Below are 72,089 nucleotides of genomic sequence, written 5' to 3'. Positions count from 1 at the left end.
CACCGCTTGTAACAATTTGAGTTTTTGTGACGCTGATCTCCCCGAGGAGGGAAGAGACCACACCTTGGAATTACATATATCTATGAGCTGCAAGGATGATGCCATGTCCAATGTGTTGGTAGACACTAGGTCATCATTGAATGTATTTCCGAAGACCACTCTCGTGAAGTTGTCATATCAAGGGCCTCCCATGAGGCAGAGTGGGGTAGTTGTGAAGGCTTTCGATGGGTCTCACAAAACTGTGATTGGTGAGGTTGATCTCCCAGTCAAAATCGGACCAAGTGATTTCCAAATTATCTTCCAGGTTATGGACATTCACCTATCGTATAGTTGTCTCTTAGGCAGATCATGGATTCACGAGGCAGGTGCCGTAACATCCACCCTACACCAGAAACTGAAATTTGTAAAGAATAAGAAGTTGGTGGTGGTAGGGGGAGCAAAGGCTCTCCTGGTTAGCCATTTGTCTTCCTTCTCATATATAGATGCTGAGGATGAAGTTGGAACTCCGTTCCAAGCTTTATCTATTGCTGAACCTGTTCAGAAGAGAACTCCTTCAATTGCTTCCTACAAAGACGCAAAGTTAGCCATTGAGCGTGGTGCAACTGCTGAATTAGGGCAAATGATCAAGCTAGAAGACAACAAGTCCCGGGCTGGCATAGGCTATTCTTCTGGGGTCTTCAACAAGCAAGGTTTGTTCAAGAGTGGAGGATTCATCCACACTGGTCCAGACGAAGAGGCTGCTCCCATTTTGGAAGAGGACGAAGAGGATTCTGCAATAATTCGGTCGCTGTGGATATTCCAACAGTTATCCATAAGTCAAAGTAATTATCATTGTGTTTGAAAACCCTTCTCCCATGCCAAAAGGAGAAGTGATGACATTGTTGGCGAATAAATACAATGATATTTTCATTCAATAAATTCATGTTAAATGTTTGTTTTTCCAATTATTTTCCCTTTTCGCTTTTACATGAAATTGGTGATCACATAAAACCCTTAGAGATAAAATAAAATCAATCTTTTCATCTGCATAATGATTTTCCTTGCTTGAATTCTAAAAGCTCTTTATATCCAAAATCATTATGCAGGTTGATCAAACCCATTGAACATAATGATCCAACACCATCTCCCAACTTTGAATTCCCTGTATTTGAGGCGGAAGAAGATGATGTTGAAGAGATTCCTGATGAGATTACCCGTCTACTTGAGCATGAAGAGAAGATCATTCAGCCGCATCTTGAGAATCTGGAAACAATCAATTTGGGGTCTGAGGCCTGTGTGCGGGAAGTGAAGATTGGGGCACTCTTGGAAGAGTCTGTTAAGAAGGGGTTGATTGAGTTGCTACGAGAATATGTTGACGTCTTTGCCTGGTCATATGAAGACATGCCTGGTTTAGATACTGATATCGTACAACATTTCCTACCTTTGAAGCCTGAGTGTGTGCCTGTGAAGCAAAAGCTCAGAAGAACTCATCCCGATATGACAATAAAAATCAAGGAGGAAGTTCATAAGCAAATTGACACAGGTTTTCTGGTGACTTCTACATATCCTCAATGGGTGGCCAATATTGTGCATGGGCCTAAGAAAGATGGAAAAGTCCAGATGTGTGTGGACTATAGAGACTTGAATAAAGCTAGCCCGAAAGATGATTTCCCTCTACCACATATTGATATGTTGGTAGATAATACAGCTAAATTCAATGTCTTTTCATTTATGGACGGATTTTCCGGATATAATCAGATTAAAATGGCACCCGAGGATATGGAGAAGACAACGTTCATCACACCTTGGGGAACATTCTGTTATCGAGTGATGCCCTTCGGTTTTAAGAACGCCGGAGCCACGTATCAACGAGCTATGACTACCTTGTTTCATGATATGATGCATAAGGAGATCGAGGTATATGTTGATGATATGATTGCTATGTCGAGAACGGAAGTTGAACATGTAAAGCACCTGTTGAAGCTTTTTCAGTGTCTGAGGAAGTACAAGCTTCGCATGAATCCCAACAAGTGTACATTTGGAGTCCGTTCCGGCAAGTTATTGGGCTTCATTGTCAGCGAGAGAGGTATTGAGGTTGATCCTGCAAAGGTCAAAGCAATACAAGAGATGCCTGCACCCAAAACTGAGAAGCAAGTCCGATGTTTTCTTGACCGCTTGAATTACATTTCCAGATTCATATCCCATATGACTGTCACATGTGCGCCGATATTCAAGCTACTCCGGAAAGATCAGTCTCATGATTGGACGGACGATTGCCAAAAAGCTTTTGACGACATTAAAGAATATTTGTCTGAGCCTCTGATCCTGTCTCCGCCTCTGGAAGGAAGACCATTGATTATGTATCTAACAGTTCTTGAAGACTCAATGGGTTGTGTCCTTGGTCAGCAGGACGAATAAGGAAATAAAGAGTATGCCATCTACTATTTGAGTAAGAAGTTTACTGATTGTGAGTCTCGATACTCAATGCTTGAGAAAACATGTTGTGCTTTGGCTTGGGCTGCTAAGCGCTTACGCCAGTATATGTTAAATCATACGACTTGGTTGATATCCAAAATGGATCCAATCAAGTATATCTTCGAGAAGCCTGCTTTAACAGGGAGGATTGCCCATTGGCAGATGTTGTTATCTGAATATGACATTGAGTATCGAACTCAGAAGGCTATTAAAGGTAGTATTTTGGCTGACCACTTGGCACATCAGCCGATTGAGGAATATCAGTCAGTTCAGTATGACTTCCCGGACGAGGAGATTTTGTATTTCAAAATGAAAGATTGCGATGAGCCTGCACTCGATGAAGGGCCAGAACCTGGTTCCAAATGGAGTATGGTGTTTGATGGCGCTGTAAATCAATATGGAAATGGTATTGGGGCAGTGATTATTACTCCTCAGGGCACACATTTTCCTTTTACAGCAAGGCTAACTTTCAAATGCACAAATAATATGGCTGAGTATGAGGCTTGTATTATGGGATTGGAAGAATGTATTGATCTTAGGATCAAGCATCTTGATGTTTGTGGTGATTCGGCCCTCGTTGTTAATCAGATAAAGGGTGAATGCGAAACGAATCAGCCTGGCCTCATTCCATATAGGGATTATGCGAGGAGGATTTCAGCGTTCTTTACTGAGGTTGATTTCCATCATATTCCTCGAGATGAGAATCGAATGACAGACCAGCTCATGTATTTGCAGTAGAGGAAGTGAAAGATGATAAGCCATGGTATTATGACATCAAGTGTTTCCTTCAGAACCAGATTTAGTCGCTTGGGGCATCTGTGAAAGATAGGAAGACTTTGAGGAGATTGTCAGGAAGTTTCTACCTCAATGGTGATGTGCTTTATAAGACAAATTTTGATATGGTGTTACTCAAATGTGTGGATAGACACGAAGCAGACCTGTTAATGACTGAGGTTCATGAGGGTTCATTTGGTACACATTCCCATGGACATGTCATGGCTAGAAAGATGTTGAGAGCAGGCTACTATTGGCTGACAATGGAGTCTGGCTGTTGCAAATATGTGAAGAAATTCCATAAGTGTCAGATCTACGCGGATAAGATTCATATTCCCCCGACACTTCTGAATGTGATTTCATCACCATGGCCCTTCTCCATGTGGGGAATCGACATGATTGGCATGATAGAGCCAAAAGCGTCTAATGGTCACAATTCATTCTCGTAGCAATTGATTACTTCACCAAATGGGTTGAAGCAGCGTCATATGCAAACGTGACCAGGCAGGTAGTTGTGAAGTTTATCAAGAATCAACTCATATGCCGTTATGGTGTGCCAGATAAGATCATTACTGATAATGGATCTAACTTGGCCAACAAGATGATGAAAGAGTTGTGTAGTGAGTTCAAGATTGCACATCATAATTCTTCTCCTTATAGACCCAAGATGAATGGGGTTGTTGAAGCTGCTAATAAGAATATCAAGAAAATTATACAGAAGATGGTTGTCACGTATAAAGATTGGCATGAGATGCTGCCATTTGCCTTGCATGGATATCGTACATCCGTCCGCACTTCAACAGGGGCAACCCCTTTCTCTCTCGTTTATGGCATGGAGGTTGTGCTCCCAGTAGAGGTGGAGATCCCGTCAATGAGAGTCTTGATGGAAGCCAAGTTGACTGATGCTGAATGGGTTCAGAGTCGTTATGACCAGTTGAATTTGATAGAAGAAAAGAGATTGACTGCCATGTGCCATGGTCAGTTATATCAGCAAAGGATGAATAAAGCCTTTGATAAGAAGGTCGGGCCTCGTGTGTTCCGTGAAGGTGACCTTGTGCTCAAGAAAGTCTTGCCTTTCGCGCCCGATTCTAGGGGAAAATGGACTCCAAACTATGAAGGTCCATATGTTGTTAAGAGAGCCTTTTCAGGCGGTGCATTCATACTTACAACTATGGATGGAGAAGATTTCACTCATCCTGTGAATTCAGATGCAGTCAAGAAATACTTCGCCTAAAATAAAAGCAGAATAGCTCGCTAAGTTGAAAACCCAAAAGGGCGGCTTAGGAAAAAATGAGCGTCTCGGTGGATTGAAAATCCGAAAGGGCGATCCAGGAAAAAATTAGAGACTTTAAAAAGAAGTGAACAAGTATCCTGCTAGATTGAGTACCCCACCCTAGGGAAATCTAGGCAAAAAACAGGGATTTGGCAAGTAACTGCATCCTGACAAGACTTTGTTCTACAACTGTCATCCGTCAGAGATTCTCGCTCATTCATCAACCAAAGCTTCAAATACATCGGATTCAGAATTGGTGGAGAAATGGCCATTATGTTCAATGTAGTCCTTTTCCAATATATATCACCAATTTCAAATTTGTAAAGATCTATGGAGTCTTGCCATTTTCAGACTACCATTCCATCAAATAAATTTGAGCCTTTAAATAAAATGGTCATTCACAATGATGAAAGGATACTGGGGAGGTCTTCAGTGCTCTCCCAAGGATGGTAAGATTCTCGACAGGGTAATACATTTGTTCATATTCCTGGCATGCTTGTGTCCTCTTCCTCCGGAGCCTCTTGTGGTTCTTTCTCTCGAGCAGAGTGTTTGGTGAGATTATTCATCCCTCATTTCTTCAGCAGAGTAGTAATCCTTCATCCTCAGCAAATATGATCTCATTGGTAGGACCGTATCTAGTGATCTTTGGAAGCTTCTGGTTTATGGGTGCTCCCTTCCAGAGATCCATCCTCCTCTTTGATAACTTCCCCGATAGAGTTGCTTCTACGTCGGAGTTCATCTGTGCAACGACTTTGCCCCCAGTTAGAATGATTGATGCTCATTCCCCTGCAGAGATCTTTTTTTCCTGGTAGCTCTTGCCCCTCATCAGATTGGATATTTTTTCCACTGGACCTGGCTTTCTCTCTTGAGATGTAGTACCGAATGTTTTGTTCCTCATTCGTTGGACCTGTTTGTGTTAGGAATGTCTGTTTGTCAGCATTCATCATACGTAAACCACGCATGTGTGCATATAATTCTAAAACATTCAGATATTCATGTTGTATTCTTTGCCATATATCTTTGTTTGTTATCCCCTGCTAGTTGGTAATGCATTTCCCCAAGCAGATGTCTGTGTCTGATCCTTCCATATAAAGTCAGCCCCTTAAGCAGAAAGTGTTTATCCTTCCTTCCATATTCCCCACCGAGTTATATCCTCGTGGATGATGGTTGTTTCTGCTCCCTCCCAACACATATATTGGGATGGAATTCCCCATTGAGTATATCCTAATAGGGACAAGCTTTGTTTCATCGTGCCTATCTAGTTTGATTCTAGACTGGCCTCTTATGACTGTTTCCTGCACTTCCCCGTAGTTTAGATGAATAGTTGCTCAGTAACCAGTAATTATCCATATTTTCCCCGGCGGAGTCTGTGGTTTTCACCCTTATACCGGTAGTCGTAATCCCTATTTCATCCCCTTGCAGAGTTAACCTTTTGCTCATCCTAATCGATGACGGTTAATTTTCCGTGGGTTTCTACCCAGTATCCGGTAGATGTAATCCCCTCCTTGACGGTTATCTTTATCCAATATTCGGTATTGATATCCCCTCACCCCCTTTCTTTTGAGCATATCTCCCAGTAACTGGTGATGTCTCCTGGATCGTTGCCTTTGTCAATATATTCCTAGTGAGTCATCTCTCATTCACCCTTTTTGTTGGTAATGATTGTGTCTCCCCCCCGGATTGGCAATCATTATATGCCTAGTTTTCGGTATCCCGATGACCTTTCTGTTCGATCGATTTATCCTTTATTAACCCAGTAACCGGTTGTGGATAATCTTCCATGCGAGTATATTATCTACGTTCTGACGGTAATAGATAATATATCTCATGTACTCTTTGGTCGAAGCCTTTTGTCCTTCCCCAGTCGAGTAAGATTCGTATCCCTTTTTTTTTTGGAATCGAATGTCCATCCTATAATCGAGTTTGCTTTTAGCCCTCTTTTGGATGATGAGTGTCTTGGGAATATTCCCCAATTCACGCTTTGGGACGGTCACCTATTATATGCCCAATAACCGGTATCCCTGGTGTTTCTTCTTCCCTGCTCCCTATTATGACTTTTTGTCCCCTTGCGGAGTCAGATTTTCCTGAGCTGAAGTTTACCTTTTTAGGTCTTCCTTAGATAATTTCGGATGTTTGATGTCTCTCACCTTTATACCGGTCTTAAATATTCATTCTTCCTGAGCGTGTCGTTCTTTCACCCTTATATCGGTGTTCAGATCACAGGCCTCTGTAAGCTTATTACCTAGTAGCCAGTAATACCTCATTTCATTGCTTCCCTAGAGGAGTTTTGTTTGGGCGTTCCCCAGTGAAGTCCCTTAGTGGATTTCTCCCAGCCTGAATCCGAATTTTTATCTGAAGTATCCGTTACGGATAAGTTTTTGTTGTATTGGCATATTCCCCAATACATGCATCTTTGAGTCAGCTTGAGTCTTTCCATGGATTTATTTCATGGATTCCCTTCGTGTCTCTCAACAAGTTTCAAGTCGTGACCTGCTCACGGATTTTTATCCCTTTACTCCCTAGTAGAATCCCTAGAGTCTTTGTCCCATTTACGAGCATGTTACTCCAGTGGATTTTCAGTTATTCCTGATTTCTTTCTTTGTGGACGCATATCCCCACAGAGTGTTACCATTTACATACATACATCTGCATCATGAGGTCTCTTAGGGACCAAAATTCATCACTTTGTTATTATTTAAGCCCACTCTACCTCGTCGAGATGAAGATTTTAACCTTCACTTCTCCGAATAGAATGACCTTAAATAGGGGCATCTGTAAGACCCCAATTTTGACCCTAAGATCCCTCATGGCATCATAGCATTGCATTGGCAAAGCCTCAAGGATCATAAGCATCTAGGTTCCCTTTAACTTTGGGTGGGACTTCTTGTGAGTGGTTTGAGGTCACCAAGCATGCTTGAATTGTATAATATTTTCTTTTCTCATTTTTAGTTGCTAACCCTAAGCACAAAATATGTCACTAACATTTCTTGTTTGTAGCTTGAGCAATCACAAGGTCCAAAACTTCTAGAAGATCATAGGTGCAATGATATGGCCAAGAGAAGATGAAAGCAAGCATGTAAATGGGTCCCAAAGCTCCCATCCATCAAATATGCCTCCTTAGCATCTCAATTCATCATTTTGATCAAAGCAAGTCAAAGGGTTTGAGGTTTGTTTCTCAAGGAAACCCTAATTCATCTGTTCATCAACTGTGCCTAGCTCATGAAGCAACCTCAACCCATGGTCAAATGCAATCAAGGGAAGTTATTTAATTCATCGTTTCATGCTTTTTTGAACTTATTTGAGTGTCCTCAATCATCAATTCATCAAGATATGAGTTGTGGACTTGGAAAGTTGATGAGTCAATTCATCTGACTATTTTGAAGTGCACTGAGACCTAACTTTTTATGTGTTGGTCAAATGGAGATGATCCCAAAAGAACAAATGTTCATAAGGACAGTATAAACAACTTTCATATTCATCAAAAATTTATTTTAAGCTTGGAAGGTCATCTCCCATTCCAAGACATTATAGGTCATTTTGACTGAAACCCTAATTTTGGGTCAACTTCCCAAGGACATAACGCATTCATTTTTTATGACTTTGAGGTGGGATAAAATGAATTGGAAAGCTTATTGTGTCTACTTCAAATGTTATGTTTAGAAAAATTGCAAAATCTCAAATGAAATACATGTGATACTGCAAAACATTATAGGTCACTTTGGACCAAATGCATTGAAAGACAAAAAAGTCCAACTTCAAGTGCCCATAACTTCTTCATCCAAAATCCAAATGATGCAAAATTTAAGTCCAAATTGATTGTATTGAAAATATCTACAACTTTATGTTGTAGGTATTTCCATTTGAGGCTTGCATAACTAAAACAGAAGGGTTTGAAGTTGGTTCATTTTGACAAAATTCTCAAAGGCATGTTTTGCACTATGAACTTCATGGCCTATTTTCATAAATTTCCACACTTCAAATGAGTTTTTGTCCAACATAACATTTGTTCCTTATGTCAAGACCTTTCCAACCATTACCCACATGCTTATGTTTGGATTTTCTAATTGGTATTTTCGAGGAGGTGAACATTTAGGCATAATTATGGAATTCATGTGAAAACTTCATACACAAGCAAATGCCTTGCAAATTGCACGTCCAAATCAGTTTGGTTGATGCTCAAAACTCATTTTCACTTGCTCTTGGGCCTCACATGCACCTGTACAGGCCCATGCATGGAGGACCCAAGCTCATGCACACATGATTTCTTCATGACTTTGCATCAGCTGTGGCTATAAATAGAAGGCCTTGCTCATTTCAAATGGCAACCTAAAGGCGCCTAAAATGCTGCAAGAGTGATTTCCCAACCATACCAAAGGAACTAAATCCAATTTCTTCAAAATATTCAGATCTGAAATTCGATTGAATTTGGTTGAATCTTCAGATCTAAAGTTCCTAAACCTTTATCATCTGATCCATTGAAGTTCTGCTTTGCAAAAGGAACCAAGGAAAAGGACTCAAAGCTTCAGAATTCAAAGGTGTGCATCAGCTGGTTTTTGCTTCGAATCTCTTTGCTCTTTGATCTATTGAACTTGCCATTGTGTTGTCTGAAGTCCTCTCTATGGAGGCATCATTATTGAGTGCTTAATTGTTGAAATCCATGAAGTTCAACATGAACAGCATCTTTTTCTCCTTCTGATTTCTCTTGCTATGGGGATCTAGAAGAGAAACTAATGGTATAGGGGTGATGTACATCACCCCAACTTTAATTCGGTGTATAGATCGTGTGGATGGGTTAAAGTTGCAAAACCTGCAACTGGTGGCCGAACTTTGGCTTCTCACCGGAGAAGACGGTGGTTTACACCCTCGTCCATACGTGGCTGGTCTCATAGCCCTTGGATCCATTGGTCACGATCTAATCCTGGCCCTTGTTATGTTTGACACCATTTAATTCATGGGACCACGCACTTGACTCATGTACATGGTAGGCGCGCGCTTGAGAGCCTTCTGATCAGCCACGTCAGTTAATGAGGCTTGATCAGACGCTCGTGGTTTTTTCTAGTTTTTGATTTAATTCATTTTATTTCTTAAATTCCATTTTATTTCAAAAATTCATCACTCTCTCATTTTTAATCCAAAAAATATGGGACCAATTGCATTATTTCTCTTTTTAATTCTAGTTTCTAAAAATGATTTTTAATACTTTTTATTTCATCATTTTTGATATTTTTTGTGAATTTTCTCTTTTCTGGTTATTTTTAATTCATTTTAAATAGTTTTTGATATTCAAAAAATACAAAAATATTTTCTCAACCTATTTGAATGATGATGGATCTATGAAAAATATTCTCATCAATTTTTTAATTGATTTGAGATTTTAGTTCAATTAGGTTATTTTTATTCATTTTTAATTGATTAAAAATAGTTTCTGACTTTTAAAAATGCTGAAATTTTTTGTCAAACTTTGTTTGACCTTGTTGGACTTGGGATAAATCACTTGGACTTTTCAAAGTTGATTTGAAGTGATTTTGAAGTTTGACCTTTCTTTATTATTTTAATTCAAGTTTATTTTTATATTAAAAATGCCAAAAATATTTTGTTCATTTCTTGATTTCCAATCTTCATCTCACTTCCGTTTTTGATTGTTTGACCATGATCCTCAATGTCATTTGGTCAGCATTTGTGGATTGGTACATTCCATCTCATTTAATGCACCTTACTCTTGTTATTTCCATTATCCATCTTCTTCTCCTTTTCCTTTTGATCAATGAGTTAAAGGTTGATAAGTTAGCATTGATTAGGGAGGATTAATCTTCCTTGATTCAAATCTAATTCATCTTTATCGATTGATCAAGTGAATGGCTTTGCATTAAGGATAGGTTGCTTCCTAAATCATGCAAAGGACTTAAACCAATACAAGATCATTTCCCATTTTCTTTTTGGCATGACAAGCTGTTGGAACTATGTTCACTAATCAAGACTTCTAACTTGTGTTGTTGCATGCATTATTATTGACCGACCTCAGATAGTTGTGACTTATAGATAAGTCCAATTACGATTGCTTAACATAGCGCTAAATTTGCCTTATGGCACACTAACTACTAACACTAACCATTAACCATTAACATTTAGTTGTTGCACTTTACGTTTATGCAATTTACTATTCTTGTACATATTATTCATTTGCTTTTCCCTTTTCTCATTGGAGCACATGTTTATGTTAATGCAATTTGCCTTTTACTCACTTGAGCATATGGTTTTGTATATACTTTTGAGCTTGTGTTTTGTTTGATTGTTGTTAACCAAAATGCAAAGAATTGGAAAAAATGGACTTAGACTTTAGGACTTTCCCTATGCAAATTTGGAGTCAAAAAGCAACTAGGCATTAGGCCTTCAGAGTGCTATAAAAGTCAAAGAGCAACTAGGAATTAGGCCTTTAGAATGCTTAATGTTTAAGATGACCTTGAAAGGACCAACTTCTAAACTCTTCTTGTCCATTCCTTGTTTGTTTGCTAGAATCTTTTAATGTGTGTGTTCTTGTGCTAGGGATTCCAACTTGATTCAAATTGAAGAACCATTACCATAAGCTTCTAAGAGAGAGGGATCCAAGATACATTGAGGAGCTTTCCAAGAGTTCATTTGATTGTTGATTGCTTGATTTGTGCTTATGTGATCGCTTATTCCAAAGGATGGGAGCTACTTGGATCATCAATATGATCTCAAGAGAGGAACTCCATTTGTGGTCTTGCTTCTTATCCCTCACCTCTTGTATGATTAGGACTTTAGCCATTCTTCTTCTTCCCTCCACTCTAACCCAAGCCAAAAAAATTGTGCAAACATTTAACACTTGTTTTCAACATTAGAAACCTAAGCCTTATGCTTTTGATTTTCAAAACTTTCTTTTCATAATACTTATTTTGAATTGAATCTTTAATCAACTTTGACCATATTTTATAAATACTTTTCATTGGTAAATATAACCCACCCAAAAATCTTTTTTGTGGTTTCAATGGCCACTTTGTTAATAAAACTTTTCATAACCTTTAGCTATTAGGTTTGAGTTATCCTTGAGGTACATGTAATACTCACCTATATCCTTAGTGAAGGACAATGAGTCTTCCATGCTTATTATAGAGTTAACCCCTCACTAGCATGTTGAAGCTATCCTCACATGGTGGATTTGTGGTTTTAGGCTGAGTTTTCTCCCTTGGATAAGAAAATACCTTGAGGCTTTTGGACCAATCAATCCACCAACTCATTTTGAGATTTTTACCCCGAACTACGAGGTTTTGATCCTAATCTTTTTAAAGATGGTACGTAGGCAATGGGTTTGTCCATCTAAACACAAAATGTAAATAAAGTTGTATATTCTCTTCTCATCTCTTCAATCATGTTTGCACAAATAAGTTTTCACAAAATACCAACCTTACAACAAATGTGAAAAGGGCTCCCTAGGAGTACCTAGGATGTTTTGGGTGCTTAAAACCTTCCCATTGCATAACCAACCCCCTTACCCAGATCTCTGACATTTTTACTAGTTTTTGACTCGATAAAACTTTTATGTTTTTGTTCGTTTTCTAACCATTCCTTTGGATAAATAGAAGTGCGGTGGCGACTCGACTTGTATGGTTTACCTTAGATTTAGTCAATATCTCTAATGGTAACGAATACCCCGCTACAGAGCCAAAGTAGGGTTGTATTTAATTCCTCCTTATGTACCAATGAGAGGAACATTCCAAACTGCTCAAAGAAGGATCATACCAAACTATATCATCATTTTTGAGAGACATAAGTCTCGGAGACCACCGAAGACATTGTTTGTTCTCCACAAAAGCAGGTGTCCGAGGCAGGTGCGAAATAAACCTCTTGTGCAGAAGAGGAATGCAACAGACAATCGTTCCACCACCCTTATAATTCCTTAGATACAAATAGAAGTACATATCACCCAACGAAGTAGGTGCAAGATTTCCGACCAAGAAGATTATAATGGCGTTAACATCAACAAAACCGTCAAAGTTAGGGAACAAAGCTAATCCATAAATGAGTAACACAAAGATAGCTTCAAAAGCGTCCACGCAATTGGCTAGAGAAAAAGAAGTAGCTTCCTTGATGAGAAAATCAGATGGCAACCCAAACAATCCTCCTTTCTTCACCCAATGAGCCTCTATCTCAGATTTATTTAAGTGAAGAGCTTCAACAATAAGATTAGATTTGGGAATTTCTTCCAATCCACTAAATGGCACCTTGCTAGAAACAGGTATTCCTAAACGATGGGCATACTCCTCCAACATAGGCACAAGCTGATAATCCGGAAAAGTGAAGCAACGGTAGAGAGAGTCATAAAACATAACCAACACACTCAAGAGTCCTTCGACCACATCAGCAGACAAGATAGACAAAAGCTTCCCCTGGCGTTGTTTGAAGTCCAATGGATCTAATACAAAAGATGCTAGCTTCCTTAACTCTTTCAATTCGGGACTTCTGAAATTATACTTCTTAGTGTTCCTTCGTCCATAATCCATGGTCTGAAAATATTTGATAATAATACCTCAATTCCTTGAAATTTTCGTGTGATGAATGTTATGATGCGCATGAATGCATGAATGCAACAATCACAAATAAGGGATCACACACAAGGCAAACAAACAAAGGTCAAGGGATGAATCAAGTCATTGTCAAGATCAATCATCCATTTTGGTGGATTATGGTTTACACCGTATCAACATCCAAGTTCCATTGATATTAACAAGACTAGATTGGATCAACCAAGAATCAAGGGTTTGTTGTACGTCACGAGCATGAGTCTGGGTAAGAACCACCCCAAAGGAGTGAATTAAGGATAAAACCTGTAGATCATGTTCTAAAAAGTTCCTAGAGTCTTAATTCCATCTATCGTATATTACAAGTTACGATGACTGACTCATTAACCCATAATATTCTCAAGAGAAACTCGTCTGAGTGTAGTATCACGTAACAACTGTTATCAAGTCTACACTTGAACAATATACGCACTACGTTCTGAATAGGCCAAGAGGGGTTAAATGTTCTACGGTCCTCACCTTCTCGGACCCCAAATCAGAGATAGTAATGCCTAACCACAAATACTTGTGTGACATTTCCAAATCCAAAAGGGTCTCCACTAAGCAGATGTGTCTCAATCATACTTGTTAAGGACTACTCCACACAAGTCGAACATGAGTATACCATCCCCCTATCTTAATTGCACTCAAGTTCGGGTTAAAACTTATCTCACTACTCAGAGATCACCAAGCACAACAAGCAGATTATATCACACAAACAAATATACATAGATCAAATATACAATTATATACACATAAAAAAGTAGGCTAAACCCACTGGAGACTACTCCCCACAGACTCGCCACTTAATTTCTGTAGCGGTAAATTCATGATCATCAAGCAATTGATAAGCCAGACGACAAATAACAAGAGTCGCCACCACGCTTTTACTGTTACCAAGGGAAAAGGGAAAAGTATGAACAAAACCCAAAAATAAGAAGTTTTCAAATCAAAACTAATAAAATGCCAGAGATTATAGGTTAGGGGGTTGGTTACACTTAGGGAAGGTGTTAGCACCCAAAGTGTCCTAGGTACTCCTAGGGAGCCCTTTTTTGGTGCATATGTGTTTTTGTACAAAATGATATTTGCAATAAATAGAATGGGGGGGTGAGAAAAGAATTCATTAATTATATTTTTGTGTTTAACAAGACCTTCGGACTTGTGCCTACGTACCAACATAAAAATGAGGGATCAAAACCTCGTAATTCGTGGTATAAATTTCAAAGTGGATGTTGTAGCGGTAAATTCATGATCATCAAGCTATGGATAAGCAAGACATCAATAAAACCAGAGTCGTCACCGCGCTTTTATTGTTTCCAAGGGAAAAGGGAAAAGTACGAACAAAACCCAAAAATAAGAAGTTTTCAAATCAAAACTAATAAAATGCCAGAGATTACAAGTAAGGGGGTTGGTTACACAGAGGAAAGGTGTTAGCACCTAAAGTGTCCTACGTACTCCTAGGGAGCCCTTTTTTTTATGCATATGTATTTTGTACAAAATGATGTTTACAAACAAATAGAATGGGGGATGAGAAAAGAATTCATTAAATATATTTTTGTGTTTGACAAGACCTTCGGACATGTGCCTACGTACCAACATAAAAATGAGGGATCAAAACCTCGTAGTTCATGGTATAAATTTCAAAATGAATGCATTGATTTTAACAAAAAATTTAAGTTTGAAAGGCACAAAGGCCTAAAATGGCTTGAATGAGTTCGTACTTTTTGGCTTTTTGAAATTTTTAAGTCAAGCATAATTAAGTATATTTACAAGTTTGATTAAGAAAATAAGTTTAAAAATGCAATGGTATAAGGCCAAAGTTTCTAATTTGCAATATGGTCTACGTTTAGAAAACAAACACAAACAAAGAAGATTTTAAAAAAAAGGGGAGATATTGTGAAATTAAAGAAGTGGGGAAGAGATGAAGAGACTAATCCTAAGTGTAAATTTAAAAGTCTAGAGTTGAAAAGATCTGACCAATGGGCTGCACTCCAATAGACAAAAATGTCATATAGAAACCCAAATTCCCTTGGATATTAGAATCAAGCAACAAACAATGCACAAAATATCAACTTGAATAGCAAGGCATAAAATAAAGATAGCCACATCCAAGCTTAGCAACCCCATGATATTCTTCAAATTTGCCCATGTAGTAGATGAATTTCACAATGCACAAATTACAGGTTCAAAATAGCAGCTTCACAATGATCATGTTGCAGATGAACTCAAATGGATCTTCAATGATGTGTCAGATGAAGTTTCAAATCACAAGCACTGAGTTACATGAATGTTGACATTGGCCAAGTCCTTTTCATAAGGAGTGTCGCCTAAATTCTAAGTCTAATTCTCTCAGATCAAACCAACAGTTCGCACAAGATATGTTTTAGGGTTTTTGTTCTTATTATGTGCATTAATGGTCAAAGACCACACAAGCAAGCACAATATACACAAACGAAATATATCACAAAATATGGTCCAAATGGACAAAGTGAAAATGAAATTAAGATAAACAATTAGGATGGTATGAATAATGGCAAATCAATACGGCTTAAAATTAAATTGCATTAAAAGTAAAGGACTTGAAATTAAATGTTAGTTATTAATGAGTTAGAAGTTAGTATTGCTTTTGCTTTTTATTTTATGTCATTCTTTGGAGAACACTCAACCCCCTTATCACAAGCATGGATCCTTGAACCAAGACATCTTCCAAAGGAAGGAAAAAGGCCATGTTTCCACACAATACCATGAAAGAGGGTTGACTTACAATCTTACTAACTACAATGCTATGCCTTTTGTGTCTAAAATTCAGCGCTATGTTAAGCAATCGTAATTGGACTTATGTAGAAGTCACAACTATTTGAGGTCGGGTAATAAATTTTTTGTGTTAATGTATGTTAGAGACATAATATAATGGACTATTCTCATGAAACATACCACACACAAAAAGAATATGCAAAAGTGGGGGCCTAATCTCATCCATACTTATGTTGATTTTGCAATTAACTAGCCTTAGGATATAGAGATATCATAGGTCCATGACATGAATGCATAAAGAAGGGTAATGAGATGAAGAGGGAGGGGAGATGGATCAAACTCAAATTGGACAAAGGAGGAATTTTACCAAATTAAGATCATTCATTCATTTTGGGAGATGGAATGTATATTCCATGAATCCCCTGAATCCAATGATCTTAACCTAACAAAGTCAAATCAACATTGACCAAGGCCCAACAACACAAGTCAAACTTAGAAAGTCAATCAAAATGGCTCAACACAATTATTTGGCATTTATTCAATTTAAAAATACTAAAAATAATGCATTAAATTAAATATGGTTTGCCAAATTCCTAAAACCTCATCAAAACACCAAAGAAATGGCCATGAGATTTATCATAGGTCAAACAAGGTCAAAGGACATTGGACAAAAAATTTCAGAATTTTTGGAAACTTAAAAGTATTTTTAAACAATTAAAATAATTCACAAAATCAATTAAATCACGAAAAATATTAATAATGATCTAAAAAATAATTTTAATTCAAAATATGAAAGAGGATTTTATTTAAATTTTTTGGGTGAAACTCTCATATTTTTTGGATCAATATTGAAATTAATATGAATTAATGAAAATTATAGGAATAAAATGAAAATAAAAAAATACAAAAAAACATGGACCACTTGATTTGCCTCATTAATTGAGGTGGCAGAATAAGTGTCTAAGCGTGCGCGATCTACCATGCACCTAAGTCAACTAATCACACATGTGGTAATTAGTATGTACACTCAAGATTAAAACAAATTGAAAAGGATTAATGGCTCTGAACCATGCCAACACATCATTGGCCAAACCTTTGGTCACCTTCTTAGGCGAACCTCGCAGGACTGGTTCAGTCTTCACCATCACATAAATGAAAAAGGAGGACATGATATGAAAGGAAAAATGGCGTAGAGCACGAATCTGACCTTAATTTTAACTAACTCCAAATATATAGAAAGATATGAGGAGTTGAATTTTGAGGTGTGTTAACTGAGTTGCTTCGATTTGACCTCAAAGCAACTCAATCTTCTTGCTTACATTGGTAGGACTTCAGACAACCAAAGGTCCAAGAGAATTGAGTGAGAATCGAAGAGAAGATTTTTTTTGGAAAATACCTTAAATGTTGTGCAGAACTTGCTCTTCCTTGCTTCAATTCTTGTTTGACCTTGCTCCAATGACTTACAGAAGTGGATTAGGAATGGAAAAAAGCTTTGGATCTTGGAGTTTTTTAATCTCCAAACAGTGAGATTCAAACTCAATTTTCAAGTCAAAATTATCAGGTTTTCCTTTGAATTATGAGGGTTTGAAGAGAGGGGGAAAAGCTGGCACACAAAGGTCCTTTCAAATGAGCTCAAAGGGTCCTTTTTTATAGCAATTGGAAGTGTTATTTGCACACTTAAAGTTTCTTCCAAAATTTGCAATGTCATTCACAAGCTTGAATGAGCGTGTACAGGCCCATGAAGCAATCCAATTAGGTCCAAATGCATCTGAAATAAGGTTGGAATGAAGCTTTAGTGGCAAGTCAATGTTATATGATCATTTGAACTTTTGATTTTCTCCAATGATGCAGGCATGTTAAAACCATGTGCATCCCTAGCAAACCTTGTCCAAAATGATATAAATAGGACTCTTTGGAAAACTTAGATCAAGAGGAACAATTCTTATGTTGAACACTTTTCCATTTGGAACATGGATCAAGGTGAATTTTGAGTTGGAAGTTTGGAAATTTCAACATGTTGAAAATTTTCTAAGTGTCAAGTCATATACTTCACTATTCCACCTTGTTTAATTTTTCATGTGAGCTCCAAATGAGAAACGTGTCTTCATAAAAGTTCTAGCTCTTTCAAAAAACTTAAAAATGTTCACCAATTTTACATCATTTGGATTTATAATGATAGAGTTATGCATTTTTGAAGTTTAGGAAAATCACATGTTCAATGGTATTGGTCCAAAATGACCTATAATGTATCCTCATATCACATGCTCATAAAAGTTGATTTAGCTTTCACTATAAAAATAAAAGTTGATTTAGACATATTTAATTTGATTGTGCAACTTGGAAATCTTTCATCTCATAAAAATTGAGCAAGTTATGGCCTTGGGAAGTTGACTTTCAAATTAGGGTTTAAACAAAATGACCTATAATGTTTCAATGTAGAAAATGACTTTCCAAGAAAACTTAGCTCTAGACCTCAACATGAAAGTTGTTTGTAATGTCATTTATAGTAACTTTGATATTGGAATCATTTTCATATGATGAAAATTGTAGGATATAGGGTCTAGGGAGACCAAGTTTGGATCAGATGAATTCATCTGGCCAACCACCATCTGGCTGCATTTTATGTTAAAACACTAGCTGGACTCTAATGTCTTGACTAATGTCATGACATGCTGTGGAGATGGTTGATTGGCTGCATTTTGTGTTAGAACATCTAATTGTACTTTGATGTCTTGACTGATGTCATGACATACTTGAGTAGTATGCTGCAGGTTTAGCTAATACAAGATTTTCTGAATGTCAAACTAGATGTAATGATATTCATCCCTGACAGCAGATACTGAGGTGTAGAACAGTTGGTTGTCTACTATAACTCAGTATTTAATTTTAGTCTGTTTATCAAGGGAATAACAGACCTGGCATAAGGCCTACTGTCTGAATGTCAAACCGGATGTTATGACATTCATCATTGACAGCAGATATTGAATAATAGGCAGGTTGGTTTTCTGCTACAGTTCAGTATGTATCTCAGTCTGTTCTTCAAGAGGATAACAGACCTGGCATAAGGCACATTCTGTAAATGTCAAATTGGATGTTTTGACATTTGTTACTGTAAGCTGATACTGAAATATAGACTGGTTGGTCTTATACAGTACAACATTTTGTACAGTCTGTTTTCCGAAAAATAACAGACTTAGCATATGGTCTATGTTCTGGACGTCAAACTGAATATTGTGACATTCATTCCTGACAGCATATGCTAAATTGTAGGATGGTTAGTTTTTCTGTTTCAGTATTTTTCTCAGGCTATTTTTCAAGAATCCAACAGCTGAGCTAAAATCCAGGAAACTAACAACTGAGCTACAATTAATAAACCTAACAAATAGCCTATTTGTTAGTACCCTAATATGTGGAAATTAGGTTAACTTGCTTAACCTTAATTTTAGGAAATACAAGTACAAGGCCCAAGTGCTGCAATATAAAAGGATGGCAATCCTTCATTCAGAACTCGGGGATTTTTAGGCGTGAAGATTGTATTGTTCCATAATACTTCACTACTGTATTTTTGTGTGTCTTGTATTAGGTGTATCTTGTGAGCCAAGCAATTATCACCTAGATGATTGCATTGGACTAGGGTGTTCATTGAGTTGTAAGTGTTGTGTCACTCTAAGCTTTTAAGCGTGAGTGCTGTGTATCTTGATTAAAGTTGTTAAGCACAATCAAGAGTTGTTTGAAGTGTGACTTCACTATAAACTTTAATATAATTAAAGGTTGTAATCACTGAGGTGATTGAGGGGGAGTGAGTAGGAACTCTGATCTTAGTGTAAGATTGAAATTGCATTGGGTAGGTATTAAGTGATAGGATTAAACAGTTGGTTTAAGGTCTGAATTAATACTACTAATAATGGATTTCCTCCCTGGCTTGGTACCCCCCAGACGTAGGTGTGTGTGACACCGAACTGGGTAAACAATTCCTTGTGTTGTTTACTGCACTTTATTTTTAAGTTCTGCATAATTCTTGTCTGTGCAAAATTGGATGTCATAGCATCCCGTGTGACATCAAAAGTTTGTTAACTAGAATTTCAATTGGCATCAAAGCAGACACCCTGCCTGTTAATTTCTGGGTGAGATATAGGGAAGTTACTTTCTTGTACCATGGACAAGGATGTAGGATACTCAAATAGACCACCCATGCTGGATGGTTCTAACTATGATAACTGGAAGCCTCGTATGATAGCCTTCTTGAGGTCTCTAGATAGTAAAGTCTGGAGAGCTGTCAACAAAGGATGGGAACATCCAACGAAGACAGGTAAAGATGGAGTTAGTATGCAAATTCCTGAAGAAGAGTGGGACAAGGAGCAAGAGGCATTAGCCCTTGGAAATTCTAAGGCCTTGAATGCATTGTTCAATGGAATAAGTAAGAACATCTTCAGACTGGTGCATCACTGTGAGATGGCTAAGGAAGTTTGGGATACCCTCAAGATAACTCATGAAGGTACATCCAAGGTGAGAATGTCTAAACTTCAGATGCTGACCACCAAGTTTGAAAATCTGAGGATGAGACTATTCATGAGTTCCACATGAATATTCTTGAAATTGCCAACACTTCTGGTGGCTTAGGTGAGAAAATGGCTGAAGAGAAACTTGTAAGAAAGATTCTCAGATCATTGCCAAAGAGATTTACCATGAAGGTCACAGCCATAGAAGAGGCTCAAGATATCAGCAACATGAAGGTTGATGAGCTTATTGGTTCACTCCAAACCTTTGAAATGGGCTTATGTGAGGATGCTGAAAAGAAGAACAAAAGCATAGCTTTTGTATCAAATACTGAAAGGGATTCAGAAGAAGGAAACATTGGAGGGAATGAAAGCATTTCAGAAGCCATAACCATGCTTGGAAGACAGTTCAACAAGCTCATAAAGAAGGTTGATCAACAGGGTAGACCTAATGTCAAGAACCCTTCATCTTACATCAGTAGAAGGTCAAAATATGAAGAAAAGGTCACTCAAGGCAAGGGAATCCAGTGCCATGGATGTGAAGTTTATGGTCATATTAAAGTTGAATGCCCTACCTTCCTCAAGATGAAAAAGAAAGGGCTATCTGTCACCTGGTCCGAAGGAGACTCTGAGAGTGAATCTGAAGGAGAATCTGCTAAACATGTCACTGCTCTGACCAATGTATGTGCCTCGGATGATGACTCAAGTGGAGATGAACTTACCTTTGATGAACTTGCTGCCTCATATAAAGAACTATGTGTTAAAAGTGCAGAAGTGTGTATCCAAGGAGAAAAGCAGAAGAAACTCATCAAAGAGCTGGAAGGTGAGAAACAGAAGTAGCTGACAGTCATAGATGGTCTAAATGGTGAGATATCTTTGCTGACATCTAAGCTAGAACAAATGACTAAATCCATCAGAATGCTGAATAAAGGAACTGACACCTTGGAAGAGATTCTAAAGGTGGGACAGAAGTCAGGAACCATGTATGGTTTAGGCTTTGCTAAGAAATCCTCGACTGAACTCAAAAGATCAAAGGCTGAAGTTCAGAAACTCAAGCAGAAGTCACAACCGATGTCTCAACATCAGGGAACCAGGATGAGTAACCATCAGAAGAAGAAATTTCAGAGATGGAGATGTCACTATTGTGGTAGATTTGGTCACATAAAACCTTTCTGCCACAGGCTGCATGGTTACCCTAACCAGACTACTCAAGTCAGACCTGAGCAGAAGGCATCTAAGCATAATGCCCCCATTAAGAAACAAAAATGGGTTGCTAATCAGACACCTCAAGTCAGACCGAAGCAGCAGGCATCTAAGCATAACATCCCCATTCAGAAACAACAATGGGTTGCTAAACTAGCTCACACATCTCCAAGGGCATCTACCAGACAAGACTGGTATTTTGATAGTGGTTGCTCAAGACATATGACTGGGATGAGCAACTTATTGGTGGATCTACAACCTCATGCTATCAGGTATGTGACATTTGGTGATGGAACTAAAGGAGAAATCAAGGGTGTTGGTAAGCTGGATTGTCCTGGAGTTCCAAAACTGAGTAATGTGTTGTTAGTAAAAGGACTAACTGCTAATCTCATCAGCATAAGCCAACTATGTGATCAAGGCTTCAATGTACAATTCACTAAGGAAGGATATGTGGTGATGAATGGCTGCAATCAGGAAGTTATTAGAGGAGCCAGATCCAAATATAACTGTTATCTATGGGAATCTAAAGTCTCACACTACTCCTCAAAGTGCCCCTTGGCCAAGGAAGATCAGGAAGTGAAGCTGTGGCATGGAAGACTTGGACAACTTCATTTAAGAGGAATGAAGAAGATCATATCCAAGGAAGCAATTAGAGGAATCCCAAATCTGCTTATGGATGAAAGAAAAGGCTGTGGAAAATGTCAGATTGAAAGCCATGAGTCATCCTAGCCTATTGGACCTCATCAAAATGGTGTAGTAGCAAGGGAGAACTAGAAGTGTGTATCATTGTCCACTGCAGAAGCTAAGTTCCTAGCTTCTGGTAGCAGGTGTTCACCACTGGTATGGATGAACCAGATGCATACTGAGTACAATGTCACTCAGAATGTCATGACATTGGATGCTACTCAGTTTGACAAAGTTAGGGGCAAAGAGGGAATGTGCACTTCTGAGAAATTATAGCAACTAATAATGTTAGTTATTTACTGTTTAGTAAGTCAACTTATTAAACAATTGATAGTTAACTCTGATTGGTCAACAAATAATAGATATTGCTCGTGCAACAAGCGTTTCCTATTCCATCGTTTCAACTTTCAGTCTTGCAAACCTTCTCTCAAAGGAACTGTTCATCTCTCCTCCGAGATATTCATCGTGTCGCATCAATCCGACTCAACTTCCTACACAACCATGTCTGATTCCTCCAACTCTGAGTCTTGCAACCCTAACCGGGAAGATCGTGTGGTTGACGTTGCAAAGACGTCTCATGCAAGAAGACCTAAAGAAACGGTCTTCGGATTCTCCTCAGCAATCGCACTTGATGAACAAATCAGGGAAGGCTCCAGGTATGTGCACAATGCCATTGCAACTATGGTGACTGGGATACTATTTGGTAATCATAAGGTTCCAGGGGTATCCGTTCCCTTAAACACTATCAAACCTGATAATGTTGCATGTCAAGAAAACACAATAGTCTTAAGAAAGAATGCCCCTGACGAGGCTGAGCAAAATGATGCTCATGAGGGGTCAAATACTGACAAACCCTTAGAGAAAGTGGGTAGTGAGGCAGTCCGTGTCACTCATGATGTCAGTGACAACCCTAAAGCTGACACAGTTAATCTAGAAGAGTTCTCTGATAATGAACTGTTGACCTCAGTTGTCCCTAGCATAGCCAAAAGGGTTAGGACTAGGAGAGAAAAGAAGACTGTGGTACAGAGGTCCCCAAAAGGGAAGATTGATGTGGCAACTTCTTCCAATCCAGAGGTGACAGAGAGTTCCCTCAAAAGGAAAGGGCATGGACCTGTGAAATCTTGGAGGAAAGAGGTGCCCAAGAAAATGAAGACCAAGTCTGTTGTTGTGGAATCTGATTCAGATGTCCCATGTGATGTCACAACATCTCTGTCAAAGAAGAAGCCAACCGCTAGCAAGCTGGCTGCTAGTGTCCCTGAGGTACCTATTGACAACGTGTCATTCCATTTTGCTTCTAGTGTGAACAGGTGGAAGTATGTCTATCATAAGAGGCTGGCCGTGGAGAGGGAACTAGCTCAAAATTCCCTGGAGTGTAAGGAGATTGTAGACCTTATTCAAGAGGCAGGGTTAATGAAAACTGTGACTCAACTCCCAAAGTGCTATGAGACTTTAGTAAAGGAGTTTATTGTCAATGTGTCTGAGGAATGTGCAGATGGAAAGTCCAGCGAATTCAGAAAAGTATATGTGCGAGGCAAGTGTGTGAACTTCTCTCCCTCAGTTATCAACCTGTATTTGGAAAGACCTGATGTAGCTCAACCCGAGCTTGAAGTGACTGGCGACAGAATCTGTCAAGTCATCACTGCAAATCAAGTCAGGAAGTGGCCTCTTAAAGGTAAGTTGGTGGCCAGCAAACTCAGTGTGAAGTATGCTATGCTACGCAAAATTGGAGCTGCCAACTGGGTGCCCACAAATCACAAATCCACTGTGGCTGTGATGCTTGGAAAGTTCATCTATGCTGTTGGAACCAAAGCAAAGTCTAACTATGGAACCTACATTTTTGATCAAACCATGAAACATGCTGGGAGCTTCAGTGTGAATGGGCCTATAGCCTTTCCTTCCCTCATATGTGGCATTGTGTTGAACCAATTTCCAAACATATTGACAGAGAATGACTTTGTGAAAAGAAGAGAGAGTCCGTTGGCCTTCAATTAAAAACTGTTCCTGGGTAAGCATGTCCCTGACATTGCCATGACAACAGGAGAGACATCAAGTGTTGGAAATCAACCAGATAAAGTTGTTGTCATTGCCATACTCAGAGAGACCTGAAAAGAGCTAGAGGCAAGGAAGCTCACTTTGGAAAAGTTGATTATCAAATTGGAGATGTCTGATGATGGTGTGCTTGGTGAAGCTGCTGAGGCTACAAAAGGAGCTGCAAGGCAAAGTGCAGAGGGTGAAGAGGAGGCCAGTTCTGATGATGGCACTGATGATGAGGCTGACTCTAAGTCAGATGATTAAATCATTCCCTCTATTTCTGTCATTTGTGTGTAATTCTGTTTATTTTGGCCTGTAATTTAAAGTGTTGCTTTGGCAACATTTTTGACAAAAAGGGGGAGTAACACCTGGGATGCCCCAGGACAACAAATTATGTGATTAAACAGATATTGAAGATCCTCTAATCCAGAGGTTGTGCTGCAGCTGATGTTCCACTGCTATATGTGAAGAGTGTGAGTGTGTTTATGTGCGCTGCAGGTAGAAGTTTTTATTTAACTTCTGTATGTGTGCTCATGTTAGAAGTTTTCATTTAACTTCTATGTGTGCTGATATGTGAAGTTTTTATTTAACTTCTATGTGTGTTGAGTGTGCTGCTGCTCTGAGTGTATTAGCTAGGTGTTTCTTCCTGCTAGATGTGTGTTTTCCGTTGCTGTGAACTCTGTTGTGATGCCAAGTTGTTTTAGCAAAAAATTTGCCAAAGGGGGAGTTTGTAGATGTTTAATTTGATGCATTTTATGTTAAAACACTAGCTGGACTCTAATGTCTTGACTGATGTCATAACATGCTGTGGAGATGGTTGACTGGCTGCATTTTGTGTTAGAACATCTAACTGTACTCTGATGTCTTGACTGATGTCATGACATACTTGAGTAGTATGCTGCAGGTTTAGCTAATACAGGATTTACTGAATGTCAAACTAGATGTAATGATATTCATCCCTGACAGCAGATACTGAGGTGTAGAGTAATTGGTTGTCTGCTATAACTCAGTATTTAATTTCAGTCTGTTTATCAAGGGAATAACAGACCTGGCATAAGGCCTACTGTCTGAATGTCAAACTGGATGTTATGACATTCATCATTGACAGCATATACTGAATAATAGGCAGGTTGGTTTCCTGCTACAGTTCAGTATGTATCTCAGTCTGTTTTTCAAGAGGATAACAAACCTGGCATAAGGCATATTCTGTAAATGTCAAATTGGATGTTTTGACATTTGTTACTGTAAGATGATACTTAAATATAGACTGGTTGGTCTTATACAGTACAACATTTTGTACAGTCTATTTTCAGAAAAATAACAGACTTAGCATATGGTCTATGTTCTGGACGTCAAACTGAATGTTGTGACATTCATTCCTGACAGCATATGCTAAATTGTAGGATGGTTAGTTTTTCTGTTTCAGTATTTTTCTCAGGCTATTTTTCAGGAATTCAACAGCTGAGCTAAAATCCAGGAAACTAACAACTGAGCTACAATTAATGAACCTAACAAATAGCCTATTTGTTAGTACCCTAATATGTGGAAATTAGGTTAACTTGCTTAACCTTAATTTTAGGAAATACAAGTACAAGACCCAAGTGCTGCAATATAAAAGGATGGCAATCCTTCATTCAGAACTCGGGGATTTTTAGGCGTGAAGATTCTATTGTTCCATAATACTTCACTGTTGTATTTTTGTGTGTCTTGTATGTAAGAACAAAAATTGTTCTACAACAGATTCCATGATTTTGATGATAACAAAGGATGAAACCAAAAATGGCACCCTAACGAAAAGTTTCTAAGTGTGCAGGGTTCTAAGGAAAGAAGGAAGAGATCTGATGACGTCATCAGATACAGAATCATATCAGATACAAATTATCAAAAGATCAGAAGCATCTGAAGTAGAAACACGCTCAAGAAGTTCTAACTCTGAGCAAAACGGCAGAATATCAGAAGCATCTGAAGAAGAAGTGCACTCTAGAAGTTCTGACTCTGAACAACGGTATATCATTCCAGAAGCTCTCAGCGTCATCTGAAGACATCATCAGAACTCCTTAAGATAAACATCAGAAGCTCCGAATCAACACAACAAGATTCCAAGATTCCCAGAGTCACGCAGACTTTGATAATGGATTTCCTAATACAGAAAGAGTAACGTTAACTTCAAATTCAAATGGAAAGGAACTATATTTGGAAAGAAGTTATTCGGGGAGACAAAGTTGTTTTGGCAAGAAACAACAGAAGTTATGGCATTAATTCCTATTCAAGACAAATTATCTGCCATCAATTTCAACGGTCCTTTCACTCCTATATAAAGGACAGCAATCAACATTGAGAGGCGCGAAAAAAGCATACACTGAAACATTCTCCCTCTCTCTCTCAATCTTTCACAAACCTTTTGCTTAGAACGTGAAACACTCTTTTATTCTTACTGTTGTAATATTTGCTTATCTTAGAAGCACTCTAGATTACATAGTCTTTTTATCTAGTGTTTTATTTCCTCAAGTGACTCTGCGCAGTCTGTATACTTGAGAGGACTAAGAGATCCTTCTCTTAGACGTTGGTTGTAAACAATCTTTCAAGATTAGTGGATTAAGTCCTTGTTGAAAGCGAAATCACCTTGGTCGGGTGGACTGGAGTAACTTTGTGTTATAAGCGAACCAGTATAAATTCCTTGTGTGGTCTTTATTTTGAAAAAGCGCTTATTTTCCAAAACAATTCAAACCCCCCTTTCTTGTTTTTCTCACCTTCAATTGGTATCAGAGCTTCGGCTCTGTTATTGATTTTCTAATCAAACACTTAATAGTGTAGAGAGATCCAGAACGAGAAAACCTATGGCCCACACAAATGAAAGAGACAGTTACAATGCTAAGCATCCTGTCTTTGATGGAGAAAAATTCGACTACTGGAAAGACAGGATTGAGAGCTTCTTCCTAGGCTATGATGCTGATCTCTGGGACATTGTCACAGATGGATACACACCTCCCGTCTCAGAAAATGGAGTTGAAGTTCCCAGAAGTAAGATGTCAGAAGATCAGAAGTGTGTCTTCAAAAATCACCACAAGGCCAGAACCATACTTCGCAATGCTATATCTTACAACGAGTATGAAAAGATCACCAACAGAGAAACAGCCAAAGACATACTTGACTCTCTGAAGATGACTCATGAAGGAAACTCCCAAGTCAAAGAGACAAAGGCTCTGGCGCTTATCCAGAAATATGAAGCTTTCAAAATGGAAGATGACGAAGCCATAGAGGTAATGTTCTCTAGATTCCAAACTCTTATTGCAGGTCTCAAGGTTCTAGACAAAGGATACACAACTGCAGACCACGTCAAAAAGATAGTCAGAAGTTTGCCAAAGAAGTGGAGACCCATGGTTACTGCCCTGAAGCTGTCAAAGGATCTGAACAATATCAGTCTTGAAGAGCTTGTCAGTTCCCTCAGAAGCCATGAGATAGAACTAGAGGAAGATGAGCCTCAGAAAAAGAACAAGTCTGTAGCATTAAAGTCCAGATCTGAAAGACGCAAATCTGACAGAACCAAAGCACTCCAGGAAGAAACTGAAGATGCTGATGACTCTGAACCAGAAGATTCTGATGATGAAGAAGAATTGTCCCTCCTGACCAGAAGAGTTAAACAACTCTGGAAAAAGAGGAACAACAACTTCAGAAGACCAAGACCCAGAGGGGATCGATCAGAATCAACCTCAAAAGGTAAAACTAACAAAGATATTACTTGTTATGAATGTAAAGAAACAGGTCATTACAGGAATGAATGCCCCAAGCTAAAGAAAGACAATCCCAGAAAAGAAAGTTTCAAGAAAAATACCTTCAGGACAAAGAAAGGACTAATGGCTACCTGGGATGATAGTGAATCTGGCTCATCAGAATCTGACTCTGATGAACAGGCCAATGTGGCATTTATGGCTACCACATCCAGGAGCAACTCAGATGAAGAATCTGAAGAGGTATTTTTTGAACTCTCTCGATCTGATCTAGAATCATGCTTGTCAGAAACTCTTAGCTCATATCAGAAATTAAAAAAAAAATTTAAAAATATAAAAGGCTGTCTTGGAGCAAAATTTGAAGAATACGGCAAACTTGAGATGGCAATTCTAAAACGAGAGGATGAAATCAGATCCTTAACATTACAAAGAGATGCAGCAAATAAAAATCGTTTAGAACTGGAAGAAGTGTTATCTTAAGCTCCACAGACTTCAAATACAATAATTTATAAATATGAAGAAGCCTTTCAAGAATTTCTGAAAAATGGGATAGGTAGGAGTGTCATGGCATCCATGATTTATGGAGTCAGTCAGAACAATAAAAAGGGAATTGGGTATGATCCTAAGGAAGATAAAACTTCTACTGGTGACCAACTTAAATCTCCGTTTTCATATCACTATACGCACACACAAGAACAAAAATTTGAAAATGCTAGAAAACCCAAAGTTATAAGAAACTCTGGGAAAACTAATCAGAAAGGACCCAAGAAACTCTGGGTACCAAAAGATAAGATTGTTTATGTTGCAGGTATCCTATGCAGCAAAGTTCAGACACCAGTCATGGTACCTGGACTCTGGATGCTCGCGACACATGATGGGAAGAAAGTCTATGTTCCAAAGCCTGGAACTTAAAGACGCTGGATTTGTAGGCTTTGGAGGAGATCAGAAAGGAAGGATCAGAGGCTCCGGAACTATTGGTAATGGTACTCTTCCCTCTATATCTGATGTTCTTTACGTAGAAGGATTAATGCATAATTTGTTATCCATAAGTCAATTAAGTGATAACGGTTATGACGTGATCTTTAATCAAAAAACATGTAAAGCCATAAATCAAAATAATGGTTCAGTCCTATTCACAGGCAAGAGGAAAAACAATATTTATAAAATTAATCTTTCTGATTTAAAAGAACAAAATGTTAAATGTCTGATGTCTGTTTACGAAGAGCAATGGGTATGGCATAGACGCTTGGGCCACATTAGCATGAGAAAACAATCTCAGCTAAATAAACTCGAGTTAGTCAGAGGCCTACCTAAACTGAAGTTTTCTTCAGATGCTCTATGTGAAGCATGTCAGAAAGGAAAATTTTCAAAAACATCTTTTAAAAAGAAAACTATTGTTACTACCTCTAAGCCTCTGGAACTTCTCCACATTGACCTATTTGGTCCTGTGAAAACAGCATCAGTCAATGGAAAGAAGTATGGACTAGTCATTGTTGATGATTACAGTCGCTGGACATGGGTGAAATTCCTAAAGCACGAGAGTGAGTCTCACTCTGTATTCACTAGTTTCTGCTCCAAAGTGCAAAAAGAATTTGACTCTAAGATTATCAGAGTCAGAAGTGATCATGGTGGGGAATTTGAAAATAAATCCTTTGAGGAATTATTTGACTCTAATGGAATATCCCATGATTTCTCCTGCCCTAGAACTCCACAACAAAATGGAGTTGTAGAGAGGAAGAATAGGACACTCCAAGAGATGGCCAGAACTATGATCAATGAAACTAATGTGGCGAAGCACTTTTGGGCCGAAGCTGTAAATACAGCGTGTTACATTCAGAATAGAATCTCCATAAGACCTATTCTGGATAAGACTCCCTATGAACTGTGTAAAGGAAGGAAACCAAACATTTCATATTTTCATCCATTTGGATGTTCTTGCTTTATTTTAAACACTAAAGAACATCTGAACAAGTTTGATTCCAAAGCACAAAAAGGTATTATGTTAGGATACTCAGAACGCTCTAAAGGCTATAGAGTATTCAACACAGAAACGAAAATTGTGGAAGAATCAATTCATGTCAGATTTGACGATAAGCTTGACCCTAAAAAGTCAAAGCTAGTTGAAAATTTTGCAGATTTAGAAATCACTCTTGCAGGATCTGATAAAGCTCCAGAAGCAACTGCCACTCAGAACTCTGAGGAAATTAATTCCCCAGTAATTCCAAAGAAAGTTAAAAGTCGTATCAACGTATCTGAAGATTTGATTCTGGGCAACAAGGACGAACCTGTCAGAACCAGATCTACCTTCAGGACCTCTGAAGATACTCCTCTGGGACTAGTGTCTCTGATCGAGCCTACGTCATGTGATGAAGCACTTCAAGATAACGATTGGGTTTCAGCCATGCAAGAAGAATTAGATCAATTCACAAAGAATGATGTCTGGGATCTTGTTCCTAAGCCCAGAGGCACTCACGTTATTGGAACCAGATGGGTATTCAGAAACAAGCTGAATGAGAAAGGAGAAGTCGTCAGAAACAAAGCTCGACTGGTAGCTCAAGGTTACAGTCAACAAGAAGGTATTGACTATAATGAAACCTTTGCTCCAGTCGCAAGGTTAGAATCTATTCGTCTTCTTGTCTCTTTTGCTATAAACCACTCTATCAAATTATATCAAATGGATGTCAAGAGTGCATTCCTTAATGGTTATATATCAGAAGAAGTGTATGTCAACCAACCTCTAGGTTTTGAAAATCCAAAATTTCCAGAACGTGTCTTTAAACTTAAAAAATCTTTATATGGACTTAAACAAGCTCCCAGAGCTTGGTATGAACGTTTAAGCAATTTTCTTCTGGAACACAATTTTATCAGAGGAAAAGTTGACTCCACACTCTTCTGTAAGAACCTTAACAATGATCTCATGATATGCCAGATATACGTTGATGATATTATTTTTGGTTCAGCTAACGCCTCTGTTTGTCAAGAATTCTCTGAGTTAATGCAGGCAGAATTTCAAATGAGCTTAATGCAAGAACTAAAGTTCTTTCTGGGAATTCAAATTAATCAAACATCAGAAGTCACGTACGTTCATCAAAGCAAATACATTAAAGATGTTCTGAAGAAATTTGACATGGCTGACTGCAACTCTGCAAAAACTCCCATGCATCCAACATGCATTCTTGAAAAGGAAGAAGTAAGCAAAAAGGTTTGTCAGAAGCTCTATCGAGGTATGATAGGCTCTCTTCTCTATCTAACTGCTACTCGACCTGATATTCTCTTTAGTTTCTGTCTCTGTGCCAGATTCCAATCAGATCCTAGAGAAACTCACTTAACAGCAGTTAAGAGAATTCTCAAATATCTGAAAGGAACTCCTAACCTGGGCCTGATGTATGAGAAAACATCAGAGTATAGACTTTCGGGTTACTGTGATGCAGATTATGCAGGAGATAGACTAGAACGAAAAAGCACATCTGGAAATTGTCAGCTCCTAAGAAACAATATGATATCCTGGGCCAGCAAGAGACAGTCAACTATCGCTCTATCTACTGCAGAAGCAGAATACATCTCAGCATCACTGTGCACAACTCAGATGCTCTGGATGAAGAATCAGTTAGAAGATCTGCAAATCTTCGAGAGTAACATTCCTATCTTCTGTGATAACATTGCTTCCATTTGTCTAAGTAAGAATCCCATTCTACACTCCAGAGCTAAGCACATTGAAATAAAACATCATTTTATCAGAGACTATGTTCAGAAAGGGATAGTAACATTGAAGTTCATTGATACAGATCATCAATGGGCAGATATATTTACTAAGCCTTTAGCTGAAGATAGATTCCTTTTTATCTTAGAAAATCTGAACATTCAAAATTGCCCTGAATAAATTGTGCCTCTGAAGATGTAAAATGAGACTCTGACATAAACAAATGAGCTTCTGTCTCTGACTCTGATACTTCTACCAAGTTAAGAAGATATCTGAGTTAGAAATCTCCAGGAACCAATCCTTTGGTATTCCTGAAGATCAGATACATCAAACCACGTGGAGCACTTAGCGTCTAACCTTGGAACTTCTAGACAGCTGTCCAGAAGAAATTCAAAGGCCAGACGTTTGAGATCTCCTCGAGCAGTGTGCATACTGTTGGGATTAGACATTCATTAATGAGCCATAATCATTTTTCCCCCATGCGTGCTAACTTGGTTTTTGTGCTAACGCTGTTTTGTGTGTCGTTTTGCATGTGTTTTTGTTTAGGGTATTTAAACGCTCCTCTCACACTTCACACACCTTTCACTCTCACTCACTCTCAAACCTATTCTCTGAAGCATTTCTGCAAGCAGTTCATCTTCAACTCATCTTCATCAACAATGGATGCTCAATAACAACAAGTTTTCAACTTTTCTCAACAAATGGAATCAAGCACCACAACCCAAAGCACAAGCATTCCCACTCCAACAGTTACAGGCGTAACCATTACTCCAGTGTACAAGAAACCCCATGTTCTTGATCGTGAGCCTCATATCAACCTGGCAACTCCCTTTGAGGGACTGGAAGTGTTATGTGAATCACTGGTAGACTTCAACAACATGAAAAGGAATGGAGTAGACCTAACTAAAGAACTTCGTCAACAAGGTTGGGAAAAATACTTTCAACGGCTCTATGGCCCTGTTTACCCAAACCTCATCAAAGAATTCTGGAGATTTGCTGACGCTGATGACCATTTCATAGTCTCCTATGTATTGGGAGTCAAGATAGTGATTACTGAGAAGACAATTGCCTCACTGCTGAACATGGAGAAAGCTGGAGGAAGAAGGATTTACAACATCAATCGTAGGGCAAAATACATTGCTCAAGGAATCAATCCCACCATCTTCAAATTCAACACTGAAGGCAATCCATCAAAGAACAAAGAACTTCATCAGAACCTCAGAGTATGGCTCAAGATCATTCTGGGAACCATTCATCACCGTCCAACATCAAACTCCTCTGACTACATCAATACAGATCAGAAGTGCATTCTGTATTGCATTCACAAGGGTTTGAAGCTCTGCCTCCCAGCACTACTCTTCAAGTATCTCAGAGACTCTGTACGGGAGACCATAAACAACATGAAACCCAGAACCTACATCCCTCTGGGAAGACTTCTGTCTGATGTTCTGATCGAAAATGGGCTTGTAGATCATCTGGAGAAGAACAAACTTATGGAAGATCTGGCGATATATACTGGAAGGCCTCTGAACGCCAGAAATCTGAAGAGTATGGGAATTCTGAAGAAGATTCAATTCAAACCCACGTTGGACACCTCTTGGGACGCCTTGAAAGATCAGAGGAAGCTGCCACATGGTCTTGCAAGGTTCTACAAGAATGAACCCAGAGAAGCAATCCTTCACTATATGCAGCGTCTGAAGGATGAAGGAGTAGACATCTCTGACTTCAGACTAGACGATATGCTAGATTCAGAATCAGACTTCGTCAAGTTCAAAAGATGTCCCTCTGAAAAGAAGTCTTCAAAGGCAAAGAAAGCAAGGCTAGGAGAAACTTCTGAAACAAGATCTCCAGCGCCTCTGCAAGTAACTACTGGTAAGTCTGCTCCCTCTATTCCCTCTGAACCTCCTGTGGCTTCCTCTAATCCTCTCCCAGCACCTATCTACACCACCTCTGAAACCCCACCTTCTACAACCAGAACCTCACAACCTCTACCCAAATTTAATCTCGCCCATACATCCCTACCGTTATCTGAAGCTGAAGAAATGAATCAAACCACTTCCTCCTCTTCAGCCCCAGAATCACCCCTTTACCTTATCCTCTCCTCTGACCTAGAACCTTCTGACCCCGCTTCTCCCACTTTAGCCCACCTTTATTCTCTAAACCAAAACTCACAACAACCACAACAACCTCCACCTGAACCTGAAGTCACTTCACCACCCCCAGAACAAACAACCAACAACCCTTCTGAAGCTCAACCCTCTGACATCACCCCCCAAAACACTTCCGCTGAACCTGAACCTCTAACATTAAACCTAAGCCCTCCAACCTCTCCACCTCAAACCTCTGAACCTGATAATTCCCTACCTACCCTAGAGGAAGCCATAATGTTGTTCGCAGGGGCTTCAGTAGAGAAGGTCAAGTCTCTGACCATTAACTCTGGCATCAGTGATGATCCTGACTCTGTAAGGACACACTGGAACAGGGTCATTGGCTGGATGACCTCTGAGGCCTTCAAACTGAAGCACATCTCTGAGCAAGTCAGAAACGACTTCATCAGAGATGCTGAGGCAAGACTACAGGAGAGACTTGCCAGAGAAGTTGAAGAAGAAGCCAGGAGGCAAGAAGAAGAAAGAGCTAGACAAACAGAAATCCAAAGGGCCAAGGAAGCTGAGGCTAAAGCTCTAGTTGATGCTGTTGCTGCTGCTGCTGCTGAAGCTGAAGCAGAGGCAGCTGCAGAAGCTGAAGCCAGAGCTGCTGAAGAACATAGTGCGCTGACTCAAGGGGAGTCCTCTTCTGTCATTCCCTTGGTTCTCAAGACACTTGAAGAACTTCAGAAAGACCAGAAGGAACTCAGAGCCAGAATGGACAAACAGGACACCGTCAACGACAACATTCAGAACATGCTGGCTCAACTGCTTTAGAGAATGCCTCCGCCTCCCAACCCTTAGGCACTTAGGATTTTTTGTTTGTTGCCTTGTTTTCCTTGTTCTGATGTTTGCTTGTTTGCTTTCTTGCCATTGTCTCTGTTGCTCTATTATCTGAATATAATATCTTTTTGATTATTTTATTTAAGTCTTTTTGATTCTGACAAAAAGGGGGAGAAATCAATATAGCTCTGATGAAAATTTCCTAATACCCTAAGCACTCTGCAACATGCTTTTCTTAAAAATAAATTCATCTAACATTGGACTTAAGAAATTGCAGATAGTATCGAAACTTCATTGCTTGGATGCTCTGGTAAGAATTTCTGAACTCCCTAGCTCATCTCAGGGGGAGCTCCTGATCTGATATTTCCTGTTTCATCTGCTATTTAAGTTTGTTTTGTCATCATCAAAAAGAGGGAGATTGTAAGAACAAAAATTGTTCTACAACAGATTCCATGATTTTGATGATAACAAAGGATGAAACCAAAAATGGCACCCTAACGAAAAGTTTCTAAGTGTGCAGGGTTCTAAGGAAAGAAGGAAGAGATCTGATGACGTCATCAGATACAGAATCATATCATATACAAATTATCAGAAGATCAGAAGCATCTGAAGTAGAAACACGCTCAAGAAGTTCTAACTCTGAGCAAAACATCAGAATATCAGAAGCATCTGAAGAAGAAGTGCACTCTAGAAGTTCTGACTCTGAACAACGGTATATCATTCCAGAAGCTCTCAGCGTCATCTGAAGACATCATCAAAACTCCTTAAGATAAACATCAGAAGCTCTGAATCAACACAGCAAGATTCCAAGATTCCTAGAGTCACGCAGACTTTGATAATGGATTTCCTAATACAGAAAGAGTAACGTTAACTTCAAATTCAAATGGAAAGGAACTATATTTGGAAAGAAGTTATTCGGGGAGACAAAGTTGTTTTGGCAAGAAACAACAGAAGTTATGGCATTAATTCCTATTCAAGACAAATTATCTGCCATCAATTTCAACGATCCTTTCACTCCTATGTAAAGGACAGCAATCAACATTGAGAGGCGCGAAAAAAGCATACACTGAAACATTCTCTCTCTCTCTCTCAATCTTTCACAAAGCTTTTGCTTAGAACGTGAAACACTCTTTTATTCTTACTGTTGTAATATTTGCTTATCTTAGAAGCACTCTAGATTACATAGTCTTTTTATCTAGTGTTTTATTTCCTCAAGTGACTCTGCGCAGTCTGTATACTTGAGAGGACTAAGAGATCCTTCTCTTAGACGTTGGTTGTAAACAATCTTTCAAGATTAGTGGATTAAGTCCTTGTTGAAGGCGAAATCACCTTGGCCGGGTGGACTGGAGTAGCTTTGTGTTATAAGCGAACCAGTATAAATTCCTTGTGTGGTTTTTATTTTGAAAAAGCGCTTATTTTCCAAAACAATTCAAACCCCCCTTTCTTGTTTTTCTCACCTTTATTGTATTAGGTGTATCTTGTGAGCCAAGCAATTATCACCTAGATGATTGCATTGGACTAGGGTGTTCATTGAGTTGTAAGTGTTGTGTCACTCTAAGCTTTTAAGCGTGAGTGTTGTGTATCTTGATTAAAGTTGTTAAGCACAATCAAGAGTTGTTTGAAGTGTGACTTCACTATAAACTTTAATATAATTAAAGGTTGTAATCACTGAGGTGATTGAGGGGGAGTGAGTAGGAACTCTGATCTTAGTGTAAGATTGAAATTGCATTGGGTAGGTATTAAGTGATAGGATTAAACAGTTGGTTTAAGGTCTGAATTAATACTACTAATAGTGGATTTCCTCCCTGGCTTGGTAGCCCCCAAACATAGGTGTGTGTGACACCGAACTGGGTAAACAATTCCTTGTGTTGTTTACTGCACTTTACTTTTAAGTTCTGCAGAATTCTTGTCTGCGCAGAATTGGATGTCATAGCATCCCGTGTGACATCGAAAGTCTGTTAACTATAATTTCACTAATGGTAGACCATATATGCATAAGATTATGGATTTTGAAGTGTCCCTTGAGAAATTTGATTAATTGGTGAGGAAGCTTGTTGAAGAAGTTATTCAAGATACCCAAACAAACTAGGGTTTCCAAGACAAACCAACTCCAAACTCTTTGAAGAATACTTGATCAAAATAACATGTAGAGATCATCGGGACTCATATATGATGCTTAGAGACATTGTGGATAAATCCTTTGTTGTGATCTTAGCCATGAGGGTCTTTAACCTTAGATATGAACTTGATAGATCAATGAGGATCATGCCATACCTAGAAAAAAGTTAGGCAAATGCAAGGACATATTTTTGGTATTTTGGTTAGTAAAAAGGTAATGTACAAGTATGATACAATTACATAGTGTTTGGTGATCTCTCCCAAAACAAACCCAATGAAATAGGGGAAAGGAGGATGCCAAGGTGTGATCCCAATGCCAATGCATATGATGAGATTGCATGAGGGATCTTAGGGTCAAAATTGGGGTCTTACAACTGCCCCTATTTAAGGATATTCTAACTGAGGAGGTGAAGGTTAAAATCTTCGTATCGACTCAGTAGAATGGGCTTAAATAACAACATATAGAAACAAATTTTGGTCCCGGAGAGAACTCATGATGTATATGATATGAATGTAAAAGCGAATTCTCTGTGGGGAAATGTTGCTACAAAAGAAAAGAAATCAGAGAGACCGACGATCTGCAGGAGCATAATGCATTCCGTAAGGAAAACTCATTGGGGAAACTGAAACTCTGAGGGGATAAAAAGGGTTATGTGTAGGCCAAACTATGACTTAAAACTGTTGGGGACTAGAGGAATTCCATAAAAATGGAAAGACTCAATTGGGGAAACAAAACATCTGCAGGGGATACGAGTAGATCAGGATAAAACTGACATACTTGAATCATGCAGGAAAAGCAATTTTACTAAGGAAATGCGCATTCAACTCCACTAGGGAAGAAATAAACTTCAACACAGGAGGAGCAAAAGTCTATTATCCATTACCTGTTCTTGGGTAAGGAGATAATAATGATCTGACATTGAGAACATCTGTCATCGGTTAGGATGAACATATCAAGGATGAATCACTAGGAACTGCCAGGAGGGAGTATTCATTACCTGTTACTAGGTAAGAATAACCTTGCCGGGGAAAAACTGCATAAATAGGATTTACAACTACCAGTTACTGGGCAGAATACCAAAGATGAGAATATTCGTCACCGGATAGGGGGAAAATATCAAGGATAGACTCGAAGGAAAGAAAATTCGTTATCGGTTAAGATGAACATATCAAGGATAGACATGCTTGGGGATGTCAAGGAGGATATCCGTCATCGGTTAAGATGAACATATCAAGGATAAACCAACTGAACAAAAAGTAGGAATTACATCTATCGAATGTTGGATAGAATACCATCGGAGAGAAAAATCCGTCACCAGTTAGGGTGAACATATCAAGGTTAGACTCTGCGAGGAAGAAAACAGGAATTATATCTATCAGTTACTGGATAGAATACCAAAAGAGAGGGTATCCGTCACCAGTTAAAGTGAACATATCAAGGATAAACTCTGCAAGGGGAATGAAAAGCAGGATTTACAACTACGAGTTACTGGGTAGAAGACCGCAAAGAGAAGGAAACCCGTCATTGGTTAGGATGAACATATCAAGGATTAACTTTATGGGGAACAAAATAGGGATTACAACTACCTTTTTACTGGGTAGAATACTAAAGATGAGAGTATTCGTCATCGGTTAGGATGAACATATCAAGGATAAACTCAAAGCAAGGGAAGAAAATATTTGTCATCGATTAGAATGAACATATCAAGGATATACTTCCTAGGGAAACATAAAAAATGAATCTGCTAGGGACTCCACTGAGGAGAAAGCAGAGGTACTTTTTCCGGGCATTGGGCAAGAAGTAACAAACTGTAAACTAAGAAGAATATTACCAGTTACTAGGCAATAAATTCTTAGGGGGCCCAAAGCATCTATCTAGATAAGATCTAGAAAGAAACGGTCAATCAAGACTCGACCCAATGAGGATATAACTCAAGGGGAGTGATTCCATCCAGATAATCAACTAGGGAGGAAACTGAAATAATAATCATCCACGAGGAAATAACTCAGTGGGGAAAGGAGAAAGGTTAAAATCTTTCTGCTTAAGGGGCTGACACTCAAAAACGTCAAATCTGCATGGCGATAAAGTACCGCCATAATAGAAAATAAGAGTCACAGGAATGAATAAAAAATAATGATGATGTAATAATGAAATATGTGAGTGTATATGTATATGTGATGATTATGCTGACAAAACGATCGCGAAGGATACAAAGGTGTCGCAATTTTGAAACATCAGTATAATTCTCGGTCAATCCACAAAAGAGGGAGACAACTGCTGGAGAAAAGAGAGATCAACATCCCAAAGGTTCAAACCTAGCTGGGGAAAAAGGAGATCTGCTGAGAAAATCCGTTATCGAGTTTGCGGGGAATTTTAGGTCAACACAATATCAAATGGGACACAACCATGCAGAGGATAAACATAAATAGTTGCTCAGGAACCAGGATGAAACTATGACTAGGAGAGAATCCGATGGCGATTGGTGGGGAAACCAAAGTTCTACCGCAACCTCGTGAACTACTGAGGGAACCGTTCTCATCTGGGGAATAATCACAAACTCCACCAAGGAATAAACACTCTGCAGGGGACTAATCAACCAACTCAGCTGGCCATCACACTGGGGAATAGTGAATAAATAATCATCTGGAGAAATCAACAAACATCGAGTGCTGAATAATGTTGTCGGGGATGAAAGAGGAATTGCGCCTACTGCTTGGGGAGAACCAATAATACTCCACACTTAGGACTTACTGCTTTCAGACCGTTGTTGATATTCCTTTTAAATGAAATCGATTGCTTAAAATTCATGCTTTTATATGTTTAATAAAAATGATTTTGATTAAAAGTTTTAATTTCAAAAATGATCATAATAAGATTTAAAACTATTTGGCTGAAATAAACAAGAGTATAAACAATTGGATAAAAGCTCAACTTTATTTAATAGAATGGTAGTCTGTAAATGATAAGACTCTATAAATCTGTACAAAGTTGAAAATGGTAATCTACATGGAAAAGGGTTGCATTTAATACGAATGACCACTAATCCTTCCACCAACTCTTGATGTTCACTGTGCTTTTGGCTGTTGTCGGGGATGATGAATCACCGTCAACCGTTATGCTCAACAAAGTCTTCAAAACTGAAGATCAGTAGGATGCAGCTACTTGCCATAATCCCTAATTTTTGCATAAATTTCCCCAAGGCGGGATACTCAAGTTATCGGGATAATCTTTTCTGTTTTACGTCTCTAACTTTTGCCTAGATTGCCCTTTCAGGTTTTAAATCCACTAAGACGCTCATTTTTGCCTAAGCCTCCCGTTCAGGTGTTCAACTTAGCAAGTTGTTCTTTTCTTTTTAGGCGAATTATTTTTTGACTGCATCTGCGTTCACAAGACGAGTGAACTCTTCACCATTCATAATTGTAAGAATTAAAGCACCGCCTAAAAAGGCTCTCTTAACAACACATGGGCCTTCATAATTAGGAGTTCATTTTCCCCTAGAATCTGGTTTGAAAGATAGAATCTTCTTGAGCACAAGGTCACCTTCTCTGAATACGCGAATCTTCTTGTCAAAAGATTTCTTCATCCTCTGTTGATATAACTGACCATGACACATGGCAGTCAATCTCTTCTCTTCAATCAAATTCAGTTGATCAAATCTGGTCTGACACCATTCAACCTTAGTCAACTTTGCTTCCATAAGCACATGCAATGACGGAATCTCAACCTCTATAGAGAGCACTGCTTCCATACCATATACAAGAGAGAAAGGGGTTGCCCCTGTTGAAGTGCGGACGGATGTGCGATACCCGTGCAAAGAAAATGGGAGCATCTCATGCGAATCCTTATATGTTACAACCATTTCTAAATAATCTTCTTGATGTTCTTATTCGCAGATTCAACAGCCCCATTCATCTTGGGTCTGTAGGGAGAAGAATTATGATGTGCAATATTGAAGTATTTGCAAAGAGCTTCCACCATATTGTTATTCAAGTTCAATCCATTATCAGTAATGATCTTGCTTGGCACACCATAACGGTATATGATTTGATTCTTGATAAACCTTACAATAACTTGCTTGGTTACATTTGCATACGATGCCGCTTCAACCCATTTTGTGAAGTAGTCAATTGCCACCAAAATGAAACGATGTCCATTCGAAGCTTTGGGCTCAATCATGCCAATCATATCAATTCCCCACATGGAGAAGGTCCATGGGGAAGAAATAACATTGAACAGTGTCGGAGGAACATGAATCTTATCCGCATATATTTCACACTTCTGGCATTTCTTCATAAATTTGCAACAGTTAGATTCCATTTTCAGCCAATAGTAACCTGCTCGCAACATCTTCTTTGCCATTTCTCTTGTACAAAACATCACCATTCAGGTAGAAATTGTCGACTAATCTTCTCAAAGTCTTCTTATCTTTCAAAGATTCCACATGCGGGTAAATCTGACTTTGGAGGAAACACTTGATGTCATAATACCACAGCTTCTCGTCTTTGATCTCTTCCACAACAAACACATGAGTTGGCCAATCCAGACACATCACGGTCAAATTAGGAACTTCGTTCCAATACTTCACTATAATCATTGACGCCAACGTTGCAAGAGCATCTGCGATCCGGTTTTCATCTAGAGGGATATGATGAACCATGCCCCAACGGGAACCAGGTTCTAGCCCTTCTTCAAGCAATGGTTCATCACAATCTTTCATTTTTAAGTACAAGATCTTTTCATCAGGAAAATCATATTGCATTGATTGGTAATCATCAATCGATTGGTGAGCCAAATGGTCAACCAAGATACTACCTTTAATCGCTTTCTGAGGCTGGTAATTGACATCATACTCTGATAACAACATCTGCCAATGGACAATCCACCCAGTTAAAGCAGACTTTTGAAATATATACTTGATGGCCTCCACTTTAGATATCGAGCAAGTGGTATGATTTAACATATACTGATGCAGATGCTTAGCAGCCCAAGCCAATGCGCAACAAGTCTTTTCTAGCATAGAATACCGAGTCTCACAATCGGTGACCTTCTTACTGAGGTAGTAGATTGCAAATTCTTTCTTTCCAGTCTCATCTTGCTGACCAAGAACATAACCCACACTATCTTCGAGCATAGACAAATACATGATCAACGGTCTTCCTTCAACAGGTGGAGACAGAATCGGAGGCTCAAGCAGATATTCCTAGATACTGTCAAAATCTTTCTAGCAATCTTCGGTCCAATCACAAGACTGATCTTTCCGAAGAAGCTTCAATATAGGCGCACATGTGGTAGTCATGTGTGAAATGAATCTTGATATATAATTCAAGCGGCTGAGAAAACCTCTGACTTGCTTCTCAGTTTTGGGCGCAGGCATCTCTTGTATTGCTTTGACCTTGGCAGGATGAACTTCAATACCCTTCTCGCTGACAATAAATCCCAACAACTTACCAGAACGAACACCAAAATTATACTTATTGGGATTCAAGCGGAGTTTATACTTCCTCAAACGCTTCCTCAAACCAAAATTACACCAATATTATACTTCCTCTTCATCAATTGATTTAGCAATCATGTCATCGACATAAACTTCAATCTCTTTATGCATCATATCATGAAAAAGAGTAGTCATTGCTCTTTGGTAAGTTGCACCAGCATTTTTCAAACCGAAAGGCATCACTCTATAACAGAATGTCCCCCAAGGTATAATTAATGTGGTCTTCTCCATATCTTCGGGTGCCCATTTGGTCTAATTTTATTTGGAAAATCCGTTCATAAACGAAAAGACTTTGAATTTAGTTGTATTCTCGACCGACATATTAATGTGTGGCAGAGGGAAATCATCTTTCGGACTGGCTTTATTCAAATCTCTATAATCGACACACATGCAGACTTTTCCATCTCTCTTTGGCGAAGGGATAATATTAGCCACCCATTGTGGATACTCGATAGTCACAAGGAAACCAACATCAATTTGCTTTTGCACTTCTTCTTTAATCTTCACTGCCATATTTGGATGCGTTCTTCTCAACTTCTGCTTGTCTGGCAGGTTTTCTGGCTTCAACGGTAATCTATGCTCCACAATCTCAAAATCCAACCCAGGCATGTCTTGATAGGACCAAGCAAACATATCTGAATATTCTCGAAGAATATCAATCAACCCCTTCTTAACATCTGGACACAATCGAGACCTAATCTTGACTTCCTTCATATCATCCTCGGAACCCAAGTTGACTAGCTCGATCTGCTCTTCGAATGGCTGAATGGATTTTCCTTCATGCTCAAGAAGACGAGACAATTCATCACTCACTTCTTCATCACTTTCCTCCTTAGCCTCAAACACAGGGAATTCAAAATTTGGAGAAGGAGAAGGATCATTGTATTCAATGGGGTTAGAAACCAACCAGCATAATGATTTGATATTTTGATTTTAGAGAAGTGAATTTGTGCCCAAATATTATACAGATGGACAATTATATTGTTTATTTATGTTTTTTTATGATTACTGTAAGACCCCAATTTTGACCCTAAGATCCCTCATGGCATCATAACATTGCATTTGCATATTGCCTCAAGGATCATAAGCATCTTGGCTCCTTACCTTTGGGTGGGACCTCTTGAGAGTTGGTTTGAGATCACCAAGCATGCTTGAATTGTATATTATTTCTTTTCTCATTTTATTCACTAACCAAAAGCACAAAAATATGTCACTAACACCTTTTGTTTGTAGCTTGAGCAGTCACAAAGTTCAAAGCTTCTAGGAGATCCTATGTGCATTGATATGGCCAAGAGAAGATGAAAGCAAGCATGGAAATGGTTCCCAAGGCTCTCATCCATCAAATATTCCTCCCAAGTATCTCAGTTCATCATTTTGATCAAATAAAACCAAAGGGTTTGAGGCTTGTTTCCCAAGGAAACCCTAATTCATCTGTGTATCAACTGTGCCTTGTCGATGAAGCAACCTCAACCCATGATCAAATGCAATCAAGGGAAGTTCTTTAGTTCATCATTTCATGCATATTTTAACTTATTTTAGTGTCCTCAGTCATCAATTCATCAAGATATGGGGTGTGGACTTGAGAAGTTGATCACTCAATTCATCTGACTATTTTGAAATACACTGAGACCTAACTTTTAATGTGTTTGTCAAATGAAGATCACCCCAAGAGAAAAAATGTTATTAAGAACCATATGAACAACTTTCATATTCATAAAAAATTGATTTGAAGCATGGAAGGTCATCATCCATTTCAAAACATTATAGGTCATTTTGACTAAAACCCTAATTTTGGGTCAACTTCCCAATGACATAACTCCTTCATTTTTCATGATTTTGAGATGGGATCAAATGCACTGGAAATATTAAGATGTCTACTTCAAATGTTATGTTGAGAAAAATTTAAAAATCCTAAAATAAATACATGTGATAATGAAAAACAGAGGTGCTTAAAATTTGGCTTGAAAATGTTTACAACTTTGATGTTGAAGATTATGTCATTTGGAGATTGCATCATTGAAACAGAGGTGCTTAAAATTTGGCTATTTTTGAAAATCTCACATGTACATGTTTTGCACCCTACACTTCATGACCACTTTTCATCAATTTCCAAGTTTCAAATGAAGTTTTGATCAACATAACAAATGATCCTCATGCAAAAAGCTTTCCAACCATTACTCATAAGGTGGTGTTTCAAGTATGGACATGGCATTTTCGAAAGCATGAACAAGTTGGTCCAATTTTGGAAACCATTTAAATTTGCATTGCATGAGATGATTATGCACCATCTGCACGTCCAATTTGCATCTGCTGATGATTAGCTGCCAAATTCAAGTGGAATTGGGCTCTCCATGCGCCTGTACAGGCCCATGCATGGAGGCCCATTCCATTTATGCAACACTTTGATCATGCATTTCAGCCATGCTTTTGCTATAAATACAATGCTCATGCCTCTCATTTCGGCAACCTAAAGGCGCTTTAAATGCTGCACGACTGATCCCTCAACCACACTCAAAAGGAACTCACCAATTTTCTCTCAATTTTTCAGATCTAGAATCCAATTTCATTGATTGTTTTTTAGATCTAAAAGTTCCTAAACCTCTTCACTTTGATCCCTAGAGCAAACTGCAAGCATCAACACCAAGGAATTATGCTCTCAAACTCTGCAAATCAGAGGTTTATTTCAAATTTTCTTTTCTTCGAATCAACTCATATAGTGTTTGTTTCTTGTCATTGTTGTGTGATCTGAAGTCCTCTTCATAGAGGCAGTTGATTTGAGCTTTGAATTTTCAAATTCTAGCAAGTTCAGTTAAGCACCATAGAAATTCCATCTCTGATTTCTCTCAATGTAGAAACCTAGAGTGGATTTGGTTGGTACATGGGTGATGTACATCACCCCAGCTTTCGATTGGTACCTAGATCGTGGCATTTGGTGCACATTTATTTCTCTACAAATTTGAGCTTCACCAGAAGTTGGCCGGAGAAGACGGTGGCGCAGGTCACCGTCCAATCTCCAGATGCAATCGTGGCCGTGCGTTTCTATTTCCAGATTTAATCTCGTCTGTCCCATGTTATGACTTATTTAAATGTTACAGGTGATGCATTGACCAATGAACATGGTAGGCGCGCGTGTGTGAGCCATGTGATTTGCCAGCTCAATTAATGAGCTATGCATCCAACGCTCCAAGTTTTTTCATTATTTTAAATTCTGATTTTAATTTTCTTTTATTTCTTTTAATTCCATTTCATTTTAAAAATTCATATCCCCTTCATTATTGGTCCAAAAAATGTGAGACCAATTGCATTTTTCTTCTTTTAATTTCTAATTTCTAAAAATGATTTTTAATATTTTTTATTTTATCATTTGATATTTTTTAGGAATTTTCTCTTTTCTGCTTATTTTTAATTCATTTTAAATAGTTTTTGATATTCAAAAAATACAAAAATATTTTCCCAACCTTTTTAAATAATGATAGATCTATGAAAAATATTCTCATCAATTTATTAATTGATTTGAGATTTATTTGAGATTTTAATTCAATTAGGTGATTTTTATGCATTTTTAATTGATTAAAAATAGTTTCTGACTTCTAAAAATGCTGAAATTGTTTGTCAAACTTTGTTTGACCTTGTTGAACTTAGGATAATTCACTTGGACTTTTCAAAGTTGATTTGAAGTGAGTTTGAAGTTTGACCTTTCTTTATTATTTTAATTCAAGTATTATTTTAATTTTGAAAAAAACCAAAAATATTTTATTTGTTTCTTGACTTCTAATCTTCATCTTGCTTTTGTTTACTATTGTTTGACCTTGATCTTCTCTATCTTTGGTCAATGCTTGTTGATTATTTCATTCCATTTCCATTAATGTACTTTAATATTCATCTTCTTCTTCTTCTTTTTTTTTTTGATCAATGAGTTAAAGATTGGTGGTTAGCCTTGATACATGGGAGGTTTAACCTTCCTTGATTCAAATCTAATTCAACTTGATCAATGGATCAAGTGAATGGCTTTGCATTAAGGATAGGTTGCTTCCTAATCAAGCAAAGAACCTAAATCAATACAAGATCATTTCGCATCATATTTTGGCATGGCAAGTTGTAGGAGCTTGATTCACTAATCAAGATCTCAAACTTGTGTTGTTGCCTACATTATTTTTGATCGGCCTCAGATAGTTGTGACTTCTACATAAGTCCAATTACGATTGCTTAACATAGAGCTATATTGCCTTATGGTACACTAATACTAACCATTAACCATTAACATCTAATTCTTGCACTTTACATTTATGCAATTTACTATTCTTGTACATGTTTATCATTTGCTTTTTCCTTTGCTCATTTGAGCACATGTTTATGTTAATGCAATTTGCCTTTTGCTCACTTGAGCACATAATTGTGTATATACTTTTGTGCTTGTGTTTTGTTTGATTGTTATGAACCAAATGCCAAAATGGACAAAAAGGACTTAGACTTTAGAACATTTCCTATGCAAAATTTGGAGTCAAAGAGCAACTAGGCATTGGGCCTTTAGAATGCTATAAATGTTGAAGAAAACTTTGAAAGGACCAATTTCTAAACTCCTTCTTGTTCATTCTTTGTTTGCTTGATAGAACTTTTTGATGTGTGTGTTCTTGTGCTGGGGATTCCAACTTTGAGCCTAAGTGAAGAACTATTGTCATGAGCTTCTAAAAGAGAGAGATCTAAGAGCCATTGGGGATCTTCTAAGAGCTTGCTTGATTGATTTGATTGCTTGAGCTTACACTTATTTGCTTTCTTATTCTAAAGGATGGGAGCTACTTGAATAATCAATATGATCTCAAGAAAGGAACTCCATTTGTGGTCTTATTTCTTCTCCTTCATCTTTTGTATCATTAGGACTTTAGCCATTCTTCTTCTTCCCTCCACTCTAACCCAAGCCAAAACTTTTGTGCAAACATTAACACTTCTTTTCAAACATTAGAAACCTAAGCATTATGCTTTTAATTTTCAAACTTTCCTTTCATAACACTTATTTTGAATTGAATCTTTAAATCAACTTTGACCATATTTTGTAAATACTTTTCATTGGTAAATATAACTCATTCAAATACTTTTGTGGTTTCAATGGCCACTTTCTTATCAAAAACTTTTCATAACCTTTAGCTATTAGGTTTGAGTTATTCAGTAGATGTAATACTCACCTATATCCTTAGTGATGGACAATGAGTCTTCCATGCTTATTATAGGGTTAACCCCTCACTAGCATGTTGAAGCTATCCTCACATGGTGGATTTGTGGTTTAAGGTTGAGTTTTCTCCCTTTGATAACAAAAAACCTTAAGGCTTTTGGAACAAATCAATTCACCAACTTATTTTTTTTAAGATTTTTACCCCGAACTACGAGGTTTTGATCCTAATCTTTTTTAAGAAGGTACATAGGCAATGGGTTTATCCATTCAAACACAAAATTGTAAATAACTTGTATATTCTCTTCTCATCCCTTCAATCATGTTTGCACAAACAAATTTTCACAAAATACCAACCTTGTAACAAGTGTGAAAAGGGCTCCCTAGGAGTACCTAGGATGCTTTGGGTGTTTAACACCTTCCCATTGCATAACCAACCCCCTTACCCCGATCTCTGACATTTTTACTAGTTTCTTTTTCGATAAAACTATTAGGTTTTTGTTCGCTTTCTAACCATTCCTTTGGATAAATAGAAGTGCGGTGGCGACTCGAATTGTATGATTTACTTTTGATTTAGTCAATAAATCTAAAGGTAACGAATACCCTGCTACAGAAAAGTGGCGACTCTGCTGGGGACATTTTCCTATTGGTTTTTGCCTACTTTTCACATTTGTTGTATTGTATTGTATATTACTTTGTGATATATTTTTGTGCAATTTGGGATTACTGTATTGTATGTAATGATTGAATTGTTTGATATATTAATTCCTTGTATGCTTGGTGATCTTTGTGAGATGAGTTCTATACCCGAACTCGAGTGCAGTTAGGATAGGAGAATGGCATAGTCTTGTTGACTTGTGTGAAGTTATTCCTTAGTAAGTTGACTTGCAAGCCCATTCACTTGGTAGAGGTCATGTTGGGATCAATAATGTCACACGAGTAGTCGTGGTTAGAGATTACTCTTTCCAATATGGACCTTAGAAGCCAAGGACCTTAGTTTACCAAGCCCATCTTGGCTTATTTTTAGGATGTAGTGCAAAGGTCGTTCAAATGTAAGATTTGATACGATTGTTACACGATACTGTAGCACCTCAAATTTGCACCTCCCATTTTGTACATACATTTTCATGATTAGGTTATTAACATAATATTGTCCACTACATAGCATTGCATTGTCTATTGCCCAAGTGCAAGCCATTAGGTCAAGACTGGTCAGGAGATCCAGTCAATCAAGCAAGTGCAAATCCTATTGAAGCAAGGCCCTAGGGTTGGTTCAACAAGTTCATATGACCTAGGGATCATTTTGAAGTGGTTTGGCCAAGGGTGGGATGTTCAAGGATCATCAGTCAAGCTGAAATTCATCTGAAACCCTAGAAAGTCAACTATGGTCAACTGTGCATGAAATCATGGATTTGAGGTCAGATGAGAAGGTGGGAGATGGTTAGAGATGGCAAAGATCAACATTGAAGAATTTGAGGTCAGATGAAAAGTTTCCAAAAATAGTAAGTGACCTGTAATCTCAAACTGCCAAAAATGGAAAGGTCTTCTCCTCAAGATTACATGTCCAAGCAAGCTTCAAATGAAATTTTGTCCAACATGAAAGTTGAAGATCTTGCTCTTACCTTTCCAAAAAGTCCAAAAACACCCATTTCTCATTTGTGGTTGGCAAGTTATGATCAAATCATTGGCAAGCAAATTTGAAGTTCAAGAAGGCATAACTTTTGAACCAAATGGCCAAATCATGTGGTTCTTTTTGGAACATTTTTCTTTTGATCTCTTCTATCCAATTCATGCATCACATTTCATTAATTCTCATCACAAAAATATTGCATTTTCCACTTGATTTAAATTTGAATTTTGGAGGGAAATCTCCAATTTGAAAATTACACATTGCCATTCCATTTTTCCATTGGCATTGGGTTCTAAACAAGTTTTGAAGCTCATTCCAAGGGTAACTCGTGTACTGTAGCATTGTTTCCATGCACATGAGGTGGATTAGCAATTTTGCACAAACACTTGCATCTCACTAATTACCAATGCATTTGCCTAATTGTGATTAGCATCTTCATTAATCCATCATATATAACTATAATTCTAACAGAATTTGGGATTAACAGCTCATAATTTTCCAGATCTAGATCGAATTCCATTTTGCTCTCAAACTTTCTCTCCACTTTTCTGCAAATTTCTTCACAAAACCTTGCTTGATCTTTGTTTGTTCCATCATCCACAAGCATTTTGGAGTTGAATTGAAGCAAGAATCCTCCACTTTCGAGCAGAATCTTGGACTGTTAAATCAAGCTTCATCCATGGCAGCTGTTGATTTGAGATACTTCAAGCACAATTGAGCATTGGATCTTCATACATTCATCTACCTGAGCATTAAAGAACTTCTGTTTCACCTTTCCAAAGCCAGAAAACCACGATTACACTACTGCTCTTCAATTAAGGTCAGGATTCGAGTCTCAAGATTCATGAAATTATGCTATGCGTTTTGTAGATCTTGTATCCATGAGTATTCTGAGCTTTGTGGCATTGATTTTCATTGAGAATTGATAAGATATTGTGAATCTAAGTTTGAGATGTAAAACTTATTTGACTCGATTCAAGCATGTTAGCACGAATTAGGTTTAATCAATGTTAGATTAGTGATGTGCATTAGAAGATGAACACAATGGTATGCTGTTTGTCAATTTTGGTGATGAAATGTTCTTGATGATGAAGAACGTATGAAGATGATGATGAACATTAGGGTTTCTTTCCCAGAATATGTGTTTGATCCATTTTAGCCTAGCCTGCATGCGTTTGGATGTTAGAAGCCATGTATTGGTTGCATGGATCTGATGTGGCTGATCCATTGGTTCAGATCTATCCTCGGCGCCACATGTACTTATGTGAAACGCGGCGTTTCACTTAAGTAGCGCCAGTTTTAAAAAGCAACATGGTTCGATCCTTGGAGATGGTGATTTTCCATTTTGGCTTTGGCATTTTCTCGTTATATGCTTCCATGTTCATGTACATTTCTATGTGTTTTTTTATTTTTTCTCCACATTAAAAAATTCATAACTTCATAATCGTTAGTACAAATGAGATGAGACTTTTTCCATTGTGTTCATCATGATCTCTAGTATTTTGTGATGATTTTTACAAAAATTTTGCACGCCTGGATTTTTAGTTTGGCTAGGGAATGTTCACATGTGTTCTTTCATGTACCTTGCTTACCATTTTGCTTGTGAAACAATGATGCTTAATCCAATGGAGCTGAAAATTTACATGCTTAATCTAGACACTTTGATTGATCTTTTGGCATTAAGTTTGCTATTTTTGCATTTCTGGTTTGTGAGATATGATCTGATCAATATAGGTGTGACAATGTGTGTCACACCATTTCTTGTCAAACTTGTGGAATTTATTTACCATGCCATATGAACTTCAAATGATCTGAATTTTCGCATGATGATAATTATGGATGTTAAGCTTGAGTGTGAATTTTTGTAGAATGTTTGATTGAATTTCCAATTTGTTTGATAATTTCTCCTCTGTTTGACCATTTGTGGACTTTTTGTGAGTCATGATCTTATATGATTTGTGAAATTCTTGATGTTTATTGGATGGACCTGAAATTTTGCACATGTATTCTAGACACCTTGAAGTTTTCCATGGCTTTGGTTTGATGCATTTATCTTGTACCAATTCTGTTTTGTGTTTGTGTGAAGTTGATGCATGATTTTGTGCCCTCATTGAGCTTGTATATGCATGCCTTGCCTTATGGATTTTAATTGACTTGCTTCCACTTATCCAAATGACTTGAATTTTAGTGTGATGATCATGTGATGGATGCTGTTTAGCCACGATTTTTCTTGAGATTTATTGAAATATTTTTGAGTTGATGTGGATGGATTCAATTCTGTTTGCTTCTATGAGCTTCAATTTGCATGCTTTGCACTAAATGCTTTATGAAATGAAATTGGTTGATGATATGAATGTGAGACCACTTGGACTTTGTTCTTATTTGATTGAACTTGATTCTTGCCAATTTGCATGTTCTGTTCTGGTTTATTGCTCCCATTTTGACCCTAGGCCTTGTCCTAGTGGTTAGTGCTTAATGTTTGAGCTTTGTTTCAGGTCAAAAAGCATAATTGCTTATACTTGATGATGTGCACTCAATTGGAGTTGGTCCATTGCTTGTTTATGACTAACCTTGAGTTGGTTTTGTAGGCTTTGAGACTTGTACTTAGGCCTTGTGGCTTGCACCTTTGTGCATTGCTTTGCTTGATTGTTGTTTGACTGTGTACAGTTAACTGTTGACCATTGTCTGTTTGACTTTTGTTTGAATTGTATACTGATTGTGTTGGATTGTTTTCAGGTACCTTAGTTGCTATAGTTCCTTTGTGAACTTGCTTTTGCTTTGCTTGATAGCTTGAGCATTGAGGTATAATGTCTCTAACTCCATGTAGTCTGGAAGACCTGGCCTGTTATTTGGTCAGGCACCTGTCTGAAGTCCTCCTTAAGAGGCAATGCTTGTGCTTGTTTATTTTTGTCCCCAAGCAGGGAAAGACCTTTGATAAGGCAATTGGCAGAACACAAGAGATGTGCAATCCATCCCCTGCTATTCAGTTGAGTCATCCCTTTGCTCACACACCTTGTGTTGATGCATTGTGGATATTAACCCAAGATCCATGTTGTGTCAGTCATATGTGTAGAAGGGTCCCCACTTTCTGAACCCACACATTCTTGTCTTAAGCTCTCCCAGGCCAGGGATAAGAGCTGTGAGGCACACCCCTCACTTTCCATTTCATCTGCTTCACCTTAACTCTCAATGTTAAGGTTAAGAGCTAACATCACCTTGATACAGTTGGCTTGCTTTTGCAGCCTAACCCTTGTGTGAGCCCACTTTGTGTGTATATAGTGTGTGCTATTTGTGATTGTTTGCTTTGCCTGTGCTGTTTAGGATAGCTTGCTCCCTGTGCAAGTTAGATAGCAACCTTAACTTAGGGATGATTTGCATGATAACATCTAGGCTCGAGTCGTAGTCTCCCTAGTTGTGTCTCCCTTTGTATCTGGTTAGGCTAGTCCTTTGTCCCTGCGTAGGGGAACTACGTCGCCCTGATCCTCATACCAGATGAGGTACGTAGGCAGGAGATGAGCTGATCTCTCCGGGCGCCCTTTTGCTTTTGTCCCCTTTGTGTGTGTTTGGAGTCTGACGTAAGTCCAGCGATTGGCAGTTGGTTTCCTGTGTCTTGTTTGCTCGTTGGAGTCTGACATAAGTCCATCGATTGGCAGTTGGTTTCCAGTGTGTGTTCGTCGGTTCGGAGTCTGATGTAAGTCCAGCGATTGGCATTCGGTTTCCAGGTTTGCCTGTTTGTGTGGAGTCTGACGTAAGTCCAGCGATTGGCAGTCGGTTTCCTGTGTGGTTTTGTTTGGCGTGCGTTAGCCGAGCTACGAGTGCTCTGATTCTTCTTTAGTCCGAGAAGATACGTATGCATAGGATGCGACATCCTAGCGAGCATGATAGGCTACGTAGGCCCAGGATGCGATATCCTGCCGAGTCAGTTTCTTTTGTTTTCTTGTGTCTCTTTCAGCCAGTGTGTTTGATGTTTGAGCAGCGTTTACCAACCATATTCCTTCCTTTTGTGCGTGGATCCCGTCGAGTACGACGGATGCGTAGGGGTGCTAATACCTTCCCTTCGCATAACCGACTCCCGATGCCATTCTCTTTGGTCGCGAGACCATGTCTTTTCCAGGTTTACTTCGAGCGTTTCCTTTCCCTCTTTTGGGATAAATAACGCACTGTGGCGGCTCTATTGTTTTGTTTTCCCGCCGGTTTTTTCGCGTAATGCGACAGCTGGCGACTCCACTGGGGATATAGAGAAGTTGACCTCTTGCTGGTCCATCTTCCCTAAGCGAGTGTCTCCTAGCGCTCTCTAGGTTAGGGTTTTGATTGTTGTTTGCTGTTATTTATTGCATTCATTTATTCATTGTTTGCATTTATGTTTGCATTAATGTTTGCATTCATTCATATTCATCTGTGCTGGCTGTGCTGTGTTTCTCTGTTTGGGGTGGGAGTTACTCGAGGTAAAAGGCCCAATACCCAGGCTATGAGTGAAATCTAGGAAACCTAGGAATAAAGTGATTCATGGGAAGCGGGTGATATGCGCCACTTAGCGGAACATTGATATCACGAGCAGTTCAGACCCTGGTGGGATATTATCGTTACATACTTCGGGTGTGTATATGATGATATTCTGCGAAAGGTTATTTATGTTGCGTTTCTCTCGACCTTACCCTGGCCTAGATGACACCCGTGAGTGGGGAGGGAATGATCATTATTACAGGTACAGTCGGTGACTTGTTGGTGACTTGTGATCCTGTTGGTGACTTGGTTCCTCAGATTGGGTTCAGATGACAGTTTATCAGATGACTTTGGGTTTCAGATGAATTGTGGTTCCGAGTTCGAGCCGAAGCTTCGATCCTGTGTTCCGAGATGCACCGCCTGCCAGTCTTGTCTGCATCATTTGCATCATAGCATGTTTATTTTCAAAAGAAATGCAATAAAAATAAAATAAAAAAGAAGAAAAAAGAAAAGAAAAAAGCTAACCTCTGCATGCATATCATTTCTCAGGTAGATTCCAGAGTCAATTCACTGATAGAGATGGCAACAGTCCCAGAGCCGAAGCGGAAGACTTGTTCCTATAGCTTTCACCGTGAGCCTTTGACGTCTCTGATAGAGTTGAGCAACCTTGTGACCAGCGATAATCTGAAGGGGTTTGTCGATCAGTATGGGGATATTCTGACACTGTTGAAGATGGTAGTCGATCCGGTGCCGTTGCAGACTCTTCTTCAGTTCTACGACCCAGAGCTTTGCTGCTTCACTTTTCAGGATTATCAGTTGGCGCCTACTTTCGAGGAGTACTCTATTCTGATGAATGTCCCTATCCAGCATCAGGTGCCTTTCTTGGATGTGCCTAAGGAGGTGGATTTCATAGTTGTTGCCAGGGCTCTCCATTTGGGTGTCAAGGAAGTCAGTGATAGTTGGAAGTCCAGTGGGGATGTTATGGGTTTGCCTTTGAAGTTTCTGTTGAGGGTTGCTAGAGAGGAAGCAGAGAAGGGGAATTGGGAAGTTGTTCATGCTCAGTTAGCTGTTATGATCTATGGGATTGTTTTGTTTCCCAGTATGCCCAACTTTGTCGACTATGCTGCAGTCAGTATCTTTATTGGAGGAAACCCAGATCTTACTCTGTTAGCAGATACTTACTATGCTATCCACAGTAGGCATGGTAAGGGTGGAGCTATCAGATGTTGCCTTCCACTTTTGCTCAGATGGTTAATGTCTCTCCTGCCAGTCAGTGGACCTTTTGTGGATGCTCAGAGTACTCATAGGTGGACTCAGAGGGTTATGTCTCTTACTTCATATGATATCAGATGGCAGTCTTACCGGATGGATGTGCTTGATGTTATTATGAGTTGTGGAGAATTCCGGAATGTGCCACTTGTAGGGACTAAGGGTTGCATCAATTACAACCCAGTTCTTTCTCTTCGTCAGTTAGGGTTTGTTATGAGCGGAAGACCACTTGAAGTTGAGATAGCTGAGAGTGTGTACTTTGAGAAGCGAAGCGACCCTGCTAGATTGGAACAGATAGGAAGAGCTTGGAGGTCCATTGGTGTCCAAGATGGATCTGCCTTAGGGAAGAAGTTTGCCATTGCTATGCCTGACTACACTGAGTGGGTCAAGAAGAGAGTGGAAACTTTGCTGTTGCCCTATGATAGGATGAATCCGTTGCAAGTGCAACCACCTTTGATTCTTGCTGAGAGTGTACCCGCTGAGCAGTACAAGCAAGCCCTGATGGAGAATCTCCGTTTGAAGGAGAAAGAGCAAGATGCCCAGATGGAGTTGTATCAAGCCAAAGCGGATAGGTTGAACCTGACTCATTAACTCAGAGACATCCAGAGTGTAGATGTTGGTGGAATAAGGAGCAAGAAGAGATCTTATGAAGAGATGGAGAATTTGCTGGATGCAGAGCACAGAGAGTGTTTGAGATTGCAGAGAGCTGAAGCCAGTTATCTGAAGAAGATCAGACACTTGGAGAAGCAACTCAGAGACAAAGATATCCAGTTGAAGAAGGAAGTCGACCAGAGACTTGGATCAGAAAACCACCTTGGAGGAGAGGTGTTAGAGCTCAGAAGACAGTTGGAGGAGAAGCTCACTCCCTTGCCAGAATGTTCGGAGTGTGAACTGTTGATAGACCAGTGTCACTACTTGAGGACGCTCATTCCTGGAAGTCATCTGTCTTAGCTTGTATTTCTGATGTTTATGTTGAGAATCACCTCCAGGCTTGTTGGGTGGGATTCATTTGTTGTACTCTTATCCTTTGGATCTTTGTTGAATCTTTGTTGTATGATCCTATTGCTCATTTATGGATGAGGTTGTTGGTTTCACTCTGTACTCATTGCTCTTGTGTATGTTGTTTCTGTGCTTCCTGTGTTGTTCTTGTTGCAGGTTACCATCTTTTGAAGATGAATCAGGCTCTTTGAATGCCTGAGAGATGAACATATCATGTGCATCATATGCATTAGCATCATGCTCATACTCATATCATCTTGCATAACAGGTGTTCTCGTTCGCGACTTCTCACTCTGGTTCCTGTGTCAGGCAGGATAGCTGATCAAAGACCGCACCGGTATTCAACCAGACTCAATCAACAGAGAAGCATGGATCAGGTTCAGACTAAGTTGGCTGAGATGAGGGTGAACATGGCCCAGTTCATGACGATGATGCAAGGGGTTGCGCAAGGTCAGGAGGAGCTTCGAGCCCTGGTTCAGAGACAAGAGACCGTGATTCAGACGTCCAACCGCGCTTCACCTGTTGGTGCACCTGTTCATGAGAATGTCAATGTTGCTGCTCCCGCTAACGACTATGCCGTCGGGGATGAACTCAGAGGAATAAGAATTAATGGACAACCTCTTGCTGCAGAGACTGTCAATGTCAGAGCTACCCGGGCTCCGGTTCGTCATCCTGCTCCTATTGTCGACAGACAAGAGGACATGTTCACGCTGCTGAGTGAGGATGATGAGGTGGTCAGAGTTGAGGATAGGGATCGTAAGGTTGATGCCCTCGCTGAGAAGATTCGTGCGATGGAATGTCAAAACTCCCTTGGTTTCGATGTGACTAATATGGGGTTGGTTGAAGGGTTGAGGATCCCTTATAAATTCAAAGCACCTTCTTTTGACAAGTACAACGGTACTTCCTTCCCTCGCACCCACGTGCAGGCTTATTATCGGAAAATCTCTGCGTACATCGATGATGAAAAGATGTGGATGTATTTTTTCCAAGATAGTCTATCTGGGGCTTCTTTGGATTGGTACATGGAGTTGAAGAGAGATTCTATCCGATGCTGGAGGGATCTGGGTGAGGCCTTCTTGAGGCAATACAAGCATAACATGGATATGGCACCGAGCCGGACTCAGCTGCAGAGTCTTTGCCAAAAATCCGGAGAGAGCTTCAAGGAGTACGCCCAGAGGTGGCGTGAGCTGGCTGCGAGAGTTCAACCCCCTATGCTGGAAAGGGAGTTGAATGACATGTTTATCAGTACTCTTCAAGGTGTGTTTATGGACTGGATGGGGAGCTGCCCGTTCGGTAGCTTTTCTGATGTTGTCATATGTGGAGAGAGGACTGAGAGCCTGATTAAAGCTGGTAAGATTCAGGATGTGGGTTCCTCGTCTTCGAAGAAACCGTTTGCTGGGGCACCTCGCCGTAGAGAGAGTGAAACTAATGCTGTTCAACATCGCCGAGTTCCGAACAGAAATCAGTATCGTCAGGTTGCCGCAGTGACCATTCCTGCACCTCAACAACGACAACAACCGCAACAACCAAGGGTTCAACCACAAATGCCACAACAACAACAACAGCAACAACGTCCGTATCAGCAGAGGCAGAGAATGCCTGATAGACGTTTCGACCCATTGCCCATGACCTACGCTGAGTTACTGCCTGAGTTGCTCAAACTAGGGTTCATGGAATTGAGGACTATGGCGCCATTGACAAAAATACCACCTGGGTATGATGCCAATGTGCGTTGTGACTTTCATTCTGGTGCGCCGGGACACCACATAGAAAACTGCAGGGCTTTTCATCATAAAGTCCAGGACCTGATTGATGCCAAGACTATCAATTTCGCTCCTGTTCCGAATGTTGTTAATAACCCTATGCCACCGCATGGTGCTCACCGGGTGAACAACATTGAAGGGGTTGAAGCTGAAGATCTTGTTGTCAGTGTTGATGAGGTTCAAACTTCTCTGCTTGTTGTAAAGGGCCGTTTGCTGAATGGGGGTGTCTACCCGGGCTGTTGTGAGAATTGTGTGGGTAGTGCGGAAGCTAAGAATGGTTGTGACCAGTTGAGGGCTGGTATTCAGAGTTTGATAGACGAGGGCTATTTGCAGTTTGTCCGGGCTGATAGTAGAGATCGTGGGGCAGTGTCAACTGTCACTATATACTTCAAACCGTCTGACGGACATGGGCAAAGGGTTGCTAGTGCGCCTGCAACGAGTGGTACTCCTGTTACCATATCTGCACCAGTTAATGCCAGTAATCCAACCACCATCGTGGCGCCAGTCAGAAGGGATGTGGACAGTAAGGCTGTGTCGTGGAAATATAATAATGCCTACCGAAGCAACAGAAGGGCTGAGAATCGGGTCAGGCCATCGAATCAAGAGCCTGTGACAATTGGTGTATCAGTCGGTAAAACTCCTGTGATTGTGAGTCCCGTTGTGGACAATGTTGGTGGTCAGGGAGGTTTTACTAGAAGCGGACGACTGTTTGCTCCCCAACCGTTGAGAGATGCCAATGCTGAGGCTTCTGCTAAGTCAAAGGGCAAACAGGCTGTGGTTGACGAGGAACCAGCTCAGAAGGATGTGCCTGAGGGTTCGTTTGAAAAGGACGTGGAGGAATTTATGAGAATAATTAAGAAAAGTGACTACAAGATCGTAGATCAGCTTAACCAAACTCCGTCCAAGATTTCAATTCTCTCTTTGCTGCTGTGCTCTGAGGCTCATCGTAACGCCTTGATGAAGATGCTGAATATGGCGTATGTACCTCAAGAGATATCCGTCAACCAACTGGAGGGTGTGATTGCCAACGTGAGCACCATACATGGCTTGGGGTTCACTGACCTTGATTTGACACCCGAGGGGAGAAATCATAACAAGGCCTTGCATATCACCATGGAGTGCAAGGGGGCTGTCTTGTCTCACGTGCTGGTCGACACCGGTTCTTCGCTGAATGTGCTGCCTAAGCAAATTCTGAAGAAGATATCTGTTGAAGGGGTTGTGCTTACTCCTAGTGACCTGATAGTTCGTGCATTCGACGGATCCAAACATTCTGTGTTTGGTGAAGTTACCTTGCCGGTGAAGATAGGTCCAGAGGTGTTTGATATCATCTTCTACGTTATGGACATCCAGCCCGCCTACAGTTGTTTGCTGGGGCGTCCATGGATCCACGCTGCAGGGGCAGTCTCGTCGACTCTCCATCAGAAGCTCAAGTATGTCTGGAACGATCAGATTGTGACTGTGTGTGGCGAAGAAGATATCTTGGTGAGTCACCTGTCCTCGTTCAAGTATGTCGAGGTGGATGGAGAGATCCACGAAACTTTATGCCAGGCATTTGAGACTGTTGCTCTCGAGAGGGTGGCGTTTGCTGATCAGAGAAAGCCGGGTGCTTCGATTGTTTCGTACAAGCAGGCTAAGGAGGTTGTTGACTCTGGCAAGGCTGAAGGCTGGGGCAAGATGCTGGATTTGCCGGTCAAAGAGGATAAATTCGGTATTGGCTACCAACCTTTACAATTGGAGCAGGGTGTACCAACAGGTCCGAGTACCTTTACCAGCGCTGGGCTGATGAATCACGGTGACGACTTTGTGGCCAGTAGTGAAGATGGTGACAGTGATTATGATCTCGACAACTGGGTCCGCCCGCGTGCGCCAGGGGAAGTGATCAACAATTGGACGGCAGAAGATGTAGTCCAAGTTACTCTTCAAACAGAGTAATTTTCTTTTGTTTTTTCATTCTGCACAAAGCCCTACGTTCTGCCCAAGACGTAGTGGTTCATTGTAGGGCCTCATCATGTGTTTTCAATGATTATCATTAATAAAGGACGTTTTGCAAACAATTTTGTGATCCCTGTCTTTCTATTTTTGTTTTTCATTTTTCAAAAAAAAAATAATAAAATGGCAATGTTTTTGTTTTTGTGACTTTATTGAACTCTTTTTCTAAAACAAAGCATTAAACATGCAGAAGTGATATCACAGCATCTACCATGAACAATTCTGTTATGGCTCAGTATGATTTCAATAATCCCATCTACCAAGCTGAAGAGGAGAGTGAGGAAGACTGTGAACTCCCTAAAGAATTGGTCATATTGTTGAAGCAGGAGGAAAGGGTCATCCAACCTCATCAGGATGAGTTCGAGATTGTTAATCTTGGTACTGATGACGCCAGAAGGGATATCAAGATCGGGGCTGCTTTGAAGACAGAGGTCAAGAGCAGATTGATTGAGATGCTGAGAGAGTATGTGGAGATATTCGCCTGGTCTTATCAAGATATGCTTGGGCTGGATACTGATATTGTGGTGCATAGACTACCTCTCAGAGATGATTGTCCTTCGGTCAAGCAGAAGCTTCGCAGAACGAGTCCTGATATGGCTGTAAAGATCAAGGAAGAGGTTCAGAAGCAGTTCGATGCTGGTTTCTTGTTAGTAACAACTTATCCCCCGTGGGTGGCCAACATCGTTCCTGTGCCGAAGAAGGATGGCAAAGTCAGAATGTGTGTCGATTACCGGGATCTGAATAGAGCGAGTCCGAAAGATGATTTCCCACTACCTCACATTGATGTATTGGTTGATAATACGGCTCAATCCTCGGTATTCTCTTTCATGGATGGTTTCTCGGGCTATAATCAGATTAAGATGGTGCCAGAGGACATGGAAAAGATGACATTCATTACACCTTAGGGCATGTTCTGCTATAAGGTTATGCCATTTGGGCTGAAGAATGTCGGTGCTACCTATCAGAGGGCTATGACGACTCTCTTTCATGACATGATGCACAAAGAGATTGAAGTGTACGTGGATGATATGATTGCGAAGTCGCAGACAGAAGAGGAGCACCTGATTAACTTGCAGAAGTTGTTTGACAGACTGGTAAAGTTCAAACTGAGGCAGTATATGTTGAACCATACTACCTTGTTGATTTCTAAGAGGGATCCAGTGAAATACATCTTAGAGAAGCCGGCTCTCACCGGACATATTGCCCGTTGGCAGAGGATCTTAACAGAGTATGATATTCAGTACACGTCACAGAAGGCCATCAAAGGTAGTATTTTGTCGGACTACCTCGCCGATCAACCAATTGAAGATTATCAGCCGATGATGTTTGAATTCCCTGATGAAGACATCATGTATCTTAAGATGAAAGACTGCGAAGAGCCTCTTGTCGAGGAAGGACCGGATCCTGATGACAAGTGGACGATGATGTTTGATGGGGCTGTGAATGTGAACGGTAACGGTGTTGGTGCAGTGCTTATCAATCCTAAAGGTGCTCATATACCTTTTTCTGCCAGATTGACTTTTGACGTCACCAACAATGAAGCTGAGTATGAGGCTTGTATCATGGGGATAGAAGAAGCCATTGATTTGAAAATTAAAACGCTTGACATTTTTGGAGATTCCGCTCTAGTGATCAATCAGGTCAATGGAGATTGGAATACGAACCAGCCGCATCTGATTCCTTATAGAGATTACACCAGAAGGATACTGACGTTCTTCAAGAAGGTGAAGTTGTATCATGTCCCCCGGGATGAGAATCAGATGGCTGACGCTTTGGCTACTTTGTCTTCTATGATCAGAGTTCATTGGTGGAATCATGTGCCACATGTTGCGGTGAATCGACTCGAGAGGCCTGCGTATGTGTTTGCAGCCGAGTCTGTTGTTGATGAGAAGCCGTGGTACTATGATATCAAGAACTTCCTCAAGGGCAAGGAATATCCTGAAGGTGCATCAAAGAATGACAAGAAAACCCTGAGAAGGCTAGCTGGAAGCTTTTATTTGAATCAGGATGATGTGCTGTATAAGAGGAACTTCGACATGGTCTTGCTCAGATGCGTGGATAGACACGAAGCAGACATGTTGATGCAGGAAGTGCATGAAGGTTCGTTCGGTACCCATGCTGGTGGTCATGCAATGTCAAAGAAGTTGTTGAGAGCCGGCTATTACTGGATGACTATGGAATCCGATTGTTTCAAGTACGCTCGGAAGTGCCATAAGTGTCAAATGTATGCTGATAAGGTGCATGTACCACCAAGCCCTTTGAATGTCATGAATTCGCCTTGGCCGTTTGCCATGTGGGGCATTGATATGATTGGGAAGATTGAGCCTACTGCTTCTAATGGACATCCCTTCATCTTGGTTGCGATTGACTACTTCACCAAGTGGGTGGAAGCAGCTTCCTATGCTAATGTTACCAAACAAGTGGTTGCCCGGTTCATCAAGAAAGAAATCATCTGTCGTTATGGAGTTCCTGAGAGAATCATCACTGACAATGGTTCGAAACTCAATAACAAGATGATGAAAGAGCTGTGTAAAGATTTCAAGATTGAACATCACAATTCTTCTCCTTACAGACCGAAGATGAATGGTGTTGTAGAGGCGGCAAACAAGACGATTAAGAAGATTGTGCAGAAGATGGTCGTGACATACAAAGATTGGCATGAGATGCTGCCTTTCGCTTTGCATGGGTACCGTACCTCAGTACGTACGTCGACCGGGGCAACCCCGTACTCCCTTGTGTATGGTATGGAAGCAGTCCTACCTGTTGAAGTGGAAATCCCTTCTCTGAGAGTTTTATTGGACGTCAAGCTTGATGAAGCCGAGTGGATTCGGACAAGGTTTAACGAGTTGAGCCTTATCGAAGAGAGACGGCTAGCAGCTGTGTGCTATGGGCAGTTGTATCAGAGAAGGATGAAGAGAGCCTTTGATCAGAAAGTGCGTCCTCGAAGCTATCAAACTGGCGATCTAGTTTTGAAGAGGATCCTTCCTCCCGGTACAGATAACAGGGGCAAGTGGACTCCTAACTATGAAGGTCCATATGTTGTGAAGAAGGTTTTCTCCGGTGGAGCCTTAATGCTTACAACTATGGATGGTGAAGATTTTCCGTTCCCTGTTAACTCAGATGTAGTCAAAAAATACTTCGCGTAAATTGACCCGCTGGACAAAAAGAATAAAAGAGTCCAGGCAAAAAAGGGCATCCCGGCGAACCAAAAAACAGAAAGAAAAGGTTCGAGCAAAAATTAGGGATAAAAATGAAAAGAATTTGTACACCCGGTAAGTCGAAAACCCGCAAGGGTGACTTAGGCAAAAATGGGTATCCCGGTGGATTGAAAACCCGAAAGGGCGATCCAGGCAAAAGAGGGATTAAAGTGAAGACTACAGTCTGAGTTGTCTGTACTACAGCGCACTTCGTCGTCTGCCATCTCGAAAGATGTGATCGGTCCAGTCATTCTTCTCAGAAAGCAAGGAGTTGGGAGGAAATAGCTCTCTTGTGCGCAATTACCTATTTCTAGGAATTGCTTCCCATTGTATTTGCCTTTTCAGGCACATTTTCAATCAATAAAAGTTGTTATTCAGATAAATAGCTCTCTTGTTTTTATTTTACCGTTTTGTTTGCAAAAACGTCCGAATTTTTGGTAAATATTGCATATAAAAACATGAAGGCTAAAAAATAACTTGCAGAAAGATAAAACATTTGAAAATCATTTTGAATGTTGAGAACACTTGAGCGTATCTTGTCCATGTATCCCCTGGGGCATTTTGTTGTGCTGTTTTGCAGGTCGTCATCTGTGAGGATGTGTCCCCAGCAAATATTTCCTAAGCAAGAATGAAAGCTATCAAGAGCTATGTTCCCCTGCAGAGATGTTCGTGGATAATGTCTTCCATCCCCAGCAAACACTTCCCCCAGCTGAGTCCTCACTGAGTTGGAAGGATGTTGTATCCTCAGCAGAGGTGTCAGTGGAGTATTATTCCCCAGCAGTCGGATTTGAAGTATTGCTATCCCCAGCAGGGTTGGGTGAGCCTTCCCCACCAGAGTTGTGCTCCTCCTCAGCAGAGTTGGTGTGTTATCCCCAATAGAATTGCTTCCCCTAGCGGATCTCCCGATTGGTGTTGATGATTTTCCTCAGCAAGTTCCCCGAGTGGAGCGGGTTCAAAGAAATTTATCTCCAGTAGAGTCTGTCCTACCTGTGGATTGGATGAGTTTTCCATAGCGGAATGATATCTGCATCCCCAAGCTGAGTCTGTCCTACCTGAGGATTGGGTGGGTCGTCCCCAGTGGAGTAGCATTTATTTACCAAAGCAGAGTTTATCATTTGTGGGTTGGTTGGCTCTCCCCAGTGAAGTCGCCTGGTTATCCCTAGCAAAGTTGCCTTATTACTCCCCAGCGAGTTACTTTGTTTACTTCCCCAGCGCAGTCGCCGTTGGGTAGTCCTCAGCAAAGTCGCATTGATTGTTTCCCCAAGCGGAGTCCCCGGGTGGATTGGGTCCTAGGAAGGATGTCCCTCAGCGGAGTCTATTCTTTCCCCAGCAACAGTTTTTTTTCTCCAGCATGAGTGAGAAGTCAGTGCTCTCCCCGCAGAGTATTCATCAAGCAGAGTCTCCCCGCAGAGTTGGAGTACCTGATCAGTTGGCTCCCCAGCCAGTTTTCATCATTTTGGCATTCGGCATGTAGATCATTGCTTCCTCAAATTGCGTAGCATTTCCATTCCATATGGAGCATTACGCCACAGAAAAATTCAAACATATGCATTCATGTGTTCGAAACCGATCAGACCATATCCCCGGCAGAGGCAGATCTGTGTTCAACATCTGTACAACACGTTTGCTACAGTTGCTCCTGACAGCATTCAGAATGGATACCCCCAGAGAGGTTTATTTCCTCATCCGTTGGTGAAAAGAAAGCTTGTTTCTCCCCAGTGAGATCCCCGCAAGTGTTTAGCCTTGCCTCAGCATACGTAGATGTCATCTTGTGATACTGATCAGTGTCATGTCAGCACCCGCGTGTGTTATTTGTTTGGTGTCGGTAAACACCATCTTTCGGTGTCGGTAAACATCGAGTCGTATTTCCCAGTCATTCATTAATGTATGGTCGTATTTCTTTGGTGTCGGTAAACACCATCTTTCGGTGTCGGTAAACATCGAGTCTCACCCCAGTCATCGGTCAATGTCTGGTCTTCTTTTGATGTCGGTAAACATCATCTTTCGATGTTCGTAATACCCTCCCCAAAGGTTACCTCTCTGTTGGTGTCGATAAATGTTGAGTTTTTTCTAGTCGTCCACGAACGTCTAGTTGAATTATCCCCTATAAGAGTCTCCTCTCCGTTGGTGTCGATAAACGTTGAGTTTTTCCTATGCCTCCGTTGACGTATAGTTGCTTATTCCCCATAGATAATTTGATAATGGTTGTTGATCCCCACAGAGTTACCTCTCCGTTGGTTTCGATAAACGATGAGTTTTTCCCAATCTTCCGTTGATGATTGGTTGTGTTCATCTTTCCCTAGAAGAGTCACCTCTCTGTTGGTGTCGATAAACGTCGAGTTTTTCCTATGCGTCCGTTGACGTATAGTTGTACCCTTCCCCTCAGAGTTACCTCTCCGTTAGTTTCGATAAATGTTGAGTTTTTCTCATTCGTCCGTGGACGTCTGATTGTATGTCCTATTCCCCAGTCATTCATTAATGTCTGGTTGATTCCCAGCCAGAATCCCCAGTAGATTCGTCGGTGGACATCCTATTTGGTTTCCGATTGTTGTATCCCTTTCTTAGTGAAGTATTCTCCTTCTCCGTTGGTGTCGATAAACGTCGAGCTTCTCCCTTTCGTCCGTTGACGTCTGGTCGAGTGTTCTCCTTCTCCGTTGGTGTCGATAAACGTCGAGCTTCTCCCTTTCATCCGTTGACGTCTGGTCGAGTCTTCTCCTTCTCCGTTGGTGTCGATAAACGTCGAGCTTCTCCCGGTCGAGTCTTTCCCATTCATCCGTTGATGTCTGGTTACCTCTCCGTTGGTTTTGGTAAACGTCGAGTTTTTTCCTGGTCGTCCCCAGTAGAGTTACCTCTCCGTTGGTTTTGGTAAACGTCGAGTTTTTTCCTGGTCGTCCCCAGTAGACTTAGCTCTTCGTTGGTTTTGGTAAACGATGAGTTTTTCCCACTATGTCCGCTGACATGTGGTTGTATCTTTTCCAGTCAGTCGTTAATGTCTGGTTACCTCTCCGTTGGTTTCGATAAACGTCGAGTTTTTCCTAGTTGTCCGTTGGCATCTAGTTGTGATTCCTTTTCCCACTCATCGTCTTTTGATGTCTGGATGTGGTTATACCTTTGAGAAAAAAATCAAAATCCCCAGAAATAAATATCAGGTCCCAGTGGACGTTTCCGTTGGTGGATCCCTGCATTGTGCAAATTTCTACGGTTCTTGGTATTCAATCCCTGTTTACCCTGAAGGTTTGACAGTTGTTGCTCTCATCCGTTCGGGTTCCCAGTTGATTGAATAAGGGCAGATACTACACCCATAAGAGTCTCTCTTGAGAATATTTTTGCAATACGAGTTATCTGAAAGATGGGATGATAACTATGGGAACCTCTTGTAGAACATGTTTGGTAGGTTTAAACCCTAGTACACTCCCTTTGGGTGGTTCTTAACCGAGACTCCATGCTCGTGACTTGCAACAAACCCTTGATTCATGGTTGATCCGTTCTTGTATCCTTAATATCAATGGAACTTGGGTGTTTATAAGGTGTAAACCATAATCCACCAAAATGGATGATTGATATTAAGGATGACTTGATCCATCCCATGACCTTTGTGTGGTGTGCTTTGCTTGATCCTTGAGTGTGATTGTTGCATCCATGCATTCATGCACTCATTTGCATCCATATCATCAATAATGAAAAATGTTTGAGGAACTTAAGAGGTCTATTTGCAAATTTTCAGACATGGATAGACAAAGAAGGAATACGAAGAAGTATAGTTTCAGACAACCTGACTTGAAAGAGCTAAGGAATTTGACATCCTATGTAGTAGATCGCTTGGGTTTCAAGACTCGTCATGGGAAGCTTCTATCTCTTCTGGCTACTCAAGTGGACGAAGGATTGATGAGTCTACTGGTGTAGTTCTATGATCCCTTGTACCATTGCTTCACATTTCCGGATTTCAAGCTTTTGCCTACGCTTGAGGAGTATGCCTATCTTGTGGGTATACCTATTAAAGACCAGTTGCCGTTCAGTGGCTTAGAGAGGGTTCCTACTTCTCAAGAGATAGTTGATATGTTACATATAGATGAATCTCTGGTTAGTGCTCATATGACTACCAAAGGTGGAATTCAAGGTCTCCCTTCTGAGTTCCTCATTGCTCAAGCTACTATGTATGGGAAGGCCATGAGTGAGGACGCCTTTGAAGCCATATTTGTACTTCTCATTTATGGGCTAGTGTTATTCCCCAACATTGACAAGTTTGTGGATATGAACGCTATTAGGATTTTCTCTACTCTTAATCCCGTTCCGACTCTGTTGGGTGACACTTACTTCTCTTTGCATATGAGGAATGCAAAGGGTGGTGGTACCATTGTGTGTTGTTTGCCTCTATTGTACAAGTGGTTTATTTCGCACTTGTCACAGACGGTCGCCTTCAAGGAGAACAAAGGATGTCTATGGTGGTCTACAAGACTTATGTCTCTCACTAATGATGATATCTTTTGGGATAACCGTGTATATCACGGTGTGCAGATTATCGACTCTTGTGGTGAATTCTCCAATGTGCCTCTTCTTTGTACATGTGGTGGGATTACCTACAACCCTATTTTGGCACGTCGTCAGCTCGGGTTCCCCTTAAAGGATAAACCCAATAACATTCTGTTAGAGGGTGTGTTCTTTCAGGAGGGTAAAGATCCCCAAGGCCTGAAGGGCAGGATGGTCCGCGCTTGGCGCAAGATCCATAGGAAGGGAAGGAAATTGGTCCGAAGAACTATATAGCTTTCGAACCCTACACCGCTTGGGTGAGAAGGAGAGCTTCCAAGTACCTCATGCCTTATGAGTATCCAAGACCTACACCTTTGGTTGTGGCTGGGCCTTCAACCCTTCTTGACCAAGGAGTAGGGGAGTTGAGAGATGAAGACCGTTCACGTGCCTGGATGTGTGAACGAGAGAAGTTGCTTCAGTAAATCCGAGAGAAGGATGCTTTGATGGAGTTTCTCGAGCACCAGGTTATTGATGAGCCTGATGATGCATTGACTTCTCTGCTTCCTCAGTCTTCCAAGTTTTGGAAAAGGAAGTATGATCGACTCGGCAAGGAAAAGGCAGATATGGAGGCAGCCTATGAGAGGGAGGTGAAGAGGCATCGTGCAACTTATCTTCCAGTCTCCAGAGCTTTAGATGATTGTTTCTAGGGTTCCATAGGATGTTCATTTTCCTTCAATCTTATTTTGTATTTGGTTACCAAAATTGTACTTCTTTGGTGTAAAAATATTTTCCATATATTATTGATGTGATATTTCCATATATGTCTAAATGATTAATATTTTCAATGTTTGCGAATAGAGCTCTAAAGTTCCTCTAATAAATAAAAATAAAAATCATATGCACAAGCATTACATGCATCATATGCATCAGCAGATTTTGCTCCAGGCTTCTTGTTCAATGGTCTAACTCTGTGTTCTTCATTTATTTTGAAGACAAGCTGACTCATTGATACTACGCTTCAAGACTAATGGATCATCTAGAGCAAGAGAATCGTGAAATCAAGAAGGAAGTGGCCAAATTGACTGCCCTGATGGAGTCTTTCATGGCCGCCCAGAACCAGTTGTCTCCGACACCTTCAACTCCTCCCTAGAGGACAATCATCTACGAGATTGCCTCTTCAACAGTGCCTGCGGCCAACGCCCACATTGCACCAACTGCCATGCCAACCGGGTTTCCTTAGGGGATGCCTCCTAACTTTGTTCCTGAGGGTCTTGCCCCCACATTTGCTTCTCTGCCGGCATCTAGCCCGGTCCTTGCCGTTCCACCTCCTGTCGTGCATACTATACCAAGAGTAGACAACACCATCTACCATTCTGAGCCATCTGAGGGCCCAGATGTCTACGAAAAGATGGATGCTATGAATGACCAATTTCTGAGCTCCGCAAGGAACTCAAAACTCTCAGAGGAAAGGACCTCTTTGGTAAGTCTGCCGCTGAACTCTGCCTAGTTCCGAATGTCAAGATCCCTGTAAAGTTCAAAGTACCTGAATTTGAAAATTACAAGGAAATACTTGCCCTCTCAGCCACCTAGTCATGTATGCAAGAAAGATGTCGACTCAGACCGACAACGATCAACTTCTTATTCACTATTTCCAAGACAGTTTGCCTGGTGCTGCCCTGAGATGGTATATGCGCTTGGACAGCGCGAACATTCGATCCTTCAATGATCTTGGCGAGGCCTTCGTCAAGCAATATAAGTATAATATGGATATGGCTCCCGATGGGGATCAATTTAGAGCCATGTCCCAGAAGGACAAGGAAACTTTCAAAGAGTACGCCCAGAGGTGGCGAGAGTTAGTAGCACATATTGTGCCTCCGCTGGAAGAGAAAGAAATGACCAAGATCTTCCTGAAGACCTTGATCTCATTTTATTATGATCGGATGATTGCCAGTGCTCTTTCTGATTTCACCGAGTTGGTGAACATGGGAATGCATTTGGAGGAAGGAGTCAGGGAAGGGAGCTTGACCAGAGAAGAAGGCTCTTCTGCCAAACGATATGGGGCGTTTGGAAAGAAGAAACATGGTGAGGCACATGTTGTGACCTCCCATGTTAAACCCAGAAGACCCTCAGTAAGAAGGAAGACCGTGCGTTCTGCCGGTAACCAGCATCAGGTGGCTCACATAGCACCTATTTTCAAAGATAATCAGCACTACCAGCATAACAACAACCAGCAACAACAACAATATCAACAACAATAGCACCGCCCTCAACAGCAGACCTACCAACCTCGAAACAACAATCACACTAGTACCAGCTATGAGAGGAAGAGGATCACCTTTGATCCTATTCCTATGACCTATGCAGAGCTCTATCCCTCTTTGATAGAGAAGAAGCTGATTACTCCACGCGATCCACCAGCTATACGTACCAACCCTCAATGGTGGTACAAGCCCGAGCTACATTGTGTTTATCATTCCGGTGCCCCCGGACATGATGTGGAAAACCGTTACCCGCTGAAAATCAAGGTTCAAGACCTTGTGAAGAGTGGTATTTTGTTTTTTGAGGACGTAGGTCCTAATGTGAAGAAGAACCCATTACCCGAGCATGGGAAATCCTCTGTCAACATGGTCCTAGGCTTCCCTGGTAAATATAAAGTCAAATATGTCAGCCATATTCGACAATCGTTGGTCCAGATGCACAGACTATTGTGTGATTACAATCACTATGAGCATGACCATGACAGATGCCGTGTTTGCACTGTCAATCAAAAGGGATGTCACCAAGTCCGTAAAGACATCCAAGAAATGCTGGATGAAGGTGTAATTGAAATACTTCACAATCGCGATGCTGATGATGAAGTCAATGTGATATCTCCGGTATTTCGGATCCCAGAGCCTGTTGTCATTCGGTATGATGGCAGCAAGCAGAAGGCTTCTCCCTCTTTGATTATTAAACCAGCTGGCCCTGTGCCATACTCTTCTGATAAAGCTATCCCCTATCGCTACAATGTTATGGCATTGGAGGATGGGAAGGAGGTGCCCTTGCCCTCTACTTCTGTTGTTAATATTGCCGATGTCAACGGCCTGACCCGTAGCGGTCGTGTTTTCTCGGCTTCGCCGAAACCCCAGGCTGGCACCAGAAGGGCTGATAATGCTGATTGTGCTGAACGCCCGGTTGGGAATGTTGTTATTGCTCCGAATCCGGCACTTGTCGCCAATAAACCTGCCACCGTTGTAAGAAATCCTGTCTCTGCTAGCCAGAGTGGCACCATGAAAGAAGACTGTGATGAGACGTTGAGACTCATAAAGAGGAGTGAATACAACTTTGTAGATCAGCTTCTACAAACACCGTTGAAGGTCTCTATGTTGTCTTTGCTTATGAACTCAGTACCACACCGTGAAGCTCTGCAGAAGGTGTTGGATGTGGCGTATGTAGATCATGACATCATAATAGAATAATTTGATAGTATTGTTGCAAACATTATCGCTTGTAACAATCTGAGTTTCTATGATGCTGATCTCCCTGAAGAGGGAAGAGACCATAATTTGGCACTTCACATATCTATGAGCTGCAAGGATGATGCCATGTCTAATGTGCTGGTAGACACTGGATCATCACTGAATGTGTTGCCAAAATCCACTCTGGCTAGATTGTCATACCAGGGGCCTGCCATGAGGCAGAGTGGAGTGATGGTGAAAGCTTTTGATGGATCCCGAAAAATCGTGATTGGAGAGGTTGAACTCCTAGTCAAGATTGGACCAAGTGATTTCTAGATCACTTTTCAGGTCATGGATATCCACCCATCATATAGCTTTCTATTGGGCAGACCATGGATTCACGAGGCAGGCGCCGTGACATCCACCCTACACCAGAAATTGAAATTTGTTAAAAATAAGAAGCTGGTGGTGGTAGGAGGAGAGAAGGCTCTCCTGGTTAGCCATCTGTCTTCCTTTTCTTATATAGATACTGAGGATGAAGTTGGAACCCCATTCCAAGCTTTATCTATTGTTGAGCCTACTAAGAAAGGAACTTCTTCATTTGTGTCCTACAATGATGCGAAGTTGGCCATTAAGCATGGCACAACTACTGGTTTGGGACAAATGATCAAGCTGGAAGACAATAAATCTCGGGCTAGCATAGGGTATTCTTCTGGCACTTTCAACAAGCATGGGCTGTTCCAGAGTGGTGGATTCATCCACACTGTTCAAAACGAGGAAGCTGCTGCCATTGTGGAAGACGATGCAGAGGAAGATCCTGGCAACTTTGTCATCCCTGGAGGGGTCTGCAATATCTGGGTCGCTTTTGATGTTCCAACAGTTGTCCATAAGTCAACGTAATGTTCATTTTGTTCAAAAACCCTTCTCCCATGCCAAAAGGATGAGTGATAACATTGTTGGATCATAAATACAATGATATTTTCATTCAATAACTTCATGTTAAATGTTTGTTTTTCCAATTATTTTCACTTTTCGCTTTTTGCATGAAAATGGTGATCACCATAAAACACTAAGATAGAATAAAATCAATCTTTTCATCTGCATAATGATTTACCTTGTTTGAATTCTAAAATCTCTTTTATATCCAAAATCATTATGCAGGTTGATTAAACCCATTGAACATAATGATCCAACACCATCTCCCAACTTTGAGTTCCCTGTATTTGAGGCCGAAGAAGATGATGTTGAAGAGATTCCTGACGAGATTACCCGTCTACTTGAGCATGAAGAGAAGATCATTCAGTCGCATCTTGAGAATCTGGAAATAGTCAACTTGGGGTCTGAGGATTGTGTGCGAGAAGTGAAGATTGGGGAACTCTGTAGCGGGGTATTCGTTACCATTAGAGATATTGGCTAAATCCAAGGTAAACCATACAAGTCGAGTCGCCACCGCACTTCTATTTATCCAAAGGAATGGTTAGAAAGCGAACAAAAACCTAAAAGTTTTATCGAATAAAA

This window comes from Lathyrus oleraceus, chromosome 5 (assembly GCF_024323335.1).
Source record: "Lathyrus oleraceus cultivar Zhongwan6 chromosome 5, CAAS_Psat_ZW6_1.0, whole genome shotgun sequence".
In the NCBI taxonomy this organism is placed as follows: domain Eukaryota; kingdom Viridiplantae; phylum Streptophyta; class Magnoliopsida; order Fabales; family Fabaceae; genus Lathyrus; species Lathyrus oleraceus.
This window is presented reverse-complemented; position numbering follows the sequence as displayed.